Source organism: Leptodactylus fuscus, chromosome 2 (genome assembly GCF_031893055.1).
Source record: "Leptodactylus fuscus isolate aLepFus1 chromosome 2, aLepFus1.hap2, whole genome shotgun sequence".
Taxonomy (NCBI): domain Eukaryota; kingdom Metazoa; phylum Chordata; class Amphibia; order Anura; family Leptodactylidae; genus Leptodactylus; species Leptodactylus fuscus.
Genome location: NC_134266.1, coordinates 14060007 through 14132095, shown reverse-complemented (window position 1 = coordinate 14132095; position 72089 = coordinate 14060007).

Below are 72089 nucleotides of genomic sequence, written 5' to 3'. Positions count from 1 at the left end.
AGGAGCTTACTTTTTATCAGCGCAACTGCAAGTGCTGTGCAGTTAAAGCGCACGGACCCCACAGACTATAATGGGGTCGGTGCGTTATAACTGCACAGCGCTCCTCCTAAACACTCTCCTCCTGCTACTCGTGGATTTGGTGACTCTCCTTTAGTCGAATAGTGGTTTTCCCTGAAATGAACAATTTTTCCCATAGACTATAATGGGGTTCGATATTTGATCAAGTAGTCAAATATTGAGGCTCTACACGAAACGAATATCGAATCTCGAATATTTCACTACTCACTCATTTCTAATAGTCATTAGAGAAGCCTTAGGCTCAGATTCTGGAAGAGAATATTCTGCACAAATGAGAATTTAGAGTCATTCTGCTGTCCATGGTCCTGACGCCAAGAAAGAATCATGGCACGCAATGGCCCAAAATGACAAACACCACCGTATCTGATCAAATGAACATTACTACATCTACAGGATATTGGTGTTAATAGTGAACTTTTAATATTATTCACAAATGTAATGTATTATATATTTCTATTTAAAAAACTAGATTTATAGGATTTTTTGGCTTTATTTTAGTTGAACTTTTTAGGGCATAAGCCGATCTTGACTTTTCAGGATCAATTTTAAAATCCGATTTCCGATCATTTTTGATTTAAACCCGATCTCGATCCCAATTCCGATCCCAATGCAAGTCAATGGGATTTTTTTTATTAATCAGAGATCAGATTTTAAAAACAATCCTATTCACTATAAAGCATGGAATCTAACAATTGTTAGAATCGACACTGTGTAGTGAATCACTAAAGTAGCCAGAGGATTTTTTTTTTAAATCCTCTGGCTACTTAGTCCCCCCTGGTGTCCACTTACCTCCAGAGATGGCTGGTCTGGTGCCCGGTGCCTTCCTTCTTCTTTGCCTCGCTGCTTTTCTCCCTTCGCTGCCCCCTCCCTGCAGGTTAGGAGAGTGCGGGCGGGTTAGGAGAGTGTGGGCAAGTACTGGGAGGGGAGACATCACGTCTCCCCGCCCTGTACCCTCCCACACTCTCCTAAGCCACAATCCCCGCCTACCTAACGCTTTAAACACTAACCTGGGAGGTGGGGCAGCGAGGCAAGAAGAAGGAGGGCACCAGAGCAGCCATCTCTAGAGGTAAGTAGCTGCTAGAGATGTTTAGTTTAGCCTCCCATTCCAATGAATGGAGGCAGCCGGCGCGCAGGGGGTTAAGGCTGTGTGCCAGCTGCTTCCATTCATTCCTATGGAACTGCAGCGGCGCCTTCAGACTGAGTATACAGCGTATACTCAGTGTGAAGGCTAAGCAAAGCATTGTGGGAAAAGATCACCGATCTCGATCCCACATAAAAAGATCATGTTTGGAATTCCAATCTCGATCGTGAAATTTTCTTGATCGATGATCGGAATCCGATCTTTTCTGAACACGATCGCTCAACTCTAGGCATAAGACTTCACGACTAGCAAAAACATTTGCAACCAAAGGACCAACAATGACAGCAACAGTCCTAGAACCCCAATAACCAGTGGCAGAACCCCAAAGGACACATATTCCCTAGGGAATTTGTCTTGGCTACAGAATTTTTGCAGTGAACGTGCAACTGGGACTAATCCTTGATATTTCCACGGAGAATCCATGAGAATATCCCATTCACTTGCGAAAAACAAATCCTGAAAGTTAGAACGTGGCCTTGGTGGTTGAAGATTCTGATGGATAGTAGAAGAGGTGAATGTCAATCAATGATTCCAGCATAGAGCAACTTACCGCCATCATCCTCCCAACCAAATATAGCTGGGCGCAAAGCGAGAGGTTAACCTTACCAGTGTAATCCGATGGGATATGGCCATTCATCTCGTAACAAGACGTTCTTCCCTGTTGATAAATACCATTAACCCCTTGAGCTCAAGAGAGATGACTGACATTACCTCTAAATGTCATATCTGAGAGAAGGGAAGTGATGTCTGCCAGTTTATGGCCGTCTGATATCATCAGTACGTGTGATGTGTATAACCTATATAAAAGACATTACCTAGGACTCAGCATTGGAGTCAATGTAATTTCATTTACTAGCGTTCAACCTATCCGGAGACCTGAGGACTTGGTAAAAAGGAGCAGAGGGACTGACAATGAATGCGCGTGGCTGATCTCCATTAAGGCAGTCTGGTTTATTATGGTAAATCAATTAATATACTGCAATTCAATAAAAGTGAAGTGATTAATACCGCATCTACTTTATACAGTATTTTATCAGGCCGTCTCTTACTGGCAGCCAAAGTCACCGCTCAATCAATAAAGTGTCCTGTATGTGTCAGCCCTTCTAGTTCTCCGTGTCGGGCTTATTACCATTGTGATCAGTTTCTGGAAGTTTCGTGGAAGAGGAAGAAATATTGATGGAGTGGAATACAGGGTTAATGAAAATTGACACATTAAATGGCGCATAAATGTGTATAGATTTGTTCAGTGACGTCTCTTCTTCCTCTTCTGCTACTGTTTTGCCTGTCTTCCAGTCTTTACTGTACCACTGGCATTATATTTGTGAACCAGGAAGCTCAGGATGTGCAGTGCTATTGGCCCCAGTTGGGGAGACAGAATGATAGTATGCAGCAGAACATGGACAGATAAAATGGAAATGGAAAAATAAATACGTCAATAGTATCAGGGTTCTAGTGTTGCGGATTTTGCTGCAACAGCTGCAGGGATAGCTATAGGGGGTGCAGACGTAGCCTCAGGGGGCCCAAAGTCCTCTCTACAACATAGATAGCATATAGCAAGTGGGTACCCCATGATATATTAAGCCCAGGAGCTTCAAGTTATGCCTCTGGGTACTAAATAAAATAGCAGTATAGTCTTTGTAACCCCCTGGAACTCCCATAGTGATGCTTCACTGTTCCCCTGCTGGTCTCGGTATTCTCCCCTCTAGTGTTGACATGTCATTTGACATACCAGTTACAAGCTGCAGCAGTCACTTGTGTTGATGTGTCTATGCTGGAGGCCAAGATGTAGAGGCCACAAACCACTGGAGGTAACCAGAGGATGGGAGTCTTATATAGTGTTGTCAACAGTAGCCAAGTGCACTCAACTGACTCTTCCAGCCAATCTCCTGAGTTGGGGCAGGGTTGAGGGGGCCTTTGGTTTACCTGATGGTGGTAGTCGTTTTCCCAGGGTTTTCCCAGGGTGCTTTCAGTTGTGATAAGTCCTCTCCAGAGCCAGGTGATGGTGGTTGGAAGACCCTTGATGGTAAACAACACTAGGATCGTGATATTATATTCATGCATTCATTTTTTTTTCAGTCTTCCAATAATTCCATGTTTTGCTGTATACTGGGTAAAAAATATGCAAATCTATTCTCCAGGATGTAATTAGGAGAACAGTGCACTCTGTATGCCGCCCTCTAGAGGGCAGCCTCCTTAACATCATGCATGACTCAGTTAATAAGTCTACTATCATGATGCGAATTTAATTGCCAAATTAGTATTTCTGTTCCAAAAGGAACAGATTCCCAGCTATGGACAGCGCTGTTTTGGTCTTTTGGACCTCATCAGCATAGCGCAGGGATACTGATTTGGCAGAGTGAGAGACTATAGACCAGGGTCAGGGGATAATCGTACACATTAGGGAGAGTTTGTGCCTGAATAGGCGTACGGAGACTTACAAGTCATTCCTCCTTCTTGCTGTATACTGTCATTCTGTTTCCTTCTTACCCAGGGCCAACAGCAGCGCAGCACAGGAATGACTAAGGAGACCGCAGTTACAGTACAACAAAATGAAGTATCTTTACTAAAATAGATACGGCTTCCAGATGGGTGTAGTAATGCAATGGGAATTCCACTGTTGAAGATGGTAGTGAGCCCGGTAAAGGGTTTCACAGCAAAGAGATGCCCAATATAAGATGGTAGTCCAATGCCTAATACCTCCACTCCTGTATAGGTGAAGTTGATGGCAGCTGAACTGCAGTCATGGCACCCAGCTACTCTATAGGGCACAGAGCGATCTACTTCAGGCTCCATTCACTGTATAATAGACAGACTAGACACACCCCAAACAGCTGATCTATTTGGGAGCCAACTATAACAAATCTGTATTGCCTATTTTGAGGCAAATCTAACCCCAGTCCCTTTCTTCTCAAGATTTTTAGACATCCACCAAGAAATAATATTGCAATATAGCATATGGGATATCCCTACTGATAGTACCTATCACATAGACAGTAGTTCTTTAGTAGTAACACGCTGGTTTGGAATATATAGACTGTACCCAACATACATAAAAAGGCTTTAATTTATGGTGTGCGACCTTCCTATGGCTGCCGCCTAGAGATACAGACTTGTTTATTTCCCTGCATTGTATACTGTTCTCTAGTAATAGTTTACTGAAGCCTTGTCTACCTGGATCTATAAAGGAAAAGCTTACCTTGTATGATTAAGACAATGGAAATGACTTTGTTTCTATCCCCATTTGACAGGGTTACTGGCAGTCCTGGGTCACAAGGTTAAAATAACCTTTTATGAGTCTCCCTATGGGAGCATAGACAAGGTAGATAGCCTCTTACCACCAGGCGGCAATCCACGCGGGAGCATTTAAGGATGTAATCAGTAGTCCCTGCCTGTATTTATATCTCCCATCAATAAGGAGGAGGACTCCACCCCGGGGATCTGTTTGTCTCTTTTACATCATTCTTTTCTTACATAGAAACAATAGCTGTAAGGGGTTATTGAAGTGTCCAGAGACCTCCACCTAAAACTAAGGGAAGTCTAAAGTCATGGTCCGAAGGAAAAGTGCAATATACAGAGATATATAATATATAGATAGATAGATAGATAGATAGTATATATCTGTGTATATCCTACTCACTAAGCTATATATCATATAACCCTATATATCACAGAGCTCAGCTTCTCTCCTCTATCATATAACCTATATATCACAGAGCTCAGCTTCTCTCCTCTATCCTATAACCCTATATATCACAGAGCTCAGCTTCTCTCCTCTATCATATAACCCTATATATCACAGAGCTCAGCTTCTCTCCACTATCATATAACCCTATATATCACAGAGCTCAGCTTCTCTCCTCTATCATATAACCGTATATATCACAGAGCTCAGCTTCTCTCCTCTATCCTATAACCCTATATATCACAGAGCTCAGCTTCTCTCCTCTATCATATAACCCTATATATCACAGAGCTCAGCTTCTCTCCTCTATCATATAACCCTATATATCACAGAGCTCAGCTTCTCCCCCTCTATCATATAACCCTATATATATCACAGAGCTCAGCTTCTCTCCCTCTATCATATAACCCTATATATCACAGAGCTCAGCTTCTCTCCTCTATCATATAACCCTATATATCACAGAGCTCAGCTTCTCTCCTCTATCATATAACCCTATACATCACAGAGCTCAGCTTCTCTCCTCTATCATATAACATTATATATCACAGAGCTCAGCTTCTCTATTCTATCATATAACCCTATATATCACAGAGCTCAGCTTCTCTCCTCTATCATATAACCCCATATATCACAGAGCTCAGCTTCTCTCCTCTATCATATAACCCTATATATCACAGAGCTCAGCTTCTCTCCTCTATCATATAACCCTATATATCACAGAGCTCAGCTTCTCTCCTCTATCATATAACCCTATATATCACAGAGCTCAGCTTCTCTCCTCTATCATATAACCCTATATATCACAGAGCTCAGCTTCTCTCCTCTATCATATAACCCTATATATCACAGATCAGCTTCTCTCCTCTATCATATAACCCTATATATCACAGAGCTCAGCTTCTCTCCTCTATCATATAAGTTGTGGGACTATTAAAGGAATATCTTATATAACCCTATATATCACAGAGCTCAGCTTCTCTCCCCTATTATATAACCCTATATAACACAGAGCTCAGCTATTTTTTGCTAGATAACCCTGTGACTTCTTCTCTAATGTGAATGAATGGAATTGCATTGCGACTCTAATGACTTCTACTTGCAAGAAAGTCAAGCAGTATCAGATATTTTTGCGACTAAAAGTCGCTTCACCCTTGGGGTCATACTATAACTCTACTTGCTAATATAATTGACCAAGGTGATTCTGTGCTAAGAAACTTTGTAACCACAACCTTGTGGTGTCTCTCAGCCAATCCTATTTTGGCAGTTGTCTAGTTGGGGGCCCTAATACTTAGCACCCTCTAGCTTTAATACAGTTCTTATAAGGCTTTTGATTTTGTCATAGAAAGAGGATTATTGATAATATTACACAAGCACCTGACGTAGTGTCCTTGGTTTGGGTCCTGCTATAGATTTTGTATTGGGGCCTGGTAGTTATAAATGACACTTCTGTGTATTACTGTTTAACCCCAGCAGTGCCCTATTGATCTCCCCATATAGAACACACAAACATTATATCCTATTGGTGCTTCGATTCTCTAATGAAGAGTCAGTACAATGACAGACTCATATAATCCCTGTGTCATGGACAGTGTCAGCTGAAAGATAGTGGTGTGTATACAGCTGTATGGCCAAGGACAGGCTGTGATATCAAATGTATCTTATTTAAAGGGAATGCTTATTCCTCAGTACCATTTAGTATTTTTATTAAAAAAAATTCTGCTCTGAATATTTTTCACATTTCTACTTATATCACCTTCAGAACTGCCTTTTCTTTATACAGGGCTCCATATCCCTTGCATAGGTAAAGAATTAAAGGCTATGCTACATTTGTGGCCATTTTTTGGTATTGCATTATATCTAAAATTGGATAAAAAAATAATTTAAATAGTATTTTATTGAAAAAAAAATCAGCTTGCTTTTCCTTCTGTGGCCTTCACTTGCTGTCATATAGTACAAGCTGCTGTGTTCCCTTCTCAGAGAGATCTGTCTGAGATGCTGTCTGATGGCCAGTTCCACCTCCGATTTCAGAGGGACCTGACTGAGATTCTGTATGATGGCCAGTTTCACCTCCGATTTCAGAGAGACCTGACTGAGATTCTCTGATGGCCAGTTCCACCTCCTATTTCAGAGAGACCTGACTGAGATGCTGTCTGATGGCCAGTTCCACCTCCGATTTCAGAGAGACCTGTCTGAGATGCTGTCTGATGGCCAGTTCCACCTCTGATTTCAGAGAGATCTGTCTGAGATGCTGTCTGATGTCCAGTTCCACCTCCGATTTCAGAGAGACCTGACTGAGATGATGTCTGATGGCCAGTTCCACCTCCGATTTCAGAGAGATCTGTCTGAGATTCTGTCTGATGGCCATTTCCACCTCCGATTTCAGAGAGACCTGATTGAGATGCTGTCTGATAGCTAGTTCCACCTCTGATTTCAGAGAGACCTGACTGAGATGCTGTCTGATGGCCATTTCCACCTCTGATTTCAGAGAGACCTGACTGAGATGCTGTCTGATGGCCAGTTCCACCTCCGATTTCAGAATGACCTGACTGAGATGCTGTCTGATGTCCAGTTTCACCTCCGATTTCAGAGAGACCTGACTGAGATGCTGTCTGATGGCCAGTTCCACCTCCGATTTCAGAGAGACCTGTCTGATATGCTGTCTGATGGCCAGTTCCACCTCCGATTTCAGAGAGACCCGACTGAGATGCTGTCTGATGGCCAGTTCCACCTCCGATTTCAGAGAGATCTGACTGAGATGCTGTCTGATGGCCAGTTCCACCTCCGATTTCAGAGAGACCTGTCTGATATGCTGTCTGATGGCCAGTTCCACCTCCGATTTCAGAGAGACCCGACTGAGATTCTCTGATGGCCAGTTCCACCTCCGATTTCAGAGAGATCTGACTGAGATGCTGTCTGATGGCCAGTTCCACCTCCGATTTCAGAGAGATCTGACTGAGATGCTGTCTGATGGCCAGTTCCACCTCCGATTTCAGAGAGACCTGTCTGATATGCTGTCTGATGGCCAGTTCCACCTCCGATTTCAGAGAGACCCGACTGAGATTCTCTGATGGCCAGTTCCACCTCCGATTTCAGAGAGACCTGACTGAGATGCTGTCTGATGGCCATTTCCACCTCCGATTTCGGAGAGATCTGACTGAGATTCTGTCTGATGGCCAGTTCCACCTCCGATTTCAGAGAGATCTGACTGAGATTCTGTCTGATGGCCAGTTCTGTGAGTGTTATCTCTGTTCTCATAACTGCTTATGAACACTCATTTAAAGGGTCTAAGGTGGATATTGATGACCAATATGGTGGCAGGATGGGCAGATCTGCAGGTCCTGGTGCCACCGCTACATTGTACAGACAGGAAACTGTATGCAGTGTTCCAATTTAGTTCCAATTATAGGAGCTGATTCCGGCTGTACACCTGGTATAAGGTGGGTGAAACAGCTTATCATCATGAAGTTCTGATGTCACACCCCAACTGTTCTGATACTGTTGACTAGAGCTGGGTGAACATCTCGAGATTCGTTTCACAAATATTCAGGAGGTTCGGCCCTCCAGTTTGTTTTGTACCGAATGCTCGGCGCTCCCAATCACAGGCCTCAGGCTTTGGTGAAAACCCAAACAACTTGGAATATTCGGGTGAAACCTGGCTTGGTAGAAACTGATTTGCTCATCCCTATTTGTAACAAGATTCTAGCCTAAAATTCCAAATTGTTTGATTTTTAACAAAACCAAACAATTTGGGATATGCCTAAAAGGTTGGACACGAAACGCATTGTTGTAAATTTTTCTGTGGGGTCTCTCCAGAATCCATAGTATAATAGGTGACAGCCCAGGAGAGGTGTAAAAAATAGAAAACGTTTATACTCACCTTCTGTTACCTCTTTTCGGCCTCCTCGCAGCATCTGACGCTTTGTCTCCTTGCGCCGTACATTCTCCTGTGACGTCATGCATCGGGGTCACTGCTGATGTCAGTGATTGGGCGCACCAAGCATCATGGCCTTTGGACTGAAACAAACCAGAGTATAGCTTGGTCCGAACATGGAATAAAAGGAATATTCTGTGGTTCGACCATCTTTATTCATACGTTTTTGAACACCAATAATCTTGGGTTCGGCAAAGCGCAACGTTTTGGAAAAAATTCCTAATGAGCTCAGCTCCTTACGAACTGTTGTTCTCGTCCTTTTTGATGATCTATCCAAAGGATAGGTCATCAGTTTATAAGTCTGGGAAAAACCCATTGTCATTACATTAGTTTTTCACTCCATGGTTGTGACCGTATAACAGATCAGAGCAACAGGCTAAAATTAAGCTGATGTGAACTTAGGCATTGTTTAACCCTTTTGTGCAAACTGAAGTATATACAGTATACGTCAGTTCCCCCCCGCCCCCCCTTGGTCTTTGCAGTGTAGGAGGAAACCCGCACAAACACGGGGAGAACATACAAACTCCTTGCAGATGTCGTCCTTGGCAGGATTCGAACCCAGGACTCCAGCGGTAACCACTGAGCCAGCGTTACATCAGTTTTTGTAGAAGGAGATATGGAGAGGGCTCAGCCCATGTACATCCTCCCACAATATCTATCAGAAAAGGGGTTGTCAAGATTGGATAACCTCTGCAATGTATACTGTGTCTTTAAGAAGACTATTACAAGAGTCCCTTCACGTCCATGAGGTGCATCAGACTTTTTGACTCCAGAAATCTCCTTCATGCGTGTAAGAGAATAGACTAAGCATGTCTATGCGCAATCAATATGGTGGCAGGATGATAGATGTGTGTGGTATGGCTACATGCTACATTGTGCTGAGTGCCTGCTTTGCCAGCGTCCGGCTTGCACATTCATTTTCTTGATGATATTTTATTGACTCTTCATGCTACGCTAACAATGCTGCAGGTTGAAATGGAGCATCGATTAACGTCCTGAGCCCCTGTGGTCTTAGAGAATACACGGAGGGTGGGCAGAGCGCGCTTTCCTATATTCACGTGAGCACCAGAAGCTATTGTATCTGTATCCAGCCTTCTGGATCTATCAGAGCCCTAGGAATCCCAGTGCAGACCTGAGACCCCCCCCCCCCTCCATCCCTATACACTATACCCAAAAATACTAGTAGTCTTTTTTTAATATAGTCAATGCACGCCACGTACGTAAATCTAATACATGTCTGTGTCGCCTGCAGAGTTTGTGTAGATTGGAAGAGTCAGATGAAAATTCTGCAGATTTAACCCCTTCATCTTCAGTACTGAGTATGGAAACCACAAAACAGAGCTGTACACGAATCCCGTAAGTCAGGGCGGGGTGTCGTTACATCTTGTATTTCGTTTTACATCTCAGAGCCGTTGAACAGATGCAAAAAAATTGAAGCAAACAGGTGACCATCTGCTTACGTAATGTCAGTGCTAAAGTGCTATATATAATCGGAACACAAATGTACAGTACTGTGCCAAAGTTTTAGGTAGGTATAGAAAAATGGCTGCAAAGTAAAAATAAAATGTATTTTTTGTCAATTAATAAAGTGTAGTGAATGAAGGAAAGAGAAATGTAAATCCCATCAATATTTGGTCTGACCTTTGCCCATTCCCTTCCATCAGTTCTTCTCGGTACTTCCAGCGCCCACTAGAGGATTTCTGGGGTAAAACTTTCAAATATTTCTATAATCCCATCCATTATTACATCTTCTTACCATGTTGCTAATGGCCAAAGATATACTGATAGGGAATTTAGATTATAAGACCTACTTGGGACAGAGAGTGATGACTAGAGATGCACGAACCTTAAGAAATTTGTTTTGCCAAATATTCATGTTCGTATTTTGTTTCGACCAAAGCCTAAACTGTAAGCGCTATTCTTACAACATGGGGTCTCTTCAGATCCCAGAAAATAATAAGTGAAGGCCCAGGAAACTTGCCGAAATACAATGAACACTTATACTTACTTTTGTCACCCCTCCTGGGCTCCCTCGAGATTCTTCTTGATGGTCTTCAGACCTCTTCTGACTTCTTGGGTGAGGCCTCCACTCTACCGTGTCCCCTTGTGGTGTCCTATTCTGGTTGACATCACAGACGACAGGGGTCTACGATGGGGCATCAGCAATCATGGTTCAGGTCCAGGGTCATAATGCTTACACTTCCTTGACTTTCCAGGAGACTTGCAAGTAAGTATCCTGACTCTTGCTTCAAAGGGTTATAGTTAGAGATGAGTGCAGTGGCGGATCCAGGCTTTGCGGGCCCTGGGCAATTGACTTTGGCGGAGCCCTACTTACCGGGGGGTCTGGGGGGTAAAAATAAAACCCTAAAACAGAATATGTTCAACTTACCGAATGGGCACGGGGGTGGGGGGGCATTCAGGGTCCGATGTCATCATCAGCCACGCCTCCTCTTCCAGCGATGTCATCGGGTCTTGTCTAACTAGCGAACTGACATTGATAAAAAATGTCACGGGTGCATGCGCAGTAGCATGTTGCTTCTAATACTGCTACTGCGCATGCGCCTGCGCCATTTTTTATCACTGTCAGTTCACGAGTTAGACGGGACCCGAGAACATCGCTGGAAGAGGAGGCGTGGCTGAAGATTACGTCAGACCCTGAATGCCTCCCCCCGTGAATGTTCGGTAAGTTGAACATATTCTGTTTTAGGGTTTTATTTTAAAATGGGGGGGGGGGGTAGTTTAATATAACTTTAGCGGTGCCTGAATAGCCTTTTTAAAGGCTATTCGCACATATGTGGGGCTCTATCAGCATGATTTTGCTGATAGAGCCCCTTTAAGGGCCTCGCGCTTCTAACCAACCAACCCGACCTGCATTTTTTTAGGTCCGGGCCGCGCCACGGGGCCCTGGGCGGTTGCCTGGCCCGCCCAGCCCTGGATCCACCCCTGACTGGTAAGTTCCATTTGCCAACCCATTACAGATAATACACCCGGGACGTCAGAATTTTCGGGTGTTGCATTGTTGAAGTGGAAGCTTACCATGCCTCCCCTATAGGCAACCCTAATCCTAACTTCTCATTCACAGGACTGAGTTTTAGCCTTGAAATGTGGTCCATGTTTTAACTGGATTAACAAGCGTGAACAGTATGCATTATAGATAGCTATGTTACTAGGAGTCTCTACTTCCGAGCAATATACTGTTCTATTATCGGCATGGGGCAGTATGGTACTGGAAGGCAGGGACTCCTCGTATCATAGATAACTATACTCTAGGAGTTCCTCTCTTGGCATATCCGACCAACACATGGACCGAGTTTCATTGCTAAAACTCGGTCGTGTGAATGCAGGTTAACAGTCAACCGGAGGTAGCGCCACCTACTGGACCAGACAGCACCTGATTTTACCCACTCCATTCTAACATTGACCCTGGAAAGAAAGTTTGACTATATTGATAAATGTGCCCCAATGTAAAGTGCTGCAGAATATATTGGGGCTATATAAGATGCAATAATAATAATAATAATAATAATAATAGACATGGAAAATGAAACATTAAAAAAGGTTTTCTGTAAAAATTTTGTCTTCTCTTAAGACAACAGATTCCCTTTGCTTTCTATGTAATGTGATGAATTGAGCGGATTGCGGTGGATGTATATAGAGATAGTGTACAGGCCTCAGTATCTCGGGACTCCGGCCAACTTCTGCAGTACAACATGCTCTGTTCCCATTAGTATGGCTATGCAGTGCGCTCCCTGTGTTTATAACTAATGTAGGAAAGAATCTGAACAGTTTGCTACTGATAGCTTGGCAGCAGGTATTTCTACCAAATGTGCAGTGAGACTGAGAGTCCTCGTACGCACTAGAAATCTACTTGGCAGCAAAGATTTTGGCTTCATTAGAGATGATAGTCTTGCTTGTTAAAGAGGATTTCTAGAACTCTGCTTGGGGTGTGGATTATGCGGTAGGAAAAAAACCCCCAATTCCTTATGGAATTAGTCTGTAACCAAAATTTAGGTGCAGAAATTGTATGAAATGTGAAGATTTCCCGCTATAAAGAATGCCTACTAACCGTTCAGGTTACCCCCAAATACCCACCATGAGACGTTTGTGGTACAGCAAGCCTGGCTATCACTAGGTCATCACTGCTGATGTGTAGTATGCTCATGTAGTTCTAAGGGGTTCTTAGAACTACAACAAAAATGGCACCGCGCATGCGCAGTAGCGCTCCGGAGGTAACGCTACTGCGCATGCGCGGGATTTGAACTCAACCTGCCAGAAAAACAGAAGATGAAGGCGGGGAAGAGCCAGGACAGGAGGATGTTGCTGGAAGAAGAAAGAAGAGGAAGGAGTGCAAGAAGATGACCACCCAGCGTGCACGCTAAAGCATGATTTACATATATGTTTTTATGGTTTTATTTTAAAACGGGGGGGGGGGGGGGGTTTAAAATAAGATTAGCGGTGCCTGAATAACCTTCTTAAAGGCTATTCACGCATATGTGGGGCTCATACAGCATAATTCTGCTGATAGAGCCCCTTTAACTGGACCTGTAGTAATAATGTTGTGGATTTTCCTTGCAGATATTGAGTAATATATTGCATGCATGTAATATCCCTGGGGGTCTAGAGTGTCTCACTGGTGAAGGTGTAATGTAGGGGTTAATAATACCCATTGCATAGTGTGGTTTTAGATGGTTATGGGTTAGTATATACTATTCCTAAGGGTGGGCTGTTTAAGGCAAGGAAAGGTTTGGCTTAATTGGACCTGAAAACAGAGACCAGCAGGGGACCCTAGAAGTGTCAGAAAGGGTGTGGCAGGGGTTCAGTGACTATCAATTATTTTGGATTGTTCAACACCATTCTGACTCTTATTAAAAAACACACTAGACATCCACCTTTTGTTCCTCAGGTCCGCCTGGTTGCCGCCTGTAAAATGCAGAGATAAAATTTCTGCTTGTAGGTCTTTTCTTTCCACATTTTTCAAGCGGAATTGTGGATGGAGACCCCCAATGGAGACCAAGCACTAGTGTGAACCTAGCCTTAGCCTGCCCATGTTACGTTTTGGTATCCAGACTGTATCTAATGCGCCGACATCCCGGCATACCCATAAAATATATGTGGACCATTACACAGGAGGCATCGCCTGGGCTTGTAAGATTTCCTAGCTCTTTTGGGAGTCTAGGAGGTCACTTTGCAGGAGTCTCTGACTATTCCAAGAGATTTGGCTAGTATGGGATCAATCAGGATCCATAGCACAATGAAAGAGACTCAGGGACTACCATCAGCAGGGCAGACATGGCCAGAGAGTTCCCATTTAAGCAGGTTATTAGCCCTAGTGTCATCTTTGTGCCTTGGCAGCGTGATGCCAATTTGTAGTCACAGAGAGAGCCAAGACTAATTCTAGCAGGGAAGAAGACAGGAGCCATGCAGGAGGTGTAGCAGAGAAGAAGCCACGGCCACCCGCAGGGACTCGCCTCAGGAACTGGGTGAGGTGAGTAACCCTATATTCACTCCAACGTCGTCATCAGCCATGTGATGGACGCTTTTGCACGGCTGCATTAATATTCATAGGACTGACTTTATTGACCATCAAAATATAGGACATGCTCTATTTTTGTCCACATTCACGGATCCCGCCATACAAAACGGCCATGAAAAACGGATTGTGCAAAAGAGCACAGGGACTGATGTGAACCGTGACAATCTCTGTACAGGGCTGCGGACTATGTCAGTGCTATTCAACAGCTTGACCATCTGTTACCTCTGAATAGACCTGTCATGGAAGGCGATTTTGTATGAAATGCTCTTTGTATATCCTCCGCCTATAGGAACGTACGCGTGACATAGAAACAGGTAAAAATGTCTTCTTGTGAATAGCCCGCAGAGCAATCTACCTTCTCCACTGGCAAACATGGGGTTAATAATCTGCCGCCTCCCGAAGATATAGCTCCGGCTTTAGAAGGGAAAAAAGGTTGAGTAAATTAATGTCTTCTGGAGATGTCACCTTAGAAAGTGTCAGCATAAAAGGTGGCCTGCTTGTTTCATCTCCAAAACAGCTGCATGCTTTCCCTGACATTTGCTGACCTTTCTTTGTGCACTCTGTCTGACCCCTGAGGTCATTTCCTGGCCTTCTCTTTGACCTCTGACCACTGCTGACCTTTAGCTGGAGAATGTGACATTTTGTACTCCTCCGGTTGACATGTGATGCTCTCATTATTCCAAAGTATGTGAAAATAATGACCTCCGGAGACCTTGGAGTCTTGCTTTCCTACTCCAGTCTGCAGCGAGAGCTGAATCACTTGCCCTGCTGTTCCTGGGCAGGAAATAAAGAGCAAAAATAACTTCAAAAATGGGAAAAAATGAAATCAGAACATAGAGCGAAGCCACGTATCACTCCTATCATGTCGGATACAAAGGTACTACTACCGATGTCTGCATTCAAGCTCTTACAGGTGACCAGTGTATATTGTTCTAGGCTGGAAGCCTTAAAGGGGTTGTCTAAAGACTGGAACTTTTATTGCATATCTGTAGTTTAGTGGCTCAGTCTGGAGTCCTCAGCTCTACTATTTCCCTCCATACTAAAAGACATACGTATCTATGTTATAGATAGAGATGAGCGAACAGTAAACTGTTCGAGGTTCGATATTTGTTTCGAGTATCCCCTCAATATTCGACTACTCGAATATCGAACCCTATTATAGTCTATGGGGGGAAAATGCTCGTTTCAGGGGTAGGCAACATTCGATCAAATTATACTTACCAAGTCCACGAGTGAGGGTCGGGCTGGATCCTCCGAGAAGTCTTCTCCGTGCAGCGTCCCCGCGGCATCTTCCGGCTCTGAATTCACTCTGCCAGGCATCGGGGCTGGGCAGAGCCGACTGCGCATGCCCGCACTACAAGCGGACATGTGCAGTCGGCTCTGCCTAGGCTCAATGCCTGGCAGAGTGAATTCAAAGCCGGAAGACGCCGCGGGGAAGCTGCAAGGAGAAGACTTCTAAAGGTAGGAGAAGAACCAGCGTTGATTGGCTGACTGTATAGCATTCGGCCAATCAATGCTGGTTCTGCATCGAACTTTTCCATTCGAATAGCGAGTGGTACTCGATCGAGTACGAGTATTTTGAATACCGTAGTATTCGATCAAATACCTACTCGATCGAGTACTACTCGCTCATCTCTATTAAAGAGGTAATTAAATTAACATAAACCCATCCAGTAATATACTTTATTATAAGATGGCCACAAAACACAGTAAGGCTAGGATCACATCTGCGTCGGGCTCTCCATCGTTCTGGTCCATCAGGGGACACAAACAACAGAGAGCCAGACTGTGAAAATCGCAGTAATCCGTGGACATCGGCGGCCCCACTGACTATAATGGGGTCTGTCTTTTCTCTCTGGCGGTTTCGAATGCCGCAGATGTGAACTTAGACATATTTGGTTTCACCATAACCGTTACGAACCACATGATAAAATGAACCCAATGATCACTAGATGGCAGGAACGAAAATGGCGCAAATGTTTATTTAACTAGTAACAATCTGGGGTCTATTATTAATATATTAAGTCTGTGTATATGTCGCGATCCACTTGTAATAAAGGTCGCGCCTCTTAAAAGGGCCTCACTCACTTTTCCCGTGAGCTGCCATTCGCGAACCACCCTGTAGGGGTCTAACATGTAGAAACCATTGCTGATCAGCTTTTGAAGTGGCAGCGACACTGCCTGAGCACCGCTTGCATGTCACAGGCCATGTGACATCATGTTCATTGGTCACATGGCCTGATGACAGCTTAGTCCCATTTATGTCAAGGGCCTGAGTTGCGATACCAAAGTACAACCTCTGTACAACTATATGGCACCATGCCGGCCTCGTCAGACAGCTGATCAGATTTCGGGCCCCTGCCGCTCTGTAATGGCTGATCTATCCTAAGGATATGACATCTCCAAGAGCAATAATCCATATAGTGGGACGGTACTGGAGACCAGTGACCACCTGGTAGGGTCCGATAGGATCCGGGAATACACACGACAGTCCTTTTGCATTATACTGAGTGACACCACTGAATTTCCCCGGCACCCGTTGCTAGGCAACCACCTGAATTTCATCCGACGCCACATACCGAGCACAGCAATTGCAAAATAATACATTAAAATACACCCTAATAAATTATTATACTGGGAAAGACGGAGCCATTTTACTGAAATTTACTGCAACCCCAATTTAGATGTGCAACCATTACATTTTGATGAGAGGAGGTCAGTAACCTCTGTTATATGGGGTGACTTCCAGATATAGAGACGTCTGCCATGCCATAGAGATGTAGGATAGGGTCATCGGCACCCCAATATCCAACCTGGGTTATCCACGAGAGCTGGAGATTGGGATACCCCATATTCATTCAACAGTTGGTCAGTCCTATTAGTGGGATCGACTGATTAACAAGGATCCCTATATGTCGTACTGGACAAGTCTATGATCTGCCCTCCCAGAGATACTGATAGGAACCAAATAGGGAATGGACAACCAATGTAAAAGAGCTGTTCCAAGATTGAGACTTTTTGGTGTGACCTTTGCCCTTTGCCTTCCATCAGTTCTTCTCGGTACTTGCAGACAGTTTTTGGCAGGGAGGTTGTTCCCGCCATCTTGGAGAACTAAGCACAGATCTTCTGTGGATGTAGGCTTGCCCAATCCGTCTTTCTCTTCATGTAAACCCAGACAGACTGGATGATGATGAGATCAGGGCTCTGTGGGGGGGCCATATCATCACTTCCAGGACTCATCCTCCAAAGGTGACCCCAAATATTGATGGGATTTACATTTCTCTTCATTCACTTCAATTTGTTCATTGACAAAACGTAATCTATTAACCCTTCTATTTCTCAAAGCGTTCTCACTGTGCATCATTTTTCCAACATGTGCCTAAAACTTTTGTGCAGCTCAAGAAGCGCCAACCTCGGAGAGCCCTTCACAGATCTTCAGTTGATGACTTATCCTAAGGATAGGTTATCAATTAAAATGTTATGGAATGTATCTATGGACAGACGTCCTTAGTAACAAGAGAGTGAACAGAAAATCAGCTAGAAGGGAAACACCTAGTAGCAGGAACTTTTTTTTCAGGTTTTCAGGCAAAACATTTGTAATTAAAGTCGTATTGGTCCAGAATCACATGATCTAGGAAACGAGAATAAGCTGTCTGAAAAGTTGAAGAAAATGTAATTTATATACGTAGCTCCATCTGTAAGAGTTCAGGAGTAGCAGTTGCTCCTGGACCTTAATGCCTGAAGGAGCCAAAAGACTGTGCCACATAGGAAATCAGCACAGGAATGGTAGGAGCCTTTACAGATCTTGTAAACAAACTGTTAGGGAATAGCCAGATGATAATTCCCCAGAAGCTGCTGGCGAACCCTGAAGGAAGGGGCACAAGGGACAGTGAGCCCTAAGCTGAAGCCCCCAACTGACCCTTCCTATTGCCAGACCCTATCCTAGGTAATAGGCGGCAACCACGAAGACAGTCCCTTCCTGTATAGGTGAGACACAAAACGCAGACAAAACGAACAACAACAAAGGGAGGTCAGCTAGCCAGGGTACGGTAACAGGAGAGCGATGCAGTGCCAAATCGGAGTCCAAAAGAATAGTCAGTAGGGAAGCCAGAGGTCAAGGATAAGAATTAAAGTAAATAAACAGCAAGGGAAACCAGCAAGCAAGAGGCAATAACTGGCACCAGTGTGACTGTGAGCCAAGACTAAATAGGGGAGGAAGAACCCGCCCTGAACCTGACAGTAAGGAAGGCTGTCAATCACAGGCAAGACAAAATCAAACCACTGAATGGACAGAGGCAACATTGGCAGAAGACGGGTGTGGTGCAAATCCAATTACAGAACTAGAGCCGTGTTCACACAGTGCAACTAAAAACTTCAAGCAAATGATCAAACTGTACACGCCTCCTGCGCCGCAGCATGCGAGCAGAGGGTGGCGCAGAGACCTGAACAGGCAGAGATGTTACAGAAACTAAATATTAAACTAATAATAATCTTGTATTTTGGGCCCAAGAGCGGCCAATTATGCCTTTTGATAAGTGAGTTTTTTTGAACCCCCCCCCCAAAAAAAAAATAACTTAAAGAGAACCTTTCACCGCATCCAACAAATCCAGCTCATTTTTTTTCTAGCCCCCACCATTCCTGAGCAATTAATGCTGTTAGCTTTGATGCTTGATATGTTACTTAGTCTCTGTATCAGGCAGGAGCAGACAAGGTGTGTGATTCTGATCCCTGACACTGCTGCCTCTGATTGGAAACTCTGAACAATGCCCCCTGCCTGACACTGCCCTTCTGACATTACAAAACTTACATAGCCCATCAGGCACCAAAACTACCTGTGCTTGTTGCTCAGTAATGGTGTGGGTTAGAGAGAAAATTCCAACTGTGCTGGAATCAGTGGAGTGGCAACTATTAAACGATTTTAAGAACTAGAAGTGGTGGAGGTGATGATCTAAAATGTTATAAAACAGTAATAAAAGAAGTTGTACTCACTTGATGTTTACATTCCTATCTCAATGCTCCCAGCTGGTCTCTTGAAGCTGCAGTGATGACACCACTGACCCCTTGCCTGATCACTGCAGCCAATCACTGACCTCAGAGAACCACATTGTAACAATGGCATCCCTGACTACTCTACCTGACCGCTGAGGCCAGAGATTTGCTTCACCTGTCTTGAGGGATAGTCAGCACCCAAAACAGAGACCAGCAGGGAGCAATGGTGCAGCAAAGACCAGGCAAATATAACATTTTTATTATTTTTTGTTATAACATCCCCTGATTTTAGGTCATTTTTCGCATCTCAATAAACCTTTGTAAATATAATATAACAAGCAAGAAAATAATAGTAAATATCCATGGAAATGAAACGACTAGACACAATAGCATTACTGCAGTCAAGGTCTGGAATAGACATTTCGTGCTTGTCTGAAATACGACAATGAAGCGGTTTTTTTTTCTTGTCTTTGAGGTCATTAATGTGTTAACTCTAGTAGACTATAAAGACAGAAATCTAACAATTGAGTCTGAGCAAGAGCTATTCATTGGAGGGGACTAGGTTATCTGTAGAGTCTGAAAGGACCTGGAATTGGTGTTCATGCTGAGCGGTGTTTGCAGCAGCTGGTATTCTGCCCGGGATTGATCCGGCATAATGATTTAATCATCTCTTACCCATAGACACCGTGATTCCTCCGGGTCAGGGTTGAAGGCATTTTGTGATACCAAGCAGCTTGTGGCAGCTACTGAACCTGGCCCGTGGGCAAATTGTGCACGGACTGACTTGTGCCTGATCTGACGGATCACCGTGCAGTGTATTTAGGTTATATTTGCGTCAAATTTGGACAGGTCATTATAGAGAAGGAGACAGTCGTAGGAAGCTGAGGATCCTTGTCGCCATTGTTACATTCTCCCGTATTCTCGTGAACTCTCTCTCTCTCTGATTGTCATTTTTTTTTTCCGTTCCATTATTATTTCATAATGTAATGGAGCGCTGCGTTTTACTGTTGAATGACTATTGAGAGTATGTCAGCATGCTTTATGGCTTAGAAAGTGTTGTGGTTAAGGCCTGTAATTTGGGCTGCTGTATGCTGTGCATTAATATAGTTTAACATAGAAGCAAGACCTCTGCTTGGCTGGAAAGTGCTGCCACCGTGATGCCAGGATTCATTACGATTTATGGCCTGAGACATGGCGCTCTGTGCAAGTCAAAGTAGCATGTTGGATTGTAAATTCTTATTGAGGGCTTATGAATCTATGGATATGGCCCATGGTGGGAGCAATGGATTTACTAGGCATTGTGGCGGGATCGTGGATATAAACATTAGCTAGCTGTAAGCCAAGCATTTGTCTACCTGGTCCCCAAAACACGCGTGCACTTAATACGACTGTAGGAGAATGTATTCTTATAGGGAGAGGGGAACAGGCTCCTATGGACACCTCATACAGCCGCTTATCTACCCTGAGAACAAAGGATCCACCATGCTAAAATACAACTGATGGCATGGTTGGCAATGTATATCACCGGGAATTTTCCCAATGGGGTGACAGGCTGGATGTGGACCAATTGGCAGACAAGCTATCTGCTCCAAGGTCCCTTTCCCTGGGGTTCCTCACAAATGAAACATTATTACACTCTGGGGTCTCCTCAGACCCCAGAGTATAATGAGTGCTGGCCCGGTAGAGGTGAGAAAAATAACTCACCTCAGTTATACTCACCTCTCCTGGGCGTCCTCCTCTGGCTTCTTCTGGCCACTGGCTGGTTTGCCACAGCCAGGGGTTACCACTGAGGCCTGTGATTTGCCTTCAGTAGTCACTAGAGTCACGCCAATGACACAAGGTCAAGGTGCCACTACGTCAAAGTGGTCACCAGAGACACATCATGCCAAGCAGGGGCTGAAAGAGGCCTGAGTAGGACACCATGTGAATGCCCGATGCCCAGGAGAGGTGAGTATTATGGTTTGTTACTTTTCCTTGCTTCCTCTCTCCTCACACCCCAAAGTATAATAATAGCACTTACATAAGGTAACTTACATAGGACTGCAGCCTCTGTATAAAGCAGTCCTGAGTACAGTAATTTTGCACAGGGCAGCTTTACATGGAAGGAGAGGCAGCAGTTCTATGGTAATTTTAGACTGCTGCCTCTCCCTCTGTATAAAGTAACTGGCCCCGCCCAATTGTGCTGACCCCGCCTACTTGAATTGGGCGTGCCTATGAGATGGAGACACTTTAAAAAAAATTTCCAGGAACTTTTAGCTACCAATCTGTCACTAACTGATGGTAGATATCAGGGACTGTCCAGTGGCCCCCATTCATGCATGCAGCTGCATAACAAGGCTCCCGGCTGTAATTATACCCATAGAGAAGGGAGGGACTGTTTATTTCCATCCCTGTCTTCCCGATTATTGTATACATAGTACTCAATCAGCAATGTGTTTACCGCTATTGGGCCCACCATCATATGGCTCTCCTCTAACCAGGTGTAACATGATCTACCGGGGATCAGAGATGGATCATCTCAGCCAGTGACGTAACTACCGCCATAGCAGCAGAGGCAGCTGCCACAGGGCCCGGGACATTAGGGGCCCGGTGACAGCTGCTACCGCTGCTATCATTATACTCGGGGGGTCTTTTCGGACCCCCGAGTATAATGATTGGCGGACGGGGAGAGGTAAGAAACATAAAAAACACTGTTACTTACCTCTCCACGATCCTGGCCAGGCCTCCTTCCTAGTTATCTGACGACTTGGTCTCCGAATATTATACTCTGGGGTCTGAAAAGACCCCAGAGTATAATAATTGTTTATGGGTGTCCACAGTGGGACATAATACTGTGTGCAGGGGCCACTAAGGGACATAATACTGTGTGCAGGGGCCACTAAGGGACATAATACTGTGTGCAGGGGCCACTAAGGGACATAATACTGTGTGCAGGGGCCACTATGGGGGATAATACTGTGTGCAGGGGCCACTATGGGGGATAATACTGTGTGCAGGGGCCACTATGGGGGATAATACTGTGTGCAGGAGCCACTAAGGGACATAATACTATGTGCAAGGACTACTGAGGGACATAATACTGTGTGCAGGGGCCACTATGGGACATAATACTGTGTGCAGGGGCACTATGGGGGATAATACTGTGTGCAGGGGCCACTATGGGGGATAATACTGTGTGAAGGGGCCACTATGGGACATAATAGAGCGCGCAGGAATGCGTAGGAGGGGGTTGGTCGAGGTTCTCGGTGTCGGTCGGGGGGGGGGGGCATGTCAAAAGTTCGCCACGGGGCCCCGCCATTCCTAGTTACGCCACTGATCTCAGCAATTATGTGCAGGAGGCTACATGCCTCAGTTACAAGGTACCAAAACTAGAAGCATTGACTGCTCAGGGACAGTGGGGGCTAGAGAAAAAAATCCAAATATACGAAGTTCAATGGAACAGAACCTACTAAATGATGCAAAGAACTGGACTTGAAGGTTGAAGGTGGTGAAAGGTCCTCTTTAAATTCTGCAAGTTCTGATGAGGCTTGGACACCAACAATCAACGAACTTGAGGTCTGGAAATTTTTGGAGACCAAGTCAACACCTTGAACGTCTTGTCATGTCCTGCCTAGACCTCTACCAGTAGAAAATACCTTTAGTATAAAATGGTGGTGTTACAATATCATCCCCATGAATGCCGGAACCCAACATTTCCAAGCAGATCATTGCCCAGAGCGTCAAACTGCATGAGTCAGATTGGCTGTTCCCATAGTGCTCTTGGTGTCATGTCTTCCCCAGTAAGTATGCTCATCCAGCCATTTTCATGCTATATACATCAGACCAAGTTTTCTTTCTCCATGATCCTGCTCTGATGCTCAGGCGCCCATTGTAGGTGTTTAGGTGGTCGCCATTACGGTCATACAAGACATGATACATCTCCCCTACTAGATATGTTAAGGAGATATTTCAGTATGGTTGAGAATTACAATGAATATAATTTTTCCGATTCCGCTATGACAGAAGGGAAAGATGGCGCCAACCACACAGGGGGTCCGAAGACTGGCAGGAATATTATGTTTTCCATCCCGTTGAAAGCCGCATTTAGACTTTATGTTGATAGATACAAATTGAACTCTTAAATTCAGAGCAAAATGTAATGAAAATTTCATGAGATAAACAGGGATTTTTTTCCCCCCTTTAATTGTTAAATTAATTCATTGGCTAATTTATACTATAAACGATTGAAAAAAAATAATAAAATAAGAGAAGACGGCAGCACAGGAGGGGAGGAAACATTTCCTTAAGGGCATTCACTTTTTGAGTGAGGAACAAAGGATTAAAAGATCAGTGGGGAATATGCTCATAATTGCTACAATAGCTGAACTTGAAAGCGGAATAAGAAATGAAGGAACAGGATAAAATAAAAGCTGTGGGCGTGTGACAGACGAATATGATAAAGGCATTCAACTCTGCTAACACCCAGATAAAGGGGGATATTTAGAAGTCAAAGATTAGGAAGCCAGGTCTGTGATTATACACGTGAATGAGTAAGAGGAGTCACACTGGCATTTTGTTTTTATCCACATCTGGTAATGAAAGGCAACAGGTTATTTTCCAAGACACCTACAGTAAGTCTTCAAGTCATCTACCGGAACGTATACAAAACATTGAATGGCCTCTTTATTAGAGACACTCCTCTTGTAGCGCGTGCAAGTAGAGTAAGACTTCCAGTCATGTACTTGAACATATACAAAACATTGAATGGCCACTTTTTAAAGAGACGTACAGTAAGTCTTCAAGTCATCTACCGGAACGTATACAAAACATTGAATGTCCACTTTATTAGAGACACTCCTCTTGTAGCGCGTGCAAGTAGAGTAACTCTTCCAGTTACGTACTTGAACATACACACATTGAATGGCCACGTTTTAAAGAGACGTACAGTAAGTCTTCAAGTCATGTACTGGAACGTATACAAAACATTGAATGGCCTCTTTATTAGAGACACCCCTCTAGTACCATGTGCACCTAAAGTAAGTCTTAAAGTCATCTACCGGACCGTACACAAAACATTGAGTGGCCACTTTATTAGAGACACTCTTCTAGTAGAACATTGGACCTCTTTTGGTCTTTATATTTGCATACACAAGTAGTAAAGGAACCCAGAAAACATTCTTCACACCACTACTCCACCTCCACCAGCCTGAATGGTTGACAACTAATCTGAAGGGTTCATCAATTCATGTGACTTGCTCCAAATTCTGACTCTTCCATCAACATGGCACAACAAAAATTTGGTTATATCCGACCAATGTTTTTCCATTGCTCAGCTATATAATTTTTGCTCTTTTGCCCTCTAGAGTCTTGCCTTTCTTTTTCCCTTGAACAGGTCTTCTGCTGTCAAAGATCATCTGTGCTAAGAAATGACAAGATGTGGATGTTAGTTGCTGCAATTTTCTTGACTGTGAATTGTCTCTTCATTAGAACGTTTCTTGCCATTCTCTTCTTGTCATCAAAAAGTTACTTGTGTCCACAAGATGCAGGAGAAAACCCCCACAGGTTTTACAGACGTTCTAGAAACACTGGCCCCAGAAAGTTGAGCACCGATGACAACGCCTCATTCGAAGCTGTCCAGATCGCTCAATATTTCCATTGTAATGTGGATTCACATGGAGACTAATCCATAGAAAATGCTGCACCCCGGGATCAGGTGTCATGAAAAGACAGAAGGCCCTAAAAAAGTTGCCATACAGTTTACAGAAGAACCGAGTTTGTTGTATAGAACAACTCCATTAACACCTAAAGAGTTAAGGAGGTCACACACCCAAAATAGCTATTTCTCCCATTCCCTTTATATTCATGCGTGTTGGGTTCAGCTAAGCACCTTTGACAGTGGCTTATACTCCTCGAAAGTAAGGAATCAGGTAGATTGAAATTCAAGATGCCAGACTTTTATTTTGCCTAAACTTTCAGAGAAAGCAGAAAGAGTTAAAATCTGGACAGGATTGAATAGGATGTTTGCCAATTTTTCTGGAGATATGACAGCTCTCCCAAATTTTGTAAGCCTTCGGAAAAATTTGGGTGTTATTTGAATGTTATATAGTATTAAAACACTGAAGTTGACCATCCCGATAGATGACACCAGTGGTTAAATTGAGCCGGAACAGAATGTGGAACATAAAAAACACTGTTACTTACCTCCCCTTGCTCCGGAAAGCTTCTGGCCTACTCCTACCCACGGAGAGGTAAGTAACAGTGTTTTTTTGTATCCTCCCCAGGCTATGGTCTCCGATTATTATAATCTGGGCCTGAAAAGATCCCAGAGTATAATAGTTGTTCATGGGTGTCCACAATGGGTCATAATACTATGTGCAGGGGCCACTATGGGGGATAATACTGTGTGCATTCCCCCTAAAGAAATTTCCCAATTTAAGCACTGGGTGACCCCAAAGAGGCGTTTCTCTGTGCTGTTGAGCTAATTGCCATACTTTTTTCCTAATAACATTTCCCAAAAGATTCAATACTGGAGATAAGCAATCAGATTTGGATCGACCCAAATTTTCCAAAAGGTGGGAGATCAAACCAAACCCCAAACTTTTAGGGTATATCACCTAGAGTATGGAAAGTGAAACAACATAATAAACTGTTACACTAACATTGCCTTATCTCTCCTGGGCATCCTTGCAGCACCTAGTGGGCCCTTGGCATCGTCTTCCATCTTACAGGCTGACATCATGCGTCCTGTAGTGACCACTGAGGCCTATGATTGGAAGTCAGCAGTGACATGGTGCGTGCTAACATCATGATGCTTAGATGCAAGTGTAATGACATTTGCAAACCTAATGTGACCGCTGAGGCCTGTGATTGTGACCCTAGTGTGCGTGTGAGAACATTGGGGAACCATCAGAAGCCATAAGGATTCCCAGGAGAGGTGAGTATAACAGTTTATTATGTTGTCTCACCTCCTGTGGGCCTTTACTTATGATAATTTAGGGTCTGAATAGACCCCAGAGTATAATAATAGCACTTTTGGTTTGCACCCAACAACTTCAGCCAAGGACAAACTTCATAAATGAGGTTCGTGAGGCTCACTCATCTCCATTCCCATCCAGCTGGATCTCCACAATGACACTGGGTACCTCTACTTGACTGCTCACATGTTTCCACTTATTAAATGCTTCAGTCCTTATCAAAAGCTCTGAATACTTTCGTAAACTCTCCTATACGAAATAATTCTCTTTGTAGACTGTAAATGACCAACGTGTAACCTGTATAGTGACCTTTGACAACTCACGTCCCCTTACTGCATTAAATGTAGTCTACGCTCTTCTGAATTCAGCAGCTAATGATTTCTAGACTGGTTTTGCTTGGGGCAATGTCAATCCGCTAACCCAAGATGTCACCGACCACCAATAAGGGTGAGAGATCAGGGACAACATCTGGAGTAAATAAGAAATCCTCCTCCAACTGTTTGTGTAACTCATTTTAATTATCACAAGAGGGAAAAAAGTTCCTTAGATTACGCCCAACTTTTGGGTAAGTTTTTGGAAAGACATCTTGATTGCTATAGAGCTAGCTAGAAATAGTTCAGGTTATGCAGTTAAAGGGATTTTCTACTCGGGAAGACTTTGGTCTCAGGATAGAAGATTATGTGTTATTCTGGGCGCCCAAATAAAGGGCTTCAGTTCATGCTTGGCCATTGATATCAACCATGAATTATGACGGATTTATTTAACTCTCTGGGGTCGTGACATCACCATGATTTTGGGGTAAATAGCTCCAGCTATGGGGAAAATACTTGGCATGGCGTATGATGTGACACTCTCAGAGCATTAAGGTTCTATGCCTATGGGGGAATCTAGGGCGGAAAATATAGTTGAAACATTGGCCATATTTCTCATCTTGAACCAGGAGTCTTGGTATCTTAGTGATCTATGAGCCTAGGAGCCCATGACTCCTTGCAGCTCCAATGTCCACACTTTATACAGTATAGGACAGGGAAGTTGTGGACAGGCAGGGACTCCAGCATCAATGATGACTATGCTACATGGAATCCATCTCCTGACTCGGTTCAGACTGTGGGAAGAATATACAAATCTGTCTTCCATGATGTAATTAGGAAGTCAGGTGTCTCAGTGTTGCAAACCAATAGAGGGCGCTCACTGGAATGTGCAAGCCTGTCTTCCCTGATGTAATTAGGAAGACAGAATCTCAGTGAGATAGCCCAATAAAGACTGCTCCCTTTAACATCATGCTCGACCTTCCAAGAGGCCTTTGTTTTGCAATGATGCTGGGATTATTACCAGGTATAGTCTCTCAGCCGAGGACGGCTTAATAAGTCTCCACACACCTATATGGTGGTCTCTCCCCAAGGAGTGACGATATCCCCCTAACTCGGTTCAGACCGGGAAATCTGGACAGTTTATAGACAGGATTTTCTGTCCCAGATTCCTCCATGTGGATGGGACCTAAAAGGGAACCACTCAAATTTTGCAGTACTTGGTTATGAGCCCCATGGTTAGTTTCCTGACTTTTTTCCTGTATTTAGCCAGGCTTGATCCCTCCCTGAAATTCTGACTTGATCCGATTTTGGATCTATCCTGATTGCATCTTTAGCCCAACCCTCTATACATATGCTGACTGTCTACTGGGGACCATCCCAGGGTCATTAGATCAGTAAAGTGTTTGTGGGGTCACGTTAGCCTGTGTCAATCTAATAATGGTCACCTGGAACTGTTTCTTCCATGTTTCCCAGCTTTATCATCATTCTCAAGTCCACCTTGTTCTTATTTTATGCTGTGCGACTCTGTGTCCCTGTCTGGAAAGCCTTCTGTCTGCAAACCTACTGCCTGCTGACCGTGAAGCGGCATCCAGCTACACGCTTAGATTAGAATCCATAGGAAGCTTCAGAGTAAATAACTTGGGCTCTGCTTCTTATATTAGCCTGCACCAACCGAATAATGGTCTCCTGGAACAGATTTCTGCCTCACTGCCAAGAATTTTTCTGACACCCTCAAGTACGACTCCAACTTTCTGCAGTGCAATGGTGCGCGCCTGTCCGAAAAAAAAATAAAAAAATTGTCACCTGCATATTAGCTGCCAGCTGGCTAGAAACCAACAAGCAAGTATAAGCTTAGATTACAATATGTAGGTATCTAACAATTACAATTTTACGATTGTCCAAAAAACCCCACCCAATTAACAAAAAACTTAAGTAACATCTTAAGCCTAAGGCCCCACTGGGTGGAAACGCAGCGCTAGAGCGAAGAGCCACGGCGTGAACGCATTGTGGTTCTTCCCGCAGAGTTTTCCTCCGCAGACTTTCTGTTACAATTATATCTATAGTAAAGCCGCCGGCGTTTCCGTAGATATAATTGACATGCGCCTTGTCATGTGTCTACAACTACCAAACACTGCAAAGATGGCAACTAAAATGTCGCCATCCCCGGCAGTGGATTGTGATTGTCTGCTGTAGTTCCATGACATGATGCTATGGCTTACAGGGATCTGCATAAACTAGTAAAAGGTTTTTCAGATCCCAACGTGGTCACCCATATCTATTCTAAGGATAGGTCATCCATATCTAATTGGTGGGTGTCTGACACGTGGACCCCACACCGCTCAGCTCAACTGCCCCCATCCCACGGCCGGACTGCTGCTATTCAGGTAATATGGACAGAACTGCAGCTCGGTCCTCTATATAGTGCTGGTGCTGGCCAGTTACTTTAATAGCAGAAGAGTTGCTTCTGGTCCCTTCCAGTACAGTAGTTTCTAGCACTGGGACACAGCCAGATCAGCTGATCAGTGGGGGATTCAGCCACTGATTGGATACTAATGGCTTCTATTCTATGGATAGTTCGAAATACCACTTTAATGGAGAATCAGGAACCAGCGCATATATTAATAAATAGGCGTATCCAGTAAAGGAAGCTCATCCAGCTTTTTAGTTTCCTGCATAGCCCCTTTAAGGAGCAAATTCCTGTATTAATATCTCTGTATTAATCTCCCCAAGTAAACTCCTCAGCCCTTCATCTCCACTCTCAGTCAAGATATCTTCCCTACATTCCAAATTCTCACCACCTGCACCAACCAACACATCAGACATCTTCTCAACATCCAAACCATCAGACGCAACCCATCTCCTTGTGAGAAACTAACACCCTGCAATAACCTTATGTCTATCATACTACCATATGTAGCAGTGCGTTCTACCTTTTACCTCTTCATTCTTTCTCATATAGAGTGTTTGCCCCTAGTGGGTGGTGCCCTCTCACCTTAGTAGGTGGTGCCCTCTAACCCCTAGTGAGTGGTGCCCTCTAGCATTAGTAGGTGGTGCCCTCTAACCGCTCGTGAGTGTTGCCCTCTAGCATTAGTAGGTGGTTCCCTCTAACCGCTCGTGAGTGTTGCCCTCTAGCCTTAGTAGGTGGTGCCCTCTAACCCCTTGTGGGTGGGTCTCTTTAGCCTTAGTAGGTGGTGCCCTCTAACCCCTTGTGGGTGGGTCTCTTTAGCCTTAGTAGGCAGTGCCCTCTAACCGCTCATGGGTGGTGCTCTCTAGCCTTAATAAGTGGTGCCCTCTAGCCTTAGAAGGTGGTGCCCTCTAACCCCTTGTGGGTGGGTCTCTCTAGCCTTAGTAGGTGGTGCCCTCTAAACGCTCATGGGTGGTGCTCTCTAGCCTTAATAAGTGGTGCCCTCTAACCCATTGTTGGTGGTGCTCTCTAGCCTTAGTAGGTGGTGCCCTCTAACCCCTTGTGGGTGGATCTCTCTAGCCTTAGTAAGTGGTGCCCTCTAACCCCTTGTGGGTGGGTCTCTCTAGCCTTAGTAGGTGGTGCCCTCTAACCCCTCATGGGTGGTTCCCTCTAACCCCTCGTGGGTGGTGCTCTCCAGCCTTAGTAGATGGTGCCCTCCCTCTACCAATTTCACTATCAGTGACCTAATTTGGTTTACTGTATGTGCTTGTTTTTTAAGGATTTGTTAATATAATATGTACTGAAACCCCTTTGGCTCATGTGAGCAGTGAGAATAATCAGTGGCCTCAGTAGTAAAGAGCTGGTGACTACTGTGAGTGACGTCACCCATCCCACTGATTGGGCCTTCCCTACAGATTGCTCCAAATCCTGGACAACCCCTTTAATTGTCTACAAATGTAAATATGTCTACCTTCATGACTAAACCCCTTTAATGGTGCCTGAAATAAGTAATACCTAAAATCTTAACAATTCTAGTTTATCGAGCCTTGGACAAGTCTATAAGAACTTGACCACTGTTACAAAGTGGACAACCCCTTTAAGATGTAACTTAATCCCTTAGCTAACCAGGTCTCCATCAATTGATCGTCGTCGTATCTTGCAGGAAGCTCCTCGCTGTCCCGACTCTGACAACAAAAGCAGGACTCTAGACGGCAGGTTAAGGAGGAGGAAGACGCTTTCCTCCGATCATGACTTGTGTCTTTACATGAACTGTTTAAAATTTCAATGAAGGCGATAATAACTTTGGCTCGGAGTAATAAAATGCCAAGGACAAGTGTAAGGGCAATCTGAGATACAATAAAGCGAGATTAGAATGCCATCTTAAAGGCCCAACAGCGAGACGCGTTAACTCTTCGCGTGCCAGCAGGCGGTGTCACACCTGCGGCAGCTAACGAAGCGGCTTTATTTTAATAATTGCAAGCTGCAGAGGAAGAGTGAGCCGGTTTGCGGCGTTTTGCGGTATCTCAAACCTTTAGGGCAGATGGCGTCTTGGCTCGCCTCTTTAATTTTTATTACATTTGTTTAAATGGCGGGCTGTACCTAATCCTTGAAAGCTGCTCTTCCTGACAGCTCTTCATCTTTTATCATACTTATTTTGGCTTTTCTCCCAGTCCATCTACTCCTTAATGTAAGTGTTATAAATCGCTGGAAAGTACTATCAAGTATTATAAAAAAATAAATCAATATTTCTGGGTTAAAAAGCTTGAAAATGCTGATCCAGCTCTGCCGGTGCTGTGCATTTACGTGCCTTGGGATTAACCCCTTGTGCCGGGAGGGCGCTGAACCCCATTTAAGCGTATTGCTGGGGGCCCGGAGGGGTCACTTGTGTTTAAAGAACTCCAAGTAATCATTTATGGAACGGTAAAAGTGTTAGAAATAAGATATAGCTGGAACGTGGTGGAATGCTAAGACGTGCTCCGCCGGGCCTGCCAAAGCCGTGAATGGGAAGGCCAGGTTTGAGAGTTTCACAATTTTTAGGTCAGAGAGAGACAAATGTGTCATTTAACTGTTTCTTCTTCATCCAAGGCAAGATTTATATAGAACTGACTATAATGGTATGGCAAACTACAAATAACCTATAACATGTATTGTATCATCGGCTCTGCTACATCTGTAATACTTTAGCATTGATCGTGTGATTTATTAGTAAGTACGTGTATTCCTCGTAACTCTAGATCATCTTTTCTGAGAAATCTGCTGTTCCTCTGTTATCACTCCTGGAAATTTATGAATAACCTGACAGCATGGGGAATACAGAGGGAGCGAACCCTCCAAGATTCATTTCGTTTCAGGTTCGGGACGCACAGGCCAATGATTTATTTTGGATAGAACAAGTTCAGATAGAACCAGAAGTGACATTATTATTATTATTATTATTATTATTATTATTATTATTATTATTTCAGACCTCAGAGTATAATAGGTGGAGCCCCAGGGGAGGTGTAAAAAATAAAAAATATGATATTGCTCTTTCTTCACCTGTTTTGGCCCTGCGGCATGGCACTGTCTCTTGCTCTCTTGGGTGAGGCACGCAGGGTCACCGCTGAGGCCTGTGACATGGACATGCCGAGTATCACAACATCACCAGGAGAGCACTGGAGGCAAGGAGGCCTAAAATAGGTAAGGGAAAGTGAATATAAATATTTTTTCCCCTCCCCTGGGCCTCCACCTATCATACCCTAAGGTGTGAAGAAGCCCCAAAGTATCATAATTTACAGCAATGCATGTCAGCACAAGTATACTCCAGATGTCTGACTGTTACAGGAATCATCAAAATTGGCATAAAATATGGTAATCCTGATGAATCTGCTCCATAGACTCTGCAAGAGGAAGAACCAAAAAGGCCCTCCAATAAAAGTGAGAATGGGATCAAGGGAGCCAGTGGCGTAACTAGGAATGGCGGGGCCCCGTGGCCCTTTTGACATGGGGCATCCCCCCGAAGACCTTGATTGACCCCCTCCTACACATTCCTGCGCGCTCTAGTATGCCCCATAGTGGCCCCTGCACACAGTATTATCCCCCATAGTGGCCCCTGCACACAGTATTATCCCCCATAGTGGCCCCTGCACACAGTATTATCCCCCATAGTGGCCCCTGCACACAGTATTATGTCCCTTAGTGGCCCCTGCACACAGTATTATCCCCCATAGTGGCCCCTGCACAAAGTATTATCCCCCATAGTGACCCCTGCACACAGTATTATGCCCCATAGTGGCCCCTGCACACAGTATTATCCGCCATAGTGGCCCCTGCACACAGTATTATGCCCCATAGTGGCCCCTACACACAGTATTATGTCCCATAGTGGCCCCTGCACACAATATTATGCCCCATAGTGGCCCCTGCACAAAGTATTATCCCCCATAGTGACCCCTGCACACAGTATTATGCCCCATAGTGGCCCCTGCACACAGTATTATCCGCCATAGTGGCCCCTGCACACAGTATTATGCCCCATAGTGGCCCCTACACACAGTATTATGCCCCATAGTGGCCCCTACACACAGTATTATGCCCCATAGTGGCCCCTGCACACAATATTATGCCCCATAGTGACCCCTGCACACAGTATTATCCCCCATAGTGGCCCCTGCACACAGTATTATCCGCCATAGTGGCCCCTGCACACAGTATTATCCCCCATAGTGGCCCCTGCACACAGTATTATCCCCCATAGTGGCCCCTGCACACAATATTATGCCCCATAGTGACCCCTGCACACAGTATTATCCCCCATAGTGGCCCCTGCACACAGTATTATCCCCCATAGTGGCCCCTGCACAAAGTATTATCCCCCATAGTGGCCCCTGCACACAGTATTAACCCCCATAGTGGCCCCTGCACACAGTATTATCCCCCATAGTGGCCCCTGCACACAGTATTATGCCCCATAGTGGCCCCTGCACACAGTATTATCCCCCATAGTGGCCCCTGCACACAGTATTATACCCCATAGTGGCCCCTGCACACAGTATTATCCCCCATAGTGGCCCCTGCACACAGTATTATGCCCCATAGTGGCCCCTGCACACAGTATTATCCCCCATAGTGGCCCCTGCACACAGTATTATACCCCATAGTGGCCCCTGCATACAGTATTATTCTCCATAGTGGTCCCTCCACACAGTATTATACCCCATAGTGGCCCCTACACACAGTATTATCCCCCATAGTGGCCCCTGCACACAGTATTATCCCCCATAGTGGTCCCTGTACACACTATTATCCGCCATAGTGGCCCCTGCACACAGTATTATCCCCCATAGTGGCCCCTGCACACAGTATTATACCCCATAGTGGCCCCTGCACACAGTATTATGCCCCATAGTGACCCCTGCACACAGTATTATCCCCCATAGTGGCCCCTGCACACAATATTATGTCCCTTAGTGGCCCCTGCACACAGTATTATCCCCCATAGTGGTCCCTGCACACAGTATTATGCCCCATAGTGTCCCCTGCACACAGTATTATGTCCCATAGTGGCCCCTGCACACAGTATTATGCCCCATAGTGGCCCCTCCACAGTGTTATGTCCCTCAGTGGCCCCTGCACACAGTATTATCCCCAATAGTGGCCCCTGCACACAGTATTATGCCCCATAGTGGCCCCTGCACACAGTACTATGTCCCACTGTGGACACCCATAAACAATTATAATACTCTGGGTTTTTTTCAGACCCCAGAGTATAATAATCGGAGACCCAAGGGGAGAAAAACATTTAAAAAAACTCTGTTACTCACTTATCTCCCGGCTCCTACGCTGTCGGCCTCCGAAGTAGTCCTTCTTCAATGACGTCAGACGTCACATGACCCGGGACACAGGCCGGGGTCATGAGACGTCAGACGACTAGGCCGAAGCCTGCCCGGGTCGTGGAGAGGTAAGTAACAGTGTTTTATATGTTTCTTACCTCTCCTGGTCTGCCAATCATTATACGTGGGGGTCCGAAAAGACCCCCGAGTATAATGATAGCAGCGGTAGAGGCTGTCACCGGGCCCCTAATATCCCGGGCCCTGTAGCAGCTGCCTCTGCTGCTACGGCGGTAGTTACGCCACTGAAGGGAACAATAGAAGACACATTGTAGCAGGCTTCAGGAAAAGTGAAGAATTTGAAGCGCTTTCCGCCTCATATTCCTCTCCACTTTCCATCCCTTGGCATCCCGACACCGATTTTACTTACTGATTACCAATAGATGAATGGGGCTGGTAAATGGGGTGTCTCACCCAATGGGTTCTGAGGCCGAATCAGCCTCTGTGATAAATCTGTCTAGTCTGAGTTTACAGTGTCTATCTATTAGATTAATAAATCTGCCCTGGTGTCTACTTAGAATTGAATATTTTATTAGAATTTTTTTTATTTATTCAACGTAACAAGAAAAAGTTAACGTTGGACTCGGGTTAGATGGGTCCATGAGAAGAAATAATTCTGGTGGTTAAATTCTGTCTATGCAAAATATAGCCATGGCCAGTTTTTGGAATTCTAATCTTTGTAGTTATCATGAAAATAGATACAGAAAATATAATATGTAACATCTCAAAGATTTTTTCTAAATTATACTGTAAGAACTAGACCCTTGTCGGCTCCAAAGTCACCTCCAAATGTTGATGTCTTCTGCTAGACCTTTGGGAGCCCTTATTATGTCAGAGGTTTGGCCCACTGAAGGATTCCCTAGTATTTTGATGGCCGACTCAACATTCTTTGTATTAAAGGGAGTCTGTCAACAGAACGTAGTATATCACCGCAGCCCTGCAGATAGATAGGTTAGTGTCACCAGAACCAGCATATCACCCCAGCCCTGCAGATAGATAGGTTAGTGTCACCAGAACCAGTATATCACCCCAGCCCTGCAGATAGATAGGTTACTGTCACCAGACCAGCATATCACCCCAGCCCTGCAGATAGATAGGTTACTGTCACCAGAACCAGTATATCACCCCAGCCCTGCAGATAGATAGGTTACTGTCACCAGAACCAGCATATCACCTCAGCCCTGCAGATAGATAGGTTAGTGTCACCAGAACCAGCATATCACCCCAGTCCTGCAGATAGATAGGTTAGTGTCACCAGAACCAGTATATCACCCCAGCCCTGCAGATAGATAGGTTACAGTCACCAGTACCAGCATATCACTCCAGCCCTGCAGATAGATAGGTTAGTGTCACCAGACCCAGCATATCACCCCAGCCCTGCAGATAGATAGGTTAGTGTCACCAGAACCAGCATATCACCCCAGCCCTGCAGATAGATAGGTTACTGTCACCAGAACCAGCATATCATCCCAGCCCTGCAGATAGATAGGTTAGTGTCACCAGAACCATCATATCACCCCAGCCCTGCAGATAGGTTAGTGTCACCAGAACCAGCATATCACCCCAGTCTTGCAGATAGATAGGTTAGTGTCACCAGACCCAGCATATCACCCCAGCCCTGCAGATAGATAGGTTACTGTCACCAGAACCAGCATATCACCCCAGCCCTGCAGATAGATAGGTTACTGTCACCAGAACCAGCATATCATCCCAGCCCTGCAGATAGATAGGTTAGTGTCACCAGAACCATCATATCACCCCAGCCCTGCAGATAGGTTAGTGTCACCAGAACCAGCATATCACCCCAGTCTTGCAGATAGATAGGTTAGTGTCACCAGAACCAGCATATCACCCCAGCCCTGCAGATAGATAGGTTAGTGTCACCAGAACCAGCATATCACCCCAGCCCTGCAGATAGATAGGTTACAGTCACCAGAACCAGCATATCACCCCAGCCCTGCAGATAGATAGGTTAGTGTCACCAGAACCAGCATATCACCCCAGCCCTGCAGATAGATAGGTTAGTGTCACCAGAACCAGCATATCACCCCAGCCCTGCAGATAGATAGGTTAGTGTCACCAGAACCAGTATATCACCCCAGCCCTGCAGATAGATAGGTTACTGTCACCAGACCAGCATATCACCCCAGCCCTGCAGATAGATAGGTTACTGTCACCAGAACCAGTATATCACCCCAGCCCTGCAGATAGATAGGTTACTGTCACCAGAACCAGCATATCACCTCAGCCCTGCAGATAGATAGGTTAGTGTCACCAGAACCAGCATATCACCCCAGTCCTGCAGATAGATAGGTTAGTGTCACCAGAACCAGTATATCACCCCAGCCCTGCAGATAGATAGGTTACAGTCACCAGTACCAGCATATCACTCCAGCCCTGCAGATAGATAGGTTAGTGTCACCAGACCCAGCATATCATCCCAGCCCTGCAGATAGATAGGTTACTGTCACCAGAACCAGCATATCACCCCAGCCCTGCAGATAGATAGGTTAGTGTCACCAGAACCAGTATATCACCCCAGCCCTGCAGATAGATAGGTTACTGTCACCAGACCAGCATATCACCCCAGCCCTGCAGATAGATAGGTTACTGTCACCAGAACCAGTATATCACCCCAGCCCTGCAGATAGATAGGTTACTGTCACCAGAACCAGCATATCACCTCAGCCCTGCAGATAGATAGGTTAGTGTCACCAGAACCAGCATATCACCCCAGTCCTGCAGATAGATAGGTTAGTGTCACCAGAACCAGTATATCACCCCAGCCCTGCAGATAGATAGGTTACAGTCACCAGTACCAGCATATCACTCCAGCCCTGCAGATAGATAGGTTAGTGTCACCAGACCCAGCATATCATCCCAGCCCTGCAGATAGATAGGTTACTGTCACCAGAACCAGCATATCACCCCAGCCCTGCAGATAGATAGGTTACTGTCACCAGAACCAGCATATCACCCCAGCCCTGCAGATAGATAGGTTACAGTCACCAGAACCAGCATATCACCCCAGCCCTGCAGATAGATAGGTTAGTGTCACCAGAACCAGCATATCACCCCAGCCCTGCAGATAGATAGGTTAGTGTCACCAGAACCAGCATATCACCCCAGCCCTGCAGATAGATAGGTTAGTGTCACCAGAACCAGTATATCACCCCAGCCCTGCAGATAGATAGGTTACTGTCACCAGACCAGCATATCACCCCAGCCCTGCAGATAGATAGGTTACTGTCACCAGAACCAGTATATCACCCCAGCCCTGCAGATAGATAGGTTACTGTCACCAGAACCAGCATATCACCTCAGCCCTGCAGATAGATAGGTTAGTGTCACCAGAACCAGCATATCACCCCAGTCCTGCAGATAGATAGGTTAGTGTCACCAGAACCAGTATATCACCCCAGCCCTGCAGATAGATAGGTTACAGTCACCAGTACCAGCATATCACTCCAGCCCTGCAGATAGATAGGTTAGTGTCACCAGACCCAGCATATCATCCCAGCCCTGCAGATAGATAGGTTACTGTCACCAGAACCAGCATATCACCCCAGCCCTGCAGATAGATAGGTTAGTGTCACCAGAACCAGTATATCACCCCAGCCCTGCAGATAGATAGGTTACTGTCACCAGACCAGCATATCACCCCAGCCCTGCAGATAGATAGGTTACTGTCACCAGAACCAGTATATCACCCCAGCCCTGCAGATAGATAGGTTACTGTCACCAGAACCAGCATATCACCTCAGCCCTGCAGATAGATAGGTTAGTGTCACCAGAACCAGCATATCACCCCAGTCCTGCAGATAGATAGGTTAGTGTCACCAGAACCAGTATATCACCCCAGCCCTGCAGATAGATAGGTTACAGTCACCAGTACCAGCATATCACTCCAGCCCTGCAGATAGATAGGTTAGTGTCACCAGACCCAGCATATCATCCCAGCCCTGCAGATAGATAGGTTACTGTCACCAGAACCAGCATATCACCCCAGCCCTGCAGATAGATAGGTTACTGTCACCAGAACCAGCATATCATCCCAGCCCTGCAGATAGATAGGTTAGTGTCACCAGAACCATCATATCACCCCAGCCCTGCAGATAGATAGGTTAGTGTCACCAGAACCAGCATATCACCCCAGCCCTGCAGATAGATAGGTTACTGTCACCAGACCCCAGCATATCACCCCAGCCCTGCAGATAGATCGGTTAGTGTCACCAGAACCAGCATATCACCCCAGCCCTGCAGATAGATAGGTTAGTGTCACCAGAACCAGCATATCACCCCAGTCTTGCAGATAGATAGGTTAGTGTCACCAGAACCAGCATATCACCCCAGCCCTGCAGATAGATAGGTTAGTGTCACCAGAACCAGCATATCACCCCAGCCCTGCAGATAGATAGGTTAGTGTAACCAGAACCAGCATATCACCCCAGCCCTGCAGATAGATAGGTTACAGTCACCAGAACCAGCATATCACCCCAGCCCTGCAGATAGATAGGTTAGTGTCACCAGAACCAGCATATCACCCCAGCCCTGCAGATAGATAGGTTAGTGTCACCAGAACCAGCATATCACCCCAGCCCTGCAGATAGATAGGTTAGTATCACCAGAACCAGCATATCAACTCAGACCTGCAGATAGATAGGTTACAGTCACCAGAACCAGCATATCACCCCAGTCCTGCAGATAGATAGGTTACAGTCACCAGAACCAGCATATCACCCCAGCCCTGCAGATAGATAGGTTACAGTCACCAGAACCAGCATATCACCCCAGTCCTGCAGATAGATAGGTTACAGTCACCAGAACCAGCATATCACCCCAGCCCTGCAGATAGATAGGTTACTGTCACCAGAACCAGCATATCACCCCAGCCCTGCAGATAGATAGGTTAGTGTCACCAGAACCAGCATATCACCCCAGCCCTGCAGATAGATAGGTTAGTGTAACCAGAACCAGCATATCACCCCAGCCCTGCAGATAGATAGGTTAGTGTCACCAGAACCAGCATATCACCCCAGCCCTGCAGATAGATAGGTTAGTGTCACCAGAACCAGCATATCACCCCAGCCCTGCAGATAGATAGGTTAGTATCACCAGAACCAGCATATCAACTCAGACCTGCAGATAGATAGGTTACAGTCACCAGAACCAGCATATCACCCCAGTCCTGCAGATAGATAGGTTACAGTCACCAGAACCAGCATATCACCCCAGCCCTGCAGATAGATAGGTTACAGTCACCAGAACCAGCATATCACCCCAGTCCTGCAGATAGATAGGTTACAGTCACCAGAACCAGCATATCCCCCCAGCCCTGCAGATAGATAGGTTACTGTCACCAGAACCAGCATATCACCCCAGCCCTGCAGATAGATAGGTTACTGTCACCAGAACCAGTATATCACCCCAGCCCTGCAGATAGATAGGTTACAGTCACCAGACCCAGCATATTACCCCAGCCCTGCAGATAGATAAGGTCCCCAGAATCAAAGTGTGTTTCACTTCTTGTGAATTGCTACCTCTGTCGCCAAGATGTCGCCTTTTTTCTCAATATGCAAATGAGTTCTTTGGAACAACAAGGGCATTACCATTGCTCCAAAGAAGTTAGCAACAACATTCTCATTGCTCAAAAACAGGAGGTGGCGGCATTAATCCATTTTAGGATGACAGCCATTGTTTTGGGAGCTACTCTCCTGCTATATAATAATTTCCTACAAGTTGCTCGTACCTCTATATGAAAGTGTTTATTTTATGATGGACATGTTACATTTATTCCCTCCTTCTATCCCCCTCCCCTTTGTGTATAATGAGGGGAGGGAGAGGTATAGGAAGTCATGGCTGATACTGTCAGCTCTCAGATGCTCTCGGCACCGCTTGCAGTGAAGGTCACTCTTTCGGAGATGGGATAGTGAAAAGTAAAAGTCAAAATGACTTTTGCTTCACTGGTCTGGAACATGTTGGATCATTGATCAGTATTGCACGCTGTTAATGATATATAGAGGAGATCCCACTAAAGTCACCGCAAGGAGCAAATTCAGATTACAAAGCGATGGCTTTATCATTGAGGCTTGTAGGCATTCATTATAAATAAGACTGTAGACTTCAAAGTGAAGAATATGTCTGAAGATTTCCACATGTCACTTCTGTCTTATGATATGTATTGTGCTATAGCTGATACTCGAAAGTGAAATCCACCATTATATTCAGAAATTATACTCAGACCCAGAGGCGCAACAAAATATGTGGGGGGTTACTTGAGCGGTTGCATCCAGGCCATACAGCCTTAAAGATCACCTTCCACCACCTCCACTAATTCATGTTCTTAGTATCTGTTAAAAGGCGCCGCTCCACTGATTCCAGCACAGTTGGAATTATCTCTTTACCCCCCACCATTCCCAAGCAACAAGTGCAGTTGGTTTTGGTTCTACTTAAGCTCTTTAATGTCAGGTGGGCGGTGTCAGGCGGGGGGGGGGGGGGGCGTGACTCAGAGCTCCAATCAGAGGCAGCCAGTGTCAGAGCTCAGAATCACCCCCCTTGTCTGCCCCTGCCTGACACCACCCTCCTGACAGTACAGAGCCTAAATAGTATATCAGACATCAAAACTAACTGCATTGATTACTCAGGAATGGTGGGGGCTAGAGAAAAAAAAATCAATGAATCAGTGGAGCAGAACCTATTAAATGATGTAAAGAGCTAGATTTGTTGGAGGTGGTGAAAGGTCCTCTTTAAGCTTTATTCACACAACACATTTTATAATGGACGTAAAACAGTTTCATTACATCAGTATATGAGAACAGGGCTATTTACATGACCGAAAAATAGGTCACCGATTGTGAGGTATCCATGAAAAGGGGCGCCCCTCAGATACAAGGTGTCCGTTCTTCATAGCTGTTTTGTCCATAGGTCATGTGAATGTAGTTTTAGGGCCCCTTCACAAGGCGTAAGCACGCCGCTCATTTAGACATGTATACATGTGTCCGAGCGCGGCGCATCAAAACAGAGCGCATTGATTTCAGTGGGAAGTGCGCGTATATGCCTTAGTCTTTTCCCAATATGGGAGACCAGTACTATAAATGATACATTATAGTTGATGGGGGGTCTGGTAGAGGTTTTGCACTGGGGCCCTGGAGCTTTGTGTTGTGCCCTGGCATCCGGCTTCTGGTTTCCTCTGTAATAGAAGCAGAACAATGGAAATAATGGAAGCACCAGATGCTTAAAATGGCAGCAGACAACGGAGGCCAAGTGATTCCGTTATCTAAATGGGGGTTTGCTGGTCTTCTGCTGTGGTTTCTGTCATTTTGCAGACAACAACGTTCTGCATGCAGGACTTTTCATCTGCAATGTTTAGCAGATTCTTCAACAGAAAATTTAACCTTATTCTATTGATATTCACTGTATGTATCTGTCAAATATCTGATCACCAGCTGTTCCCTTGGTACCTCTCTATGCAATGTTTGTCCTCGCGAAGGTACAAGCGTGCACCCCACTGCTTATAATAATTCATCTACATATCTACATACATACCATGTGGGTGCATATGAAGCATTGACATGACTATGGTCTTATCTGTTGCTACCAACTTTATATACTCATATATATTATTATACTATATATACTTTGTCCAGATATATACATATATATATATATATACATATCCTACTAATATTGTAAATGTGAAAGTTTGTTGATGTTTGTTACTCAATCACGCAAAAACGGCTGAACGGAAATGGATGAAATTTGGCACATAGATAGTTTGTAACCTTGATTAACACATAGGATTCTTTGTATCCCAGTAAATGACATGGCTTCATAACTGTTTTCAATTTATGTTTCCTACTAATATTAAACTGCTCTGCCAGCAAGACAATCGTTCAGCTAATTGCAGTTTGCTGATAAAGCCAGGTCTGTCATCTGTCTATGTAAACACACAGATAACATTCTGTACAAGCATCTGCATATTATCTGATCTGCAGAAGGATTGTGTGTCCTGTTCAATCAGAGGGCGGAGGGGGAGACAAATGCAGAAAGTGAAAAGGAGACACTGCAGGCAGAGTGCTGAGACACTGAGATGGGAAAACCCCTTTAATGCAAATTGGCAGTTTCCCAATTTTTAACATGCCATGAAAACAAAAATCTAATTTGTCGAAAAATTCTCAAAAAACGAGAGATATGAAAGTAGCCAAAAATCAACAGACTTCTCCTTAAGTGGAGCTGAGGAGGATTGAGCAAGCTAGGCATCAAGCAGCTCTTAGAGCAGCCGAAATGCTGGAGCAGGTGGGTTATCGACGGCAACATCAAGTTCATTATATGGCATCCCAGCGAGCTGCTGAGATACCGGAACAATGACAGGCATGGTGCGAGGAACAAGTTTAGTGGCAGGCCAGCTTAAAAGCTGCCGAAAAGCCGGAGTAGGCGGATCATCGACACCAACAACACGCTCATTATATGGCATCCCAGCGAGTTGTTGAGATGCCAGAACAATCACAGGCACAGCGCGAGGAACTAGTAATATGAAGGGTGACATTTTATACCAATTAATTTTTTTTTATTACATACACATTTTTCATTTCTCTCTGGACCTAATTCTGAGGCCCACGCAGATAAAATTGCGGGCAGAAGCTAATATATATATATATATATATATATATATATATATATATATATATTTATATATATATATATATATATATATATATATATATATATATATATATATACATATATATATTACTATTATCCTATCCTATCCTACTAACGCAAAAACCGCTGAACGGATTTGCATGAAATTTGCCACATACATAGATAGGAACCCCGATTAAAACATAGGCTACTTTTTATCCTGGTAAATGACGTCACTACACAACCGCAGTGAAGGAATTTGGGTTCACATAACACTAAAGGACCTGTGATAACATCATCACAGGTCCTTGAACCATTTTAGGATAGGATCATGCTAGGTAGTGGGTGGAGCTACACACTATTTTGTGGGTGGAGCTATATTGGATGAAGCTGCACAGTGTGAAAGCTGAAGAAAATGGAGTCTCATGGAAGATCAGGAGACTACAGAACATGCAGGCTGTGTGTGGGCAAGAGGAGAATATTGGGTGTAGAGTTTCAGTGAGTACGACGGGGAATGTGTTGTTCTGCCTCAGATGGCAGAGAAGCTTCTCAGAGAGTCACATAGCAAAACCCCTGTAATCACAATTGCCTGATGTAGCAGAGCTTATGCAGCACTGTTGCAAAGCTAGGTAGGTTCTCCTACACATATGCAGCGATGTAGCAGAGACGAGACGTGGGAGCAGACTGATCGAACTCTGGCATATTTCAGCAACATCTATTCAGCCTTTTGTAACACAGAAGCTGCTCAGTCACATAACAAAACCCCTGTAATCACAATTGCCCGATGTAGCAAAGTTTAGGCAGTGCTGTAGCACACCTCTATAGGCTCTCCGATGCAAACATGTACATACAGCTGGGTATCCTATGCATATGCAGTGATGTAGCAGAGCAGAGATGCGGCAGCAGGCTGATCGAACTGTGGCAACACCTGTTCAGCCATTTCCAACACAGAAGCTGCTCACATATGGACATAAGAACACCCCTCTAATCCAAAATGGCCAGATGTAGCAGAGCTTAGGCAGCGCTGGAGCACAGCTGAGTACGCTCTCCATATGCAGAGATGTACATACAACTGAGTATGCTGCGCATATGCTGTGATGTAGCAGAGCCGAGACGCGGGAACAGGCAGATCATCCACAACAGCAATTGGCTAAATATAAGCGGCTCAGCGCCAACACCAACCCGCAGGCGAAGTCGCGGGCAGATGCTAATATATATATATATATATATATATATATACACACAATAGCACAGGTACATATAACCAGAAGAAAAAGAAAATAATAAAAGAAGGGAACAAAACACTTCTCTTTCCAGAATCTCAAACAAGGACCCTTTCTGTAACAGATACGGTATATCATTTAGGAAGTTCAGCCAGATATTCTAGATTTCTTACACAATAAAATAACTTACTTCTCCTGCATTAAGACTCATCCTTGCCACATGTTTCTTAAAGAATCGTAGCAACCTATAAAGAAGATCTCTTATAATTTTTCTTTCAAACTTGTCTTTTCTGGGAATAAATTACCTCTATTATCGAGTATATATTAGACTTGGAGAGCGTCGCCCATTTATATGAAACTGTTCTCTTTAATTTGCTCATTTGATTACACTATATAAAACCGAGAAGCGCTAGTAACTCAGTCTTGTGAGGAAGACGATAAATCACCATTTATGTTCAGTTAAGGAGGATTTTCTGTGGTTTTATTCCATGAAATCTTATGTTTTATCATCGTACCAGTCATATCTACTAGATACGAGGTCTACAACTAAACATGTCTGGTAGATATTAGAGATGAGCGAGTAGTATTCGATAAAATACTAAGGTATTCGAAATACTCGTACTCGTTCGAATACTCCTCGCTATTCGCAGTAAAGATTCGATTCAGAACCAGCATTGATTGGCCAGAATGCTATACAGTGTATAGCATTTGGCCAATCAATGCTGGTTCTGCAGGACGAGTAAGGGCCGGTTCACATTAGCGCTTGCCTCCCATCCGGAAGGAGTCCGCAGGAGGACCCCCCTCCCCCGCCCGGAATATCAGCGTAACTGCAAGCGCTGTGCAGTTAAAGCACACGAACCCCATTGACTATAATGGGGTCCATGTGCTTGCCGCACACTACCAGCACGAATCACTCGTACAGGCAGTGCGCTACAAGCACACGGACCTGTTATAGTCTATGGGGTCCATGTGCTTTCCTCCTAAACACTCTCCTCCTGCTACTCGTGGACTTGGTGACTCTCCTTTAGTCGAATAGTGGTTTCCCCTGAAACGAGCATTTTTCCCATAGATTATAATGGATTCGATATTCGATCGAGTAGTCGAATATTGAGGCTGTACTCGAAATGAATATCGAATCTCGAATATTTCACGACTTGCTCATCTCTAATAGATATATCTGCTAGACTAGTCTTTTACGTCATGTAAAGATAACCAATAGTCATAGATATACAATATGGAGAGACTCTAATGGGCCAGTCTTTTAGGTGTGCTACCTGTGTGGTTGTACAGGGCGCTTCAGTTGCTGATATTGAAGGTGGCGTCACAGAAGACTTGGCAACCAAGGCTTGTAAACAGTTCAGGCTTGTCCAAGAATTAGAGGAGACAGTGGGCATAAAATAAAATAAAAATCCTACTCACCTATCCCCAGTGCTCTGATTTGCTTTGCTGGTTCCCTTGTCCTCCAGTGCCAGGACTCATCGGACCAGAGGAGGAGACGTTCACAATACCATTGAGAAAACCACCATAGAGTGGTCACTGAAGTGTGAACAGTGATGGAACTTGCATACATAAGGTTTCTTCTCAGTAGTCATGTAGGTCTCTTCCCTTTTGTTTATTTCTTTCCTAAACTCAAAAGGAAGCAGCTTTCTAAGTAGACTTCTACAAAAATTTCTATCAATCTACAGATGAAGAATCTTTGTAACTCCTTCACATACCTGGCTATTCTGCTGAATCTGACAGAGATCTAACAGCACATTGCTCCTGGTTGTGTCAGCTCTTTCCTCCTTACCCCTCCTTGGGAACGGAGGTAGTAGATGGGGTTTTGGAGAGGTGGACCGTCCCAGGTCCAGGGAATGGTAGATCACACTGGCTATGGATATGAAAGAAAGAAAGATAACACAACAGTCGGCAGGTGGAGGGAGTGAAACATACATGTACTGTGTATCATTGGAAAAAAGAGATCGAAGAGCACCTATGGCAGAACCTGCAGGCGGAGGAAGGGGGGAATCACAAACTCCTCTTCTTCAGGGTTTGTCAAGGGAGGAGAAGTCTGTCATGGGTTGTAGAGCCAGTGAAGGAATTATGATCCTGGGTACACACAGACCTTACATTCATCATGTATTGGAGTCAGGAAGGAATTTTTTCCCCTGAAATGGGGCAATTGGCATGAGCCTCATGTTTTTTTTTTTTTTTGCCTTCCCCTGGATCAACACTGTAGGGGATTGTAGGGTTATAGGTTGGACTTGATGGGCTGGTGTCTTCTTCCAACCTCATCTACTATGTCACTATGTATTAAGCTCAGTTCACATCTGCATCAGAGTTCCAGGCAGAGAGAAAAGTCCTGCATGGAGGACTTCAGTATAAAAACAGCAGAAACCTGACGGACACCCTGGGCCACGGAGGGCCCTGGCCACAAGAGCTTACACTCTGTGAAGGAATTCTGCATGTGAAAAGTTTAATATTAGGAGCAAGTTGCAAACTGAATAATGTGGGGGGCTATAAAGGAATAAAATAATATTACAAACAGCGGCCAACTTAGTGCAAGACGTCTAATAAGATCACCATTAGCATATGTAATATGATTTCCCCATGTCATAGGTTCTATAGCCTTCGATTAAATTTTCCAGATGTTCAGGTATAGCGGCACGAAAGCCAAATGTAGTTCTGCCGCATCTGTATTTACGATGTAAACGTGTTTTACAATGGTTCTGGGATGGTGAATTATAAATCTGGTATTTTACACACAGAACTAGGAGTTTAGCATTATACGCTTATTTCGGAGGCATGCGAGCCGCACACCGCTATCATAATTGGAACATATACCTGTAATTACTTAGTCATGGAATATTATACACTAGTAAATCAGATTGGGAAATGAAATGATTTCCCGCACAGCTCGGCCATCGTACACTTGTATATATGAATGCGCCGGGTGACAAGGATGCAGCTTCAGGCGACTCTCTCAGTGCGGCCATATGACTGTGGAAATAAAAAATAAGCTTATTATTGCCAATTTGGATGGAGAACTGCAATAATAGCAACAGCTGCTGAGCAAGATGCTTTATTATACGTGTCATTTCATAAGTTCTGTGTGTGCCAAGAAATGTGGATCAACCTTTATAAATGCATATAACTCTATCTACAGTATCTATCTATCTATCTATCTATTATCTATCTATCATCTCTCCTATCTATCTATCTATCTATCTATCAATCATCTATCTATCATCTATCTATCTATCTATCTATCTATCTATCTATCTATCTATCATCTCATCTATCTATCTATGGTATCTATCTATCTATCTACAGTATCTATCTATCTATTATCTATCTATCTATCTATCATCTCTCCTATCTATCAATCAATCATCTATCTATCTATTATCTATCATATATCTATCTATCTATCATCTCATCTATCTATCTATCTATCTATCTATCTATCATACATCTCTCATATCTATCTATCTATCTCCTATCTATCTATCTATAAATCTATCATACATCTCTCATATCTATCTATCATCTCATATATCTATCTATCTATCTATCTATCTATCTCCTATCTATCTATCTATCTATCTATCTATCTATCTCCTATCTATCTATCTATCTATCTATCTATCTATCTATCTATCTTTATTTCCTTTGTATGTATTGGAGCAACACAAACAGAAATAGAAAAAAAAAAAGCCAAAAATGATATAATTTCATACAAAACTCCAAAAACGGTCTGGATAAGATGACTGTCACCTTCAGCTTAATATTTGGTTGCACACCCTTTGGAAAAAATAAATCACTCGCTCCCTATAACCATCCACAAGCTTCTTCCATCTCTCAGCAGGAATTTTGGACCTTCCTCTTTTGCAATCTTCTCCAGGTTTCTCATATTTGGGGGGCGCCTTCTCTTCTCCCAACAGCGATTTTAAGATCTCTCCATAGGTGTTCAATGAGATTTAGATCTGGACTCATTACTGGCCACCTCAGAAGTCTCCAGTGATTTGTTTCCTTCCATTTCTGGGCGCTTTTTGAAGTATGTTTGGGATCATTGTCCTGCTGGAAGATCCCTGTCCTAGGACGCAAACCCAGCTCTCTAACACTGAGCCCTACATTGAGACACAAAATTCTTCGTAAATCTTCTGATTTCATGACGCCTTACACACAGTGAAGGAAGGCACTCCGTGCCAGAGGCAGCAAAACAACCCAAAACTTTTTTGACCTTCCACCATATTTGACTGCTGGTCCTGTGCTTTTTTCTTTGGAGGCCTCATTCCATTTTTTTGAATACAGTAGAATGATGTTCTTTACCAAAAAGCTCCATCTTGGTCTCATCTGTCCAAAAGACTTTCCCAGAAGGATTTTGGCTTACTTGTGTACATTTTGGCAAACTGCAGTCTAGCTTTTTATGTCTGTGTCAGCAGTGGGGTCCTCCGGGGTCTCCTGCCATAGCATTTCATTCCTTTCAACTGTGGCCGGATGGTTCGTGCTGACCCTGATGCCCCTGAGCCTGCAGGACACCTGGAATTTCTTTGGAACTTGATTGGGACTGCTGATCCTCCATCCCGACTATTCTGCATTGTAACCTTTTATCAATTTTTTTCTTCTATCCACGTCCAGGGAGATTAGCTCCAGTGCCACAGGGTGAAAAATATTTCCACAATTTTGATTCTCAAGTCCTCAGACAGTTCTCTTCTCCTCTTTCTGTTTCCCACACAGACATACAATGCAATGATTCAGTTTCTTCTCTCCTTGTTATCTGGTTTCAGGGGTGATTTTTATTGCCCACACCTGTTACTTGCCACAGGTGAGTTTGTATGAGCATCACATGCTTGAAACTAAGTTATTTACCAACAATTTTGAAAAAGATGTCTATGATTTTTTCCGGCCTGTTTTTTCAGTTTTGTCTGAAATTAAGTCCAATTTGTTTGGTTTTTTTTTTTTTGGTCTTTCTTTTTGTGTTATTCCAATACACTCAAATGAAATAAACATGTATAACAAAACATCTTTAATTGCAATAATTTTCTGCAAAAACACTTCATTTTCTGGGTGTCATTTACGCCATGACTGTATATAATATCTGTGTATCTGATATCGGATGGTTGCTCTCTATCTCATTACTCTGTCATCTACTTCACATCTATCTAACTCATATCTGTGTATTATCATATCTATGTAACTATCTGTTACCCATCTCATATCTGCATATCTGATACCTGCTCAAGATCTCTTTACATCTCTCATGTAACTCACACTTTGCTGGAGTGGATCAGAACACTTCACGGATGACGTAGTAGTTGTACCTCGGAGGACAGAATATAACACCATTTGTAAGAGAGTGTCCACACACATAAAGCTGCATCCAGTGCAAGGACATTCTGAGGAGCGGGTCTACTGAACTTCATCCGCACTGTAACTCCACCTGTACAAAGGTTCTGCTTCTCCAAAAATGTCTTAGCAGGGAAGTGGGAACCTATCTATCTATCATCTCTATCTATCTATCATCTCTATCTATCTATCATCTATATCTATCTATCTCCTATCTATCTATCTCCTATCTATCTATCTATCATCTATATCTATCTATCTATCTATCTATCTATCTATCTATCTATCTATCTCATATCTATCTATCTATCTATCTATCTATCTATCTCCTATCTATCTAAAAATAGTCTAAATCTTTCAAAATACACTTTATATTTAATGGGATATATTATTACTAGAGATGAGCATACGCAGTAAAAATTTGTATCCCCTCCCACCTTCTCTGGTGCATTTTTTGCACCAATAACTGTGCAGAGGAGGTGGGTCAGGAACTACGACAACGGAGGCAGTGAAAAAAATTGAAAAAAACCCATGGGCTGCCGAAAACATGTGACCTCCAATTTATAAAGAACGGCCGCCGCCCTATTCACCAGATTTGAGGTCAGAGATAGGAATCCACAGCAGTTACTTCTTGCTATATACGTGCAAACCAGCTTTTCAGGCAGTGTGTAAGCCCAAAACAGGGATACAGAGCAATTAGGTCCGGCTCTGTATGCTCAATCCAGATATCCAGGGTGTGTACCCCCAAAACCTAGGTGGGAGACACCGAAATTCAGTCAGGCTATGTACGTTCAATCCAGGTATCCAGGATTTGTGCACCCAAAACCCAGGTGGGAGACACAGAAATTCAGTCCGGCTATGTCCGCTCAATTCAGTGTTTCACGGTGTGTACCCCCAAAACCTACCTGGGAGACACCGAAATTCAGTCAGGCTATGTACGCTCAATTCAGTGTTTCACGGTGTGTACCCCCAAAACCTACCTGGGAGACACAGAAATTCAGTCAGGCTACGTACGCTGAATCCAATTTTTAAGGGTCTACCCTCCAAATGTAAGTGTGATACACAGCAATTCAATCACGCTATATCAGCTCAATCCAATTTTTTGTTCAATCCAGTATTGTTTGCTCTCCATGATGTGAAGTATGCCTTTGTCTCTTGAAAAGCAACCCGACATCAAGTCAGCCATGTGTGCCAGTGTGTTACTTGGCATGACTTTGCTGTCACCAACTGTAAGGGTCACTTTCCATTTCCTCCATTTTCCACTCCCCTTCACACCATCCATGCTGAAGCAATGGGATGCACTGAACTTCACCCTCAAGCCTCGCATGGGACAGTGACATGAAATGCCACTCCATCCCCCTCATTCACTCGGGGTTTTTTGGTCAGGATTTGACGCCATATCCATATTTGAGGCCAAAATCCTAACCAAAAAGATGGCTCCCTTTAAAATCAATGGGAGCCGGTCAGTTCTTCGCGACCTCCGCCTGAACACACTCCCTCCCAACTAGGCCCATTCATTTGGGCTTAATCCGCAGCGGAGTGCGCGACTGGATGCTGGTGCAGTGCACCCCATGTGAACTTACCCTAAGGGAATTGCTAGAGCAGGAATTCCCAAGAAGCTGCTGGTGAACCCTGGGGGTAGGGGCACAATAGACAGTGAGCCCTAAGCTGAATAGGTGCGGAAGTAACATAGAGTTTCACAATCAATGCATGATATATCATTAGAATATTGGATGTCTTCATCTTTCATCTTTCTGGATCAGTTCCTCCAATTCCAGTCCCATCATTTCTGTATGGAAACCTTAAGATTGCTAAACATACAATAGGCTTAATAAGTAAAATACTATACATTTAAAGTTCAACTATAGCACCAACATATTCCGCAGCACTTAACAAAACGTAGGGTTCAAGTAGTCACAAAAAGACACATTATATAGTAATAGTCAATTCACACAATGGGACTGAGGGTCCTGCTCACAAGAGCTTACAATCTATGAGGTAGAGGGGGTGACACAAGAGGTAGCAGAGGCGGCATCAGAGGTAGCATTGTTTATACAGTGGTCCAGCTGTTTTGTGATAGAAGTTACTGTCATTATACATATAAATAAAGCTGTATGAGCCGTCACCAGTCGTGTCCTTTACTACGCAGATGGTGCTGGGACATATAAAGATACCATCTGATATGGCATCATATCCTGTTGGAGTATGAATAGCGGAGGGTTACTTTTGGAGATTCTAACTGCGGAAGGGTTTACATTAGGAATTGGCATAGGTCTGCCTAAAAAGATGTGTCTTTAGTTTGTGCTTGAAGCTGTAGAAAGTAGGAGTCAATCTGATTGTCCGGGGTAGAGCATTCCAGAGAAGTGGTGCAGCTCGGGAGAAGTCTTGTATACGAGCGGGGGAGGTTCTGATGATAGAGGATGTAAGTGTTAGGTCATTGAGTGATCCCAGAGCAAGGGTTGGACTTCCAAGTCTCTATGGATTTTTACCTATGCAATACAATAGAAACAAGCCTTAGAATAATGACCACATATAGGAAGAGCTATACAACAAGATGTTGAATCTATAGGTGCTGACTACAGGGCCTATATCAATCTTAGGCTGAACTATCATTGACGTAAATGATACAAAAATCCGCCCATATTAATATTGTGAGACATGGATCATAACTGGAACCAAATCCAAACAATTGAGCCTTTGAACTAGTTATCTTATGGCACCACTATCTATTCCATTTGTTTTTAATTTTTGCATTAATAATTTTTTCGGATTATTCCGTGACCTCTCGCTTTGATCCCGGAGGGTAAATAAAATAAATGGATGATTTGTTTTGCTACTTCCAGACTAGATGATGCTCTTCAGACTACCGGGTCATGTTGACCTTAGTCATCCAGGCTTGTGTTTGATACATAATAATGCTGTGTTCCTTATCAGTCCTCCAAGCACTCATGCTACTTTTGTATGTTCGAGATGCATAAATGTACGGCTAATATAACAAAGACATGAATTTTCTTTTCTTCTCATGCATCACAAAATTGTCGGGGGAGGAATGTATCATTTTTTTTTTAGAATAATACATAAAACTTTATACAAGTGATCAAGTAATACCAATATTGGTGAGTTAGTGGTATTAATGGTAAAACAGCACCACACTTGTCCGCAGGTGATGTGTGGTATTGCAACGTATCTCTACTCAACTAAGCTGAATGTAATTAAGATGCAATACCAGACAAAACCCATTACAATTGTGGTGATGTTTTTGGAAAATAAAGAGATCTGTGTAATCATATATAACCCATTGAATGCTTCTTAACAAGGAATATTGCAATAACTAAAATTAGATACCAGTACACATTAGCAGAAGAAGTAGATAAGGTCCAACCTGATCCCGGATCAGGCAAAAGAATCAGCACTCACCCAACAAGGATACAGTAGACCTTCTTTATTGTAGACACAGCACAACGCATTTCGGACCCACTATGGCCCTTTCTCAAGTGAAAAATTTCTTACCAATAAGGCTGGATACTAGAGATGAGCGAACAGTGAATTATTCGAGATTCAATATTCGTTTCGAGTAGAGCCTCAATATTCAACTACTCGATCGAATATCGAATCCCATTATAGTCTATGCGAAAAAATGCTCGTTTCAGGGGAAACCACTATTCGACTAAAGGAGAGTCACCAAGTCCACGAGTAGCAGGAGGAGAGTGTTCATTATAGTCTATGGGGTCTGTGCGCTATAACTGCACAGCGCTTGCAGTTGCGCTGATAAAAAGTAAGCTCCCTCATAACAGCAAGCTTCCAGCTCTCCCGACTAGCAAAGACGAGCCTGCGGCAAATCAACGTTGGTTCTGCAGCAGGCTCGTTTGTGAGGAGGCGGAGTCTAAGATCGGACCATAGTAGTCTCCATTGTGGTCCGATTTTAGACTCCGCCTCCTCACAGATGAGCCTCCGGCCAATGGATATTAGGGTTGAGCGATCGGGTTCCGATCCCGCCTAAAAAAGATCGGGAACGGAATTCCAATCCCGATCGCTCAACTTACCTGCACAGAACCGCTGCCACTCCCCATTCTTCTCGCTCCTCTTCTCTCTCATTCACATGCCTTCAGAGCGCCCTGCGCGCCCCCACCTCTGTAGACTAGTGTTAGAAATGCTAGGAGATGGCGGGGCTTGTGGCTTAGGAGAGTAGGGGATAAGCCCCGCCTACTCCCATCATCTTTAACACTTTGCACACGGAGCACAGAGCACGGCTGCTGTGCCAGTGAAGATCGCCAAGCCCCGCCCACGAAAGCTCCGCTAAGCCCTGCCCACCACTGCCGGGCATGCCTTATTTTCGGGGGGGGGGGGGGGGGGGGAGGGGTGCCTTATATTAGGCAATTCAACAGAAACCCCCGACATGCCTTACTTTCGGGGGTGTCCTACTTTTGGGGAAACAGTGTAGTGTATATATATATATATATATATATATATATATATATAAATTCAGAAGAACATGGCGGCTTTCACGTACCATCAGTGATCACATGGCTTGGTCACATTTGACTGAAGCATCTGCAGAGTTAATGCTTTTGATAAGAGAGATTCTAATCGCAGGCATTACCAGTTTCTGCAGTGAGGGGAGGCCCACCGGCTACGGCGCCTGCTTGACTTTTGAGAAGGTGCAGTAGTTAAAGTCCCAGCATCTGCCGTATTATTATGGCGACTGTCAGGAAGGGGTTAAACAATTATTCATCTATCATGCATACTGTCCATCTTCTTTGACCTATAAATCCAGTTTTCACTACAATTTTGCAAATTTTGCTGTATCCACATCTAGAAAACCTGCATACATACCATATACACTATGCATATTGACACACCATACACGTGCTAAGACTTACAAAGCTGTTTCTATTTCATAGGCCACGTGATGTATGTAGGCAATGAGCGGAAAGCCAAAAATTTGCAAAGATTTTTGCAAAAAATTAGCAATTTTTTTGAATTCTTTTATTATGCCCAGTGATCCGGCGTACAAGACTTAATAAATCTGCCCCAATGTCCCCTGAAAATTCCACCATTTTCCGATACAGTGGAATGAATTCACCTTCCCTTCATTAACGCCTGCGCAGGTCTCTATAAATACATTTTCCTATGCTTCAGTGACAACATTGCCCGTAAAGTATACGTTATGTATAATGGTTGTCACCCTGACACTGATTACCGTCAGCTAGTTAGCGTTAATTATATTGAAGGACGTATTACTTGCAAACAAGTCGCACATCAACAAGAATCATTAGCTTTGGCAGCGCAGTCATCTCCAAACCCAATATTATATTTGTGTACCTTGTACATGCGCTATCAACGAGGATAATTAACCTCTTGATTCAAAAACAAAAGCGTCATTATGAGGAACGCGTCGAGTAATCCTTCACACTACATAAGTTCCGGCAAGCTGAAGTGGAATGAGCTATGTTTACCTCATCTATTTTCTTACATAATTACCGCACGTATTAATTGTTTCATTCCTGGCCTAGCCGTACTTGTCAAGGTTAAGGGATCCGCCATGTCTAAATGCGCTCTTATCCATCTGTTCATTAGACGGGAGATGCGCTTTTGTTTTTCTACAACCTTTCCCGTACTGTCAGTAAATGGAATCACGGCGTTTAGAACTCAATTGTCACTTGCGATGACCACTGGACCACGCGTCTCCGGAGAGCCATCTTGTCTGAAAGGGTACTCAGGAGATTATAGTGAGGAGGGGGAGAGATTGTCAGGATTTTTTTTTTTTTGTAATCTCGACATCTGTCTGGTGGGATTTGTAGATACAAGACTCAGACCGACTAACTACTCGGATGAGGATAGATATAGAGAGAAGCTAGAACGTGGTGTCTCATTATAGTAAATTATACTATATATAGCTAATATACTGTACACAGGTAATATACTATATGCTGCTAATATACTGTATACAGCTAATATACTATATGCTGCTAATATACTGTATACAGCTAATATACTATATGCTGCTAATATACTGTACACAGCTAATATACTATATGCTGCTAATATACTGTACACAGGTAATATACTATATATAGCTAATATACTGTACACAGGTAATATAATATATATAGCTAATATACTGTACACAGGTAATATACTATATATAGCTAATATACTGTACACAGGTAATATACTATATGCTGCTAATATACTGTATACAGCTAATATACTATATGCTGCTAATATACTGTACACAGGTAATATACTATATATAGCTAATATACTGTACACAGGTAATATAATATATATAGCTAATATACTGTACACAGGTAATATACTATATATAGCTAATATACTGTACACAGGTAATATACTATATGCTGCTAATATACTGTATACAGCTAATATACTATATGCTGCTAATATACTGTACACAGCTAATATACTGTATGCAGTGGTGTAACTGGAAATGATGGGGTCCCGTGGTGAACTTTTGACATGGAACACCCCCCCCCCCCCCGTCCAACACCAAAAACCCCTACCGACCCCCCCCCTTCGCATTCCTGCGCGTTCTATTATGCCCCATAGTTGCCCCAGCACACAGTATTATGTCCCATAGTGGCCCCTGCACACAGTATTATCCCCCATAGTGTCCCCTGCACACAGTATTATTCCCCATAGTGGCCCCTGCACACAGTATTATGCCCCATAGTGGCCCCTGCACACAGTATTATTCCCCATAGTGGCCCCTGCACACAGTATTATCCCCCATAGTGTCCCCTGCACACAGTATTATTCCCCATAGTGGCCCCCGCACACAGTATTATCCCCCATAGTGTCCCCTGCACACAGTATTATGCCCCATAGTGGCCCCTGCACACAGTATTATGTCCCATAGTGGCCCCTGCACACAGTATTATCCCCCATAGTGGCCCCTGCACACATTATTATGTCCCCATAGTGGCCTCTGCACACAGTATTATCCCCCATAGTGGCCCCTGCACACAGTATTATTCCCCATAGTGGCCCCTGCACACAGTATTATCCCCCATAGTGGCCCCTGCACACAGTATTATCCCCCATAGTGGCCCCTGCACACAGCATTATGCCCCATAGTGACCCCTGCACACAGTATTATGCCCCATAGTGTCCCCTGCACACAGTATTATCCCCCATAGTGGCCCCTCCACACAATATTATTCCCCATAGTGGCCCCTGCACACAGTATTATTCCCCATAGTGGTCCCTGCACACAGTATTATGTCCCCATAGTGGCCCCTGCACACAGTATTATCCCCATAGTGGCCCCAGTACACAGTATTATGTCCCATAGTGACCCCTGCACACAGTATTATCCCCCATAGTGGCCCCTGCACACAGTATTATCCCCCATAGTGGTCCCTGCACACAGTATTATCCCCATAGTGGCCCCTGCACACAGTATTATGTCCCATAGTGGCCCCTGCACACAGTATTATCCCCCATAGTGGCCCCTGCACACAGTGTTATGTCCCATAGTGGCCCCTGCACACAGTATTATCCTCCATAGTGGCCCCTGCACACAGTATTATATCCCATAGTGGCCCCTGCACACAGTATTATGTCCCATAGTGTCCCCTGCACACAGTATTATCCCCCATAGTGGCCCCTGCACACAGTATTATCCCCCATAGTGGCCCCTGCACACAGTATTATTCCCCATAGTGGCCCCTGCACACAGTATTATGTCCCATAGTGGCCCCTGCACACAGTATTATATCCCATAGTGGCCCCTGCACACAGTATTATCCCCCATAGTGGCCCCTGCACACAGTATTATCCCCATAGTGGCCCCTGCACACAGTATTATCCCCCATAGTGGCCCCTGCACACAGTATTATCCCCATAGTGGCCCCTGCACACAGTATTATCCCCCATAGTGGCCCCTGCACACAGTATTATGCCCCATTGTGGACACCCATGAACAATTATTATACTCTGGGGTCTTTTCAGATCCCAGAGTATAATAATCGTAGACCCAGGGAGGATACCAACATAAAAAAAACCCCACTGTTATTTACCTCTCCCTGGCTCTGCTGCACTCCTCGGTGGTGTCGGCCATCTTCAATGATGTCCGGGACGTCACATGACCCGGGACGCAGGCCCCGGTCATTTGACATCAGGGATGTCATACAAGTAGGCCTGAAGCCTGTCTGGAACCCGGAGATTTAAGTAACACTGTTTGTTATGTTCCCTTACCTAGCCCCGGCCTCTGATCATTATACTCTGCAGCCTGAAAAGACCCCTGAGTATAATAATAGTGTTTTTGGGGCCCACGGTGTTACTAGCCGATCCCGGCTCCTGCCAGGATCGGTAAGTAAATAGGACCCGTTACCGGCTGGAGTAACTCCAGCCGGTAACGGCCTATTAAGAAAAAAAACGCAGTGGTAATGGCTGTCGCTGGGCCCCTAATGTCCCGGGCCCTGTGGCAGCTGCTACCCTTGGTAGTTATGCCACTGACTATATGCTGCTAATATACTGTACACAGTTAATATACTGTATGCAGCTACTATACTGTATGCAAATGTTGGATGCAAATGCACGGTCATCCTACTACATAGAAATCAATGTTAAAAAAATCAGCTATTTTTGTCCATTTTTCTGGACAGATACAAAAATATTGTATGCTGTGTTTTTGTGTCTGTCCAAAAAAACGGCCAAAAACAGATCCTTTTTTTTAACATTGAACACAGATCTGCTAAGGTTGGTTTCACATCTGCATTGGAGACTCCATCACAGTATTGGTCAAAAATCTCCAGATGAATCAGAGTACAATAAGTGTAAGACTATGGGTAGGAGTAAACATAACAGTCTTACGCACCTCTCCAGGCACCATCACGTTGTCTGTTGGTTCTTTGGCATTCTCTTATGGCCTGGTTGCTAGGGTGTGGGGTACTCCAATGTCATGAATCATGATGTGCACCATGGTATCAGTGCACCTACGCGAGGCCCAATCAGAGGTTATGCATCATGGCGTCAGTGCACCACAATATGCATGGGACGTAGCGGTCCCTAGCAGCGGCTGATGTAATCAGGAGGCTGGAAGAGGCCTGAAGGCTCCATCACAATGTCCGTCATCTTCAGGCCTCCACTGATGGACTGTCAAAATCATTACTCAACTCTATCGGCCTCCTAAGGAGATTCCTAAGGCCCCGTTCCTACGGAGTAACGTGCCGCTCATTCTGACATGTAAACACGTGTCAGAGTGAGGCGCTTCAAAACAGATCCCATTGTCTTCAATGTGTGCCGTCTTACGCGCGCTACACATAGAAATCAATGGGAGGCTTTTTAGCCCATTGATTTCAATGTGTAGCACGCGTAAGTCGGCACCCATTGAAGTCAATGGGATCTGTTTTGAAGAGCCTCACTCTGACATGTGTTTATGTGTCAGAATGAGCGGCGCGTTACTCCGTGGGAACGGGGCCTAAGGAGGCCGATAGAGTTGAAATCACTGCCTGTCACCTGAAACAGCACCCAAAATGTGGGACTGTCTTGCTCGATCCGGGTCGACAGAGGGCGCTCCTGCTGTCAAAGCCCGTGGTGCGGATGCCCCATTTGTCCTATGGTCATTGCGGCCCTGGCTACACAGCTGGGCCAAATTAAAAAAAAAAAAAAAATCATCTACACACCAAATATTGATGGGATTTATATTTCTCTTGTCTTCATTCACTTAAAGGGGCTCTATCAGCAAAATCATGCTGATAGAGCCCCACATATGCGTGAATAGCCTTTAAAAAGACTATTCAGGCACCGTAAATGTTATATTAAACTACCCCCCCGTTTTAAAATAAAACCCTAAAAAAGAATGTTATCTACTTATGCATTGTGCACTGTGGGCTGGCATTCAGGGTGCATCGTCTTCTTCTTCCACGCCTCTTCTTCCTCCAACGTCCTCTGGTCCCGTCCTCCTCCGGTGCTCGCGAGCGGACACTGATATAAAAAAATGGCCTGGGCGCCTGCGCAGTAGCCGTAGTAGAAGCCGCATGCTACTGCACATGCGCCCAGGCCATTTTTTTATATCAGTGTCCGCTCGCGAGCGTCGGAGGAAGACGGGACTGGAGGACATCAGAGGAAGAAGAGGCGTGGATGAAGAAGAAGACACACCCTGAATGCCCGCCCAGCGTGCACGATCCGTAAGTAGATAACATTCTTTTTTAGGTTATTATTTTAAAACTGGGGGGGGTAGTTTAATATAACATTTACGGTGCCTGAATAGCCTTTTTAAAGGCTATTCACGCACATGTGGGGCTCTAGCAGCATGATTTTGCTGATAGAGCCCCTTTAATTTTGTTAATGGACAAAAATAAAGTATTAACCCTTCGCTTTCTGAACGCATTCTTACTGTGCCTGGCTAAAACTTTTGTACTGTATAAGATTACGTTCAGGTCTGATCATATTACACTTGGCACTGAGATACGATGATGTAGGGCTGAGATTCTATTCTCTCTATTGTATAAAAAATGTCTTGGGCGCTTTAAATCCAGACATAGATCTCGCCTCACTGTCTTGGGCTGGAGTAGAATTGCTTTAATTCAGATTATATCCAGTTAGCTCCGCTTTATTACTTGCCTGACTATGAGAAGGCCAGTTCTCTCCTGCCGAGCCCCTATGTTAGTCAAGTATCTCATTTCTCTAGTCTTATTGTTGTTCTTTGATGTTTGTAAGTGTAAGGAAATGGTATCGGGTCAGAATGTGCTAAAGGACCCAAAAACAACAGCAAATAGAGGTGAAAGTACAGGAGAGACCTTCTGCTCATACAGGCTGTATCCACAAAGATCTCACCTTCTTCTCTAAATACGTCTACTTGGTAGAGGTGCAAGGAGCTACAGAAACACATCAAAGTTATCGTTCAGTAGAAGAAGTCTATCAATTCCATAAATAAATGGATGATGGTGGGGGGGGATGTCTGATCACTAGGACCCTCTTGCAATCTGTGCAGTCCCTTGTGCGAAGGTGCTAGCTCCTGGCTTCTTGGTTATGCTTCCCTGCAGGCACAAATAACTTAGTGCCTGGTTTACTTATGCGGACGCCGGAGTGACAATTCCGTCTTCACTGTCTCCTACTTAAGGCTATTCCTATGTGACCCAAGACAAATTTCCAATCCCTGGACCCTATTGAATAAAATCTGCCACATGCACAACATACATCCTACTAATATTATAAATGTGAAAGTTTGTGTGTTTGGATGTTTGTTCCTCAATCACGCACAAACGGTTGAACGGATTTGAATGAAATTTGGCACATAAATAGTAAAAAAATAGAGCAAAAATAGGGCACTCGGGTCTAAAACCAGGAGACTTTTATTTCATTTCTTTAAAATCCAGCGCACAGGGATAGAGTAATGGAAACACATATAGTTAAGCGCCGATCGTTTCATGCATTGCGCATTTCATCAGGGCTGTCATCTCTCTGTGTAAACACACGCTAAACCTCAGTGGTTTGTGTACATACATTTGCTGTTGAAGGCCGGAACAATCACAGGCACCACAGCAATTGCAAATACGGGGGGGTCCCCATGCGGACTTCCTGAACGGATTACCAAACGTAGATGTGAACGAGCGGTCAGATTTCGATAACTCTGCAAGGATGTTGCCGGTCACCCTTGCAGAGTTAGCAGTTGCACTCGACCATGCAGATGCAAGAGCAGGGATCCAGCCCTCAGTGGCATCCAGACTCCCAAAGAGTAGGCAGGGGCAGTTTGTTACTGGTTTTGCCATCCTGATCGCTGTTTACACAGTTTTTAATGAGCATTATGTATAGTGCGAAGGAAGGCAACATCTTGTGACTTCCTCCTGGCCCTTGTCATAGTGCCGAGGAACTATAGGAGCTGATGAGTCCTGGAGAATCCAGATCAGCTGTGCTAGGAGGCTGTATTCCTCTTGTAAGGGCCAGTTCACACACTCGCATTCTGGCACGTATACGCCCATAACGACCATTGAAATGCATGGGATGTGTTTTGAGCGCTCACATTTTGACATGTGTATATGTGCCGGAATGCGTGCCTGTAAACTCCGTGTGAACTGGCCCTAACTGGGGCTAATGTATCTGCCCCAGACACAAGAAAAATCTGCAAAAAAAGTTAGGCTGAGTTGACACCGAGTTTTTTGGTCAGGAATCTGTCTCAAAATCAGCCTCCAAAAAAAGCCTCCCAATAGAGTTCTATTGGGAGTTTTTTTTTGGAGGCTGATTCCTGACCAAAAAACTCAGAGTGAACTCAGCCTTAAAGGGGTATTCCCATGTACATAATTATTTTTAAATTTGTAGATAATTAAAAGTTACACATTTTTGCAAATATAAGTAATTAAGCTTTAAAAATTTTTTAATAAAAGTTGTAAATCCCTCCTTTCCCTAGAATAGATACAAAAGTAGAGAATGACTGTGAGACACATACACATTAGGTATCCCTATGTCTGACAGTGCCCGGTCTACTGAATATAGGGGATCTGCAGTGCTCCTGTTCCGTCGGGAAGGGGTTAATAGGAGCACTGCAGATCCCCTATATACAGCCAGGCTGAATTCCAAGTGGGGGGAAAAAACTCAGTCCTCAAGCTCAGGGAAGGGGCAGACAGACCAAAACACCCCCTCCCCTTCCCCAGCACCCAGCAACTACTGCACCCAAAAACTCCGACCATTTTAATTTTTGAAATTTTCCAGTGGCTACTGCATTCCCCCCCCCCCACTCCCGGCTTATACTCAAGTCAATAAGTTTTCCCAGTTTCTTGTGGTAAAATTAGGGGCCTCGGCTTATATTCGGGTCGGCTTATACTCGAGTATATACAGTATGATTTCCTTATTGTGGCCGGGATATCTTCTGATACATGTAGTGTCCCTGCCTGATAACCCAGCTACAATAAGAAAATCATGGCTGGGTTTTTGACAAGTCCCAGACAAGAGAAAGTTTCTGCATTGGTAGTCATATCCATTGGCAACTGATCAAGACAACAGACTCTCACCACTAAGATAGTTAGAGGAAATCTTTAAAATGCTGCAGAATTTTTAATTACTTATATTTGCAAAACTGTTTAACTTTTAATTATCTACAAATTTAGATATAGATATGATTATGTTGATGGGAATTCTATTATGAGTAGAGATGAGCGAGTACTGTTCGGATCAACCGATCTGAACAGCACGCACGCATTGAAATGAATGGATGCACCTGGTACTTCCGCTTTGACGCCGGCCGGCCGCTTAACCCCTCGCGTGCCGGCTACGTCCATTCATTTCAATGCATGCGTGCTGTTCGGATCGGCTGATCCGAACAGTACTCGCTCATCTCTAATTATGAGTTCTATTATAATGTTATAGAGGGTACAATGTGTACAATAAAAAGAAAAAAAAAAATTAAGACAAAAAAAAAAGTATAATAATTGTAGCAGAGAGAGTAAATTGTTTTAAAAAAATAAAATAAAATATATATATATATATATAAAAAAAAAAAAATATATATATATATATATATATATATAAAATATATAAATATATATATAAATATATATATATATATATATATATATATTTTTTTTTTATTTTACATTTGCATATTGGATATAAAGATATTAAAACTATTGAAAAAAAAAGACAAGCAAAAATAAAAATAAATAAAAAATAAAATAAAAAAGATGTGTGCTGAACCAAGGAAAATTATCCGGTCACAAAATGGTTAAACAATTGCATATACAATGTTTACATGTTTTACCCCTCGTTACGGCAACTTTAAACACACGTATGTGATAATAGAAGAGGATGCGGTTCTGCGCTATACTTACATAGCATTATCCCGCCACATCCAGTCTATATCAGGGTGACCAGGTACGCGCAGACACCCTAAATACCACTCTGCTATTAGCCATGGGAGTAATGTCATATGCAAATGTGCCCGTGACCTTGCAATAAAACGCCGTCTTCAAATCAATATTAAAATGAGAGACCGAGAAAGTTCAATTGGAATAAATTAAAAATTAAATGACTTTTCTCAAGACTCCGGTTCGTCTTACGACACCAGAACACAACACTAACACTTGTAATAAAGCAAACACGAATAACAAAACCACCTGAATCTTGCAGGGCACTGTATAAATTTACTTAATTTTACCACGCAAGGTCACTGTAACCTACCAAGACTAAGGAAGCCAAAAAACCCCATTGCTTAATCATTAGGCTGAGTCTACATGTTGTGGATAGGAAAAAAAAGTAGAGTCCTGACAAAAGCAAGTAAAAAGGAAAAAAAAAAAAAAAAAACCTTCTTAGGAGTCACGTAACTTAGGTCAGGCTGTCCCCGCTTTCAATAGAAATTGAGATTATTAAGGGCCTTCCACACAAAAGATTTATGGCTGTGCCTATACTTCCATCCCAATCTGCTGCCGCTTACGTAAGGCTCTACAGTCTTCTCCGGTAATTGATTTGGTTGTTTTATAATTTCAGGACTTTTTTTTTTTTTCTTAAAAAGCCACCTCCCCAATGGAATTTTTTTGTACTCGGAGGGAGGGGAGGGTTTTTGTTAGAAGTGGGTCATGCTAAAGAATATATTACGCTTAGATCTCAATTTGCTACAATGTATCTAGATTGTATTTATTCTAGTCTCCATGGAGACGCAGCACCTGTATCAGGTGGGATTCATGGCGGGTTCCAGAGGCCGCATTCTCTAGATTGTCTTCCCGAGCGCTAAGTAAATGCTGAAGTCAGAGATTAATTTTTCCTCTGGTTAATAAAATGAATAAACAAAATCCTGACATTGTTCTAGGAAACGCGGAACGTTTACCCAACGAAAACAGAAAACTTAAGTGCGGCACTTTCGGTATTTAGATATCCATTTTTTTTTTGTTGTTGTTCCTGTGACATCAGCCCCGCTCTACCACAGTCTCTCTGCTGTCTCTGACATCATGTCTTCTCTTTGTCTGAAATTGCAAAACCTGAACTTCTTGTGTTCCTTCCATCCGGCCTATCCCTGATATCTCCATTTCTGTCTGTGGCCTTACTATTACATGGAGGCGGCATGCCCGCTGTCTGGCGGTTGTATTTGACACAGTTCATACCTTTACCCCATATATTCAGACACCGGCACCTCAAAAACATCTCTAGAATTCGCCCTTTTCTCATCGGTACCCCTCATTGTCGCTCAGAATCTCTCTCGTCTTCGCTACTCAGTTCTCTTCTATTTGGGCTTCCTCTTACTACAGTCTCTCCACTACGATCTGCCCTGAATGTGACCGCCAGACTCCTCTTTCCGTCAAACCGCTACACACATGCATCTACCTATTGGTTGCCCATCCATCACAAAATACAATATTAAAATGATCCCACTCACCCACAAATCCATCCATAGCACTGCACCCCCTTATATCTCCTCTTTCGTCACTGTCTACATTTTGGGCTAAAATAACATGATTAATAGAGATGAGCGAATAGTATTCGACAAATAGTTTTGAATACCTCCCCTCCCATAGGAATGCATGTAAGCGGCCGAACACCAAGGGGTTAAGTACCGGCCGGCCTCTAACATGGATTCTTATAGGAGCGAAGTATTCGAATTTACTATTCGCTCAATGCTCGTGATTAATAGTTTTTAATAAAAATTTTAGACCCATTGGTTTGTATACTACATTACATTGCAAGCTGCAGAACGCCAGTCACTATTTTGGTCTGCAGCTTCTCTTTCCTCCCCTGAAACATATTTTAAGTCAATTTATGACCAAATCCAAGTTCAACTTTGATCAACTACAAATTGGTAATAAATCAGATTAGAGACTGAACCAATAGACAACCAGTCTGGTAGATTTGTTAGTGAACGGCATGTTGCTGCGTTCTATGTAGTGTACATACAGTCAATGTCATTAGGAGAAGACAAGTCTAAAAGTTGTAATAAAAACTTGTGGGAAAAATATTTTTATCCCAAAAAGCATGAGAGTAAATTAAAAAGAGGCCCAAAGCATTTAAGAAATGGCGATATATATTTCCCATAAAGCAAAATATACAGAGGGACTGTAGAATCATCTAGGGATTATAGTTTAAACTTGGGTTTGTATAACCCAGGGGTAGGCAACCTTTTCTGTTCGGCGTGCCGATTTAAATTAAAAAATCAAAGATGAGGTCCTCGGAGTGCCGAGCAATAATTGTAAAGCTGACGACACCTACACTAAAGTCATATAGCACTAACCACAACATAGGGGTGCTGTCATACTGCGCTCCCAGCCACATGCACTTACTACTATTTGCCTGGATATACATGTGCTTTTCCTTTAGAAGCAATGTAAGTACATGTGTAACCCACAATTAGTGGTAATGTATGTGACTGGGAGCACAGTGAGGTCATACCTGTAGGGGGCGACACACAATGTACCTGTATGCTCCATCCAGTCCTCGGCCGTTAGTAACTTCAGTATTCTGTAAGGGAGCGTTCACACTACCGTCGGTGTCCGACAGCTAGTGTCCGCTGCTAATGTCTGTTCAAAATCTTGTGCGGATATTAGTATCGGACTCTAGCTGTGTCCGTGACATTTTGCATTGATTTAAATGGACATCGGGTGCGTTCTTTTACTGTCTGTGGGTGTCCTTAAGTGTCCGTTCTCAAAGATGTCCGACTTTTCAAGCGGACAGCAAAACCCGACATGTAGGTTTTTCTGTCCGCTTGAAAAGTCGGACATCTTTGGGAACGGACACTTAAGGACACCCACGGACAGTAAACGAACGCACCTGATGTCCATTTAAATCAATGGAAAATGTCACAGACACAGCTAGTTTCCGCTGCTAATGTCCACACAAGATTTTGAACAGACATTAGCAGCGGACATTGTCTGACGGACACAGACGGTAGTGTGAACGCTCCCTAAGTGAAACGCAGATTAATTTGTCACTTTTAGTTCCTGGTGGTGCAATAACAGCAAAACCCCAGCCAGGAATTAATGGGTGTCACACTTTCAACAAAGTGGCCGCACTGGTGCCCAGGAACTGGATTTGGCTATAATTGCATCTAGTTACACTGTCACCACCCAATAGAATCACACTAAGGCTGAGGCCCCACATTACAAAAATGCAGCTTTTTTATTGCAGATTTAGCTGCGTTTTTTTTTTACGTCAAAGCCAAGAATGGCTAGAAAACGAATGGGAAATATATAGGAAGCTTCTTATATGTCTCCCTCCTGCTCAATCTACTCCTGGCTTCGGCTAAAAAAAAAAACCTGCAAAATCTGCAACGAAAAAAAGCTGTTTCTGCAACGTGGGGCTTTAGCCTAAGGCTGAGGCACAGGGAGCACAGCTTTTTTTGTTACATATTTTGCTGCGTTTTTCTGAGCCTGAGCCAGGAGTAGATTAAGCAGAAGGGAAACGTATAAGAAGCTCCCTATATATTTCCCATTCCTTCTGTAGCCATTTTTAGCTTTGGTTGAAATAAACCGCATGAAAATCTGCAACAAAAATGCTGCATTTCTGCAATGTGGGGCCTCAGCCTTACGCCTCCTGCATACAAATGGCATGGATGTGGTTTTCACTGACCTATATGTTAAAAATGAATTGACAGGGCTGCAAATGCAGACAGATATAGGGTACGTATAGGACAGATATAGGGGATGTATAGGGCAGATATAGGGTACGTATAGGACAGATATAGGGGATGTATAGGACAGATATAAGGGATGTATAGGACACATATAGGGGATGTATAGGACAGATATAGGGGATGTATAGGACACATATAGGGGATGTATAGGACAGATATAGGGGATGTATAGGACAGATATAGGGGATGTATAGGACAGATATAGGGGATGTATAGGACAGATATAGGGTATGTATAGGACAGATATAGGGGATTATAGGACACATATAGGACCTGCGCCATAGTTTTCAGCTCTTTAATTTGGCCCAGATACACAGCCACAAAAATAATGGCTGTATATATGGGTCAATTGAAATATATAGGTCTGTACTTTATCCACAGTTGTAGATAGAGTCTGGTCATGTGCATTACAGGTTACAACTCAATGTGCCTCATATTAATAGCAGTTAACCCCATCATGTCCCTCACATTAACCCCCTGTGTGCTTTACATAAGGGACACTGATATGTGAGACATATGGAGGTAATAAGTGAATATCTTCATTATATAGGTCCTTTATTAGTACCCCCATATGTCTCACATATCAGTAACCCTTATGTGAGCCACACAGGGTTAATGTGAGGGACATGATGGGGTTAACTGTTATTAATGTGAGGCACATGGAGTTACTAAAACTAAAGTAATAACCCCAAATGCCTGACATTAATGAGAATAGTCAGTAACACACGTACCTGGTGTTGTGTTTGCTTTCACTTTGCTTCCTCTCCTCCTCAGGGCTGCAGACGGCAGGAGCTCCTCCTCACGTGTAGCAGCAGGTCCAGGGAGCCCTTATCCTGTGCAGTGAGAGGCTCACCTCTGATTGGTGGGCAGTGAGAGAAGGGGGCGTGTCCTCAGCTCTATAGCAGAGCACTGAAGGGACGCGCTCTCTCTCTCAATTTGTATGAAAGTTGCAGGCTGGCTGCCGTGCCAGCAAAATATGCCTCGCGTGCCAGTCTTGGCATGCGTGCCAGGGGTTGCTGACCCCTGGTATAACCAGTCCCGCGGTCTCCTGCCGCTCATTCTCTCTACCCTCATCATGTCTTGTATATGTGACCATGAATCTCAAAGGAGCCCAAAGATGTTGCTTGTCTAGTCCATTATATGGGTCATTAGCAATTGTCACATAAATTGTAGTGGCCACCAAGATCGATCTATCTATCTATCTATCTATCTATCTATCTATCTATCTATCTATCTATCTATCTATCTATCTATCTATCTATCTATCTATCCATCCATCCATCCATCCATCCATCCATCCATCCATCCATCCATCCATCCATCTATCTATCTATCTATCTATCTATCTATCTATCTCCTATCTATCTATCCATCTATCTATCTATCTATCTCCTATCTATCTATCTATCTATCTATCTATCTATCTATCTATCTATCATCTATCTTTCTATCTATCTATCTATCTATCTATCTATCTATCTCATATCTATCTATCTATCTATCTATCTATCATCTATCTATCTATCTATCTATCTATCATCTATCTATCTATCTATCTATCTATCTATCTATCTAGCCACTATCTATCTATCTATCTATCTATCTACTATCTATCTATCTATCTATCTATCTATCTATCTATCAATCTATCTCCTATCATCTATCTCAGGGGTAGGCAACCTTTTTTGTTCGGCGTGCCGATTTAAATTAAAAAATCAAAGATGAGGTCCTCGGAGTGCCGAGCAATAATTGTAAAGCTGACGACACCTACACTAGTCATATAGCACAAACCACAACATAGGGGTGCTGTCATACTGCGCTCCCACCACATGCACTTACCACTATTTGCCTGGATATACATGTGCTTTTCCTTTAGAAGCAATGTAAGTACATGCGTAACCCACAATTAGTGGTAATATATGTGACTGGGAGCAGAGTGAGGTCATACCTGTAGGGGGCGACACACAATGTACCTGTATGCTCCATCCAGTCCTCGGCCGTTAGTAACTTCAGTATTCTGTAAGGGAGCGTTCACACTACCGTCAGTGTCCGACAGCTAGTGTCCGCTGCTAATGTCTGTTCAAAATCTTGTGCGGACATTAGCATCGGACTCTAGCTGTGTCCGTGACATTTTGCATTGATTTAAATGCACACCGGGTGCGTTCTTTTACTGTCTGTGGGTGTCCTTAAGTGTCCGTTCTCAAAGATGTCCAACTTTTCAAGCGACATGTAGGTTTTTCTGTCCGCTTGAAAAGTCGGACATCTTTGGGAACGGACACTTAAGGACACCCACGAACAGTAAACGAACGCACCCAATGTCCATTTAAATCAATGGAAAATGTCACAGACACAGCTAGTTTCCGCTGCTAATGTCCACACAAGATTTTGAACAGACATTAGCAGCGGACATTGTCTGACGGACACAGACGGTAGTGTGAACGCTCCCTAAGTGAAAAGCAGATTAATTTGTCACTTTTAGTTCCTGGCGGTGCAGTAACAGCAAAACCCCAGCCAGGAATTAATGGGTGTCACACTTTCAACAAAGTGGCCGAACTGGTGCCCAGGAACTGGATTTGGCTATAATTGCATCTAGTTACAGTGTCACCACCCAATAGAATCACACTAAGGCTGAGGCCCCACATTACAAAAATGCAGCTTTTTTATTGCAGATTTAGCTGCGTTTTTTTTTCTACGTCAAAGCCAAGAATGGCTAGAAAACGAATGGGAAATATATAGGAAGCTTCTTATATGTCTCCCTCCTGCTCAATCTACTCCTGGCTTCGGCTAAAAAAAAAAACCTGCAAAATCTGCAACGAAAAAAAGCTGTTTCTGCAACGTGGGGCTTTAGCCTAAGGCTGAGGCACAGGGAGCACAGCTTTTTTTGTTACATATTTTGCTGCGTTTTTCTGAGCCTGAGCCAGGAGTAGATTAAGCAGAAGGGAAACGTATAAGAAGCTCCCTATATATTTCCCATTCCTTCTGTAGCCATTTTTAGCTTTGGTTGAAATAAACCGCATGAAAATCTGCAACAAAAATGCTGCATTTCTGCAATGTGGGGCCTCAGCCTTACGCCTCCTGCATACAAATGGCACGGATGTGGTTTTCACTGACCTATATGTTAAAAATGAATTGACAGGGCTGCAAATGCAGACAGATATAGGGGATGTATAGGACAGATATAGGGGATGTATAGGGCAGATATAGGGGATGTATAGGACAGATATAGGGGATGTATAGGGCAGATATAGGGGATGTATAGGGCAGATATAGGGGATGTATAGGGCAGATATAGGGGATGTATAGGACAGATATAGGGGATGTATAGGACAGATATAGGGTACGTATAGGACAGATATAGGGGATGTATAGGACAGATATAGGGGATGTATAGGGCAGATATAGGGGATGTATAGGGCAGATATAGGGGATGTATAGGACAGATATAGGGTACGTATAGGACAGATATAGGGGATGTATAGGACAGATATAGGGGATGTATAGGGCAGATATAGGGGATGTATAGGGCAGATATAGGGGATGTATAGGACAGATATAGGGTACGTATAGGACAGATATAGGGGATGTATAGGACAGATATAGGGGATGTATAGGGCAGATATAGGGGATGTATGGGGCAGATATAGGGGATGTATAGGACAGATATAGGGGACGTATAGGACAGATATAGGGGATGTATAGGACAGATATAGGGGATGTATAGGACAGATATAGGGTATATATAGGACAGATATAGGGGATGTATAGGACAGATATAGGGGATGTATAGGGCAGATATAGGGGATGTATAGGACAGATATAGGGGATGTATAGGGCAGATATAGGGGATGTATAGGACAGATATAGGGGATGTATAGGGCAGATATAGGGGATGTATAGGACAGATATAGGGTACGTATAGGACAGATATAGGGGATGTATAGGACAGATATAGGGGATGTATAGGGCAGATATAGGGGATGTATAGGGCAGATATAGGGGATGTATAGGACAGATATAGGGTACGTATAGGACAGATATAGGGGATGTATAGGACAGATATAGGGGATGTATAGGGCAGATATAGGGGATGTATAGGGCAGATATAGAGGATGTATAGGACAGATATTGGGGATGAATAGGACAGATATAGGGGACGTATAGGACAGATATAGGGGATGTATAGGACAGATATAGGGGATGTATAGGACAGATATAGGGTATATATAGGACAGATATAGGGGATGTATAGGACAGATATAGGGGATGTATAGGACACATATAGGACCTGCTCAATAGTTTTCAGCTCTTCAATTTGGCCCAGATACACAGCCACAAAAATAATGGCTGTATATATGGGTCAATTGAAATATATAGGTCTGTACTTTATCCACAGTTGTAGATAGAGTCTGGTCATGTGCATTACAGGTTACAACTCAATGTGCCTCATATTAATAGCAGTTAACCCCATCATGTCCTTCACATTAACCCCCTGTGTGCTTTACATAAGGGACACTGATATGTGAGACATATGGAGGTAATAAGTGAATATCTTCATTATATAGGTCCTTTATTAGTACCCCCATATGTCTCACATATCAGTAACCCTTATGTGAGCCACACAGGGTTAATGTGAGGGACATGATGGGGTTAACTGTTATTAATGTGAGGCACATGGAGTTACTAAAACTAAAGTAATAACCCCAAATGCCTGACATTAATGAGAATAGTCAGTAACACACGTACCTGGTGTTGTGTTTGCTTTCACTTTGCTTCCTCTCCTCCTCAGGGCTGCAGACGGCAGGAGCTCCTCCTCACGTGTAGCAGCAGGTCCAGGGAGCCCTTATCCTGTGCAGTGAGAGGCTCACCTCTGATTGGTGGGCAGTGAGAGAAGGGGGCGTGTCCTCAGCTCTATAGCAGAGCACTGAAGGG